At 38.0% G+C, this 60,948-nt stretch overlaps 1 protein-coding gene across 5 annotated transcripts; it reads left to right on the plus strand.

Moving 5' to 3' along the window:
- The first annotated feature begins 25,165 nt into the window (after positions 1–25,165).
- Ih (hyperpolarization activated cyclic nucleotide gated potassium channel Ih) lies at positions 25,166–60,323 on the plus strand. 5 transcript variants are annotated; one of them, XM_035878776.2, is made up of 13 exons: positions 25,166–25,591; positions 27,322–27,592; positions 37,263–37,426; positions 38,225–38,361; positions 38,483–38,626; positions 46,369–46,476; positions 51,440–51,589; positions 51,756–51,974; positions 52,051–52,197; positions 52,377–52,494; positions 52,653–52,941; positions 54,318–54,453; positions 54,573–60,323. In XM_035878776.2, the coding sequence occupies exons 2-13, from the start codon at positions 27,330–27,332 to the stop codon at positions 54,717–54,719; spliced, it is 2,022 nt and encodes a 673-aa protein (XP_035734669.2). In that variant the 5' UTR covers positions 25,166–25,591; positions 27,322–27,329; the 3' UTR covers positions 54,720–60,323. The 5 variants fall into 5 exon arrangements, with proteins under 5 accessions (XP_035734669.2, XP_085512898.1, XP_085512899.1 ...); XM_085656772.1 differs by lacking the exon at positions 25,166–25,591 and adding an exon at positions 26,676–27,242; XM_085656773.1 differs by lacking the exon at positions 25,166–25,591 and adding an exon at positions 26,679–27,242 and having other exon boundaries at positions 52,653–52,929.
- Positions 60,324–60,948: the final 625 nt, after the last annotated feature.

Here is a 60,948-nt window from a genome sequence, read left to right on the forward strand (position 1 = left end):
GTTACATATGTAGAGACAGTCGTGTATAGTTGCTCGAAGAAGAATAGTTTATTATAGCGTAAAAATTTCTAGGAAGAGATTGATTAAATTTCAACGTTGGCTGAATGGTCCTTTTTCGAGTCGATTAAAATCGGCGACCTAGATTTTTTTGGCCGTAGCTTGTTCGTGTCTCGTAAATAGGCGGTTGAAGGCGTTTTTCGAGTGGGCATAAAAATGGTGGGAGTCATCCTAGGGGGGTGTACGAGTGGTATGGATAGCGGGGAGGAGCCTGTGGGTGAAGGGGTAACAGAAGAAGTGCTAGAGAATGGCAGCGGTTCATATCTCAGCAATCTCTGTCGAGGTTCGCATCTCGCAGCCCTCGAGGACTCTAGAATCTCTAATATTACGTTTTAACCCACGTACCTGGTAAAATCCACGTACCTATGACTTACGTCAATCAGTATTTGCGTTTACGCGATTCGAGCCGAATTACGTCGGTAACTATAAATCTAAGAAAAATGATTATATGAAATAAACAATCGGGTCCTTTGCGTTCATCGACGATGCTACTTTTTAACATTGTGTTATTAATAGGATATAGCATTGCGAGTATTCTATTAAAAAAGTCACTGATTGTTGTATTATTGTGTTGGTAGGAATTGGCCTATTGTCGGGACTTCCGGGTGATCACCATCGCAGACTATGAGCAATAGGGTACATTAACTCTTATTCTTATTTTTTCACCTTCATTCGTTCTTTGTGCTCGAAATTTCTTTTCCTTCTTCTTCTTCTTCTTCTTCTACTCTTCTACTACTACTACTACTCTTTCTTCTATTACTACCACTAACTACTACTACTGCTACTGCTACTGTTACTACTACTACTACTACTATCACCACCACTATTACTATTATATTATCATTACTATTTACTATTACTTATTCTTATTCTTATTCTTATTCTGCTCCCTCTTATCTTATTTATACATATTCTTTCATCAAGGCATTACCTGTGCGTATTAATTAAAAAAAGCATCCATTCTTCATTTATTATTCCCTCCCTTTATCCATATTTCTTTATAAGTAATTATCCAGAAAATCGCCCTCGTAACACGACTTTTGCCTTGCATGTTTCATTACGTTTGTCTTTCACCTTGTGTCTTTTCTCCATTCTTCACCATTTCTTCTATATATCTTTCATCGCACCAAATAGTGCATCGAACTATTAGAATTAAATATTGTAGGATGCGCACTCTATTCATTACGATCGTTTTCTCATATTGCATGTCTCGACAATTGACTTTCATTATTGCTACAAAATTACGTACATTATATCTTTTTATTTGTCTAATCACGTTTTCGCTAAGGCATTAAAAACAAAAAAAAAAAAAAAGAAAAAAAAAGAAAACAAAAAGAAAAAAAAAGAAAAATAAAAATAAAAGTTATTAAGGTAAGTTTCACATGGCATAAATTTGTTGACGTAGTCGTTTTGCTTTTTACTCCTCCTCTTTCGTACTTAATTTCTAAATCTTTCTTTTCTTTATCTTTTTGTTGGCGTGATAAGGAGATATTTTGAGGTGAACATTTAAATCAGTGCAATGACGAATTAACAAGGGAAAGAGAAAGCGAAAAAGAATTTTGTACTAATAGGTGAAATTTCAAAGATCTAAGATATGATCGGTAAAGACGAAATTATTTCTTTGTAAATAGTAAGCGTATCTTGCTATCGTGAAAAATAATGGCTTATCGTCGTGTAACGATAGCGATATCGTTATATCGTTATACATCGCGTGCGTTAAAAAAAAAGGAAAAAAAAAAGAAAAAGAGAGAAAAGGAAAAAAGAAAAAAGATGAAAAAGGATGAGAGCAAGAGTGTGGGGCGGTGAGAAGAAGTCGAGCATCAACCGAGACAATAGATTCGTTCGTTTTGTAGTTTCAGTGCACTCCAGAGTACTCGTCGAGCCTTCGTTTACGCGGAAACGTACATATATGCACGGTAAGACTCGCTAAGTGTTCCTTTTCATACAGAGGGAGAGAAAGTGAGAGAAGATACCTCGGCCCGAGGCGGCATATTCCGTCTGGCGCGTACTACTCCATTCTCGAGGATGAACGTAAGGACAGCTCTTTTTGCTGTCTATCGTTCGCTAATGACGATTAACCCTCTTTGTAATATGTCAATACTACTTACAAAGATATCTGCGGTAACTCGTAAAAGTTTTATAAATAGTGCTATATAGAAGAAAAAAGGAAAAAGAAGGAGAGAAAAAAGGACGGAATCGCGATAGAACAAATAAGAAAAGAAATTAGAGTCAGTCGAGGGAGTAGGATCATTCGTAACATGTCGTTAATTGGATTCTTTTATCTTTCGTTTCTTCTTAGATCTACTTTTCCTCTTTCTAGGTCATACGTCATTATTCTTCTTTTCAAATCATTTTCATTCTCATAGAACGATGTCAATGATATATATATATATATATATACGCACGCACATATATAAATCATTAGATATAAATCATAGAAAAAATTGTTTCTCTATGCAACGACGTCATCGTAAGAACGTTAAATCGTTTCCCTGTACGCTCGTTCGACCATGCAGACGGCCTCACGGGTTTCTCTTTTTCAGTTGCGTGTAAAAGCTCTCGACGTTCGAGTTGCCCTTATATATGAATATCTATATACTGGGTGATTCGACGAAACGTAATCGAGTTTAACCAGTTCGAAATTCACATTTTCATTTGCAAGCTCGGATTTATATATTTTTTATAAATATAATTAATTTTAATTTTTTTGTTTTCTTTTTTTTGTAATTAATTGATTTGAAGACCTGTGCGTTTAGAAGAGATAAATAATTTTTTTTTTTTTCAATACGATTAATGCCGCACTTATTAATCGTGTAAAGAAAATTCACAAATTGCCATTGATATAAAGTATTTCAAAGGGAGGAAAGTAGTCGAGATCAATGAATGAAGAAAGAGAGAGAAAAGAAATAATTTTTTTGCAAAGTGTTTCCTAATTTTCTATCGCGCCTTTTTAACTCTTTCACGGAGATCTCACTGGAAGCGTTCGAAAATATTTCAAAGGCGGCGATACTAGCCGTCGTAGAAAAATACAATGGAAGTCTGGCACGCTACAATGAGCGACAAGCAGTGCTCTTTCCTGGAAAGAGGGAAAAAAAGCGAGGAACAGCGAGAGCTTTCTCTTCCTTTAATCTTCACCTTGTCTGTCAAAGTCCAACGAGCGTATGCAGCAGAAGATATCTTTGTACTTAAAATCTTATATATATATATATATATATATATATATATATATATATATATCTTATATATACATATACATACAAAACTTTCTTTCGGCTGACTCTTCTGTTTTTTTTCCTTCTTTCTAACAAAAAAGTAAAAATCGAGTATTAGACGCTTTAAGTCTAACTGATAGAGCTTTAAGCGGACTGGCATATCGGTCAGTGATCACGGTCGGACAAACATCGCCATTAGGACGGCAACTCAATGACGTAAGCGAACTAAAGAACGAAGGTCGTAAGCTTTTAGCTTACCTATAGATATAAAATGTGCGAGTAGACTCGTGTGTAACAGGTACATAACAATAAATAAAAAAATTCGATTAATTTATAAAAAGAATTAAACGAACAAACTTGTAGATAATATATTCCATAGATATAGGTACATATACACACACACACGCACACACATACATATAACAATATATTCTATTTGGGATTGGAAGATCGAGTAGACGAAAGGAAATATCTTTTTATAGGACTGGCGATCTAGAATATAGAACGATGGTAGAGAAAAGGTAGCTCGATTCTCGTGTCTTTAATAGACTCGAAAAAGGAAAAGAAAAGAATAGAGGAAAGGAAAGCTCTTCCTTCCGTACTGTAAGGAAAGAGATGGGTAGATAGAGAGGAGAAAGAAAGCCTTTATCATCTTAGCGATTAGCTTTTGCTGTTTGATCGATGTCTGGTACAAGGTAACGGCAAATCGCAAATGAATCGGCGATACGTGTTCTTACGTAGATAGGGTGGAAAGAAAGAGAGCGAGAGAGAGGAGAGATAGAGATAGATAAAGAGAGAATAACCGTCGTCATTGTTGTCGTCGTCGTTCGATAGGACTGTCTTTTCCTCGGCTTTCGGCTACTCTCGATAAGGATCTAGGATTCGAGGCCAAGCAAGTCACTACGTCCTCGAGGCCGTCTTTGGCCATCGGCAAATTTCGAAAGGGCGCTCGACCTCGCGGAACGGGCTGAGAGCCGTCGATTTGGGTAACACGGAGGAGAAAGAGGAAAGGAGGGGGGAGGGAGAGGGAGTATAGATAGATCGTGTGTGTTGCAAAGGGAAAGTAGTCCCATGAATACGTAGGTACGTCCCGCGGCGACGCGTATATCAAGAAGAAGCTGAATTTAAGAGCGAGCGAGAAAGATTATATATCTATATGTATGTGTGTGTATGTATATGTATATATATGTATATATATATATATATATACACACACACGTATATATCTAAAGAGAAAGAAAGAGAGAGAAAGAGGACACCTTGGACACAAAAGACCGCTTAATATCTAGGTGATTCGTATTGTAAGCGGGTTTTTAATATGGCTGTTGGCGACGAGGACGACGAAGACGATGACGACGACAACGACGACGATGACGACGATGACGACAATGACGACGACGGAGGAGGAGGAACCACAAGGCAATGAGGATCATCGTATTGGTATACCGATCGTGCTCCATATGTTGAGGAAGGTCAAGCACCCTTCGCGCCAGACAATGAAGCACTTCGAATCTCGCACGTATCTCGATCGAACGAATATCTGTGATTCACGGCTTTACGCGGGGCTGCCTATGCAAATCCCTATACAATGTGCATGCACCTATGTTTATATGTATATTATCTGTCTATGTTGTTGCGGTAGTGTATATTGGCAGTAAGGCGCGCGTGCGTGCGTGTGCGTTTGATCGTTGAGAGAGACACCTAGACGTTACGTTCTGTAGGTCAGAGGAACGTTCATATCGACCAGGTTTGCTTCGGTCATGTACCAGCGTCGTTGATTGTGATCGCGCGGAGACTCTGCGCGTCTGGTCGCGCGGCGCTTGCCCAATCCCACCCTTATACTTCCTCTCTCTCTCTCTCTCTCTCTCTCTCTCTTTCTCTCTGTTCATCCGTCTATCCCTTTCTAATCCATCCTACACGCTACGATGCATTTTTATCTTACCTGCTGCTTTCGATCCAATCATCGAGATGTAACGATCAAAGGAATCCCTCGCACTATTCGATCGATTCGAATTCGTCGAAAATTTAATGGCATATCTCATAAGGGATGCGTATACGTTTCCCACGATTGACGAACTCTATCCCTTTTACGAGCAAATCTTTCTTATTTTTCTCCAATCGTATTTTCAAAAATATCCCGTTCGAGATCGTGACGCGTTCGAGGCAACAAGGTCGGTGTTGGACTATTGATTTTGGGGAGGCGGAGGAGGCTCGAATCGAGTTTTCAAGGATATTATGATTGATAGAAGGCACGGGAATCAACGAGAGGGCCACACCGGAAACTAGACGAAATTTTTTCGTAAGATTTTTCGAAGGATAAACTCGCGATACACCTCACTTTTTCCTATCCGTATTTTGCTCAGAGTTAGAAAATATACAAGAAGTTCAATTTTTTTTTCTCGTCTTTTTTTCAATATCATTCTTCTATAATATTTATCAATGATCATTTCAAATGTTATATTTCTTGATTGTAATTCGTTATACACGAAAATAGGGCCTTCCATCGAGACGAGCCAGGATTCGTCAATTGGCGCAGTAATATCATTTTCCATGTTTAGTTACCCTTATAATAGCGCTACCATTCTACTTACTTGCTAGATCGTTGAAACTTTTCTGCGAATCATTCGTTACTCATGGAAGGGTACGATCCTAGTCGTAGAAAATGGTGAAACGTTTGCGTATAATGTGTTAATACCAAGATTTATGTGATAAAATCTGACCGTTTATAGAACAGGTAGTCAGCGTTTATCCCTCTTAAGGGCCTATAATTTTTGCAGGTTATAATCGCGCGTTAACACGAATTTAACGATTAATTTGAATAGGCTTCGATGATGTATCGTTTTTTGCGATTAACGTTTCAAGATGATTAACGTTGAATAGTAATTTCTTACGATCGAATGTTAGACTACGCAACGATCGTATTACGGAAGTAAGTAATTTGATCGTGCTTTGTTGATCGGTGTGAATGATAAGAGAAGATGATGAATAAATACATTATTAATTGATTACTTTTTCGTGTAGTTGCCATGGAATTGAAAGTCGTCATGCTGCGAAACACGAAAAACGTCCGTCGCAGAAGCTGGAAACATCATGGCCGTTTTCATTGTAAGTTGGTCAATTTTTTTTTCACTTTTTCGTTGTCTATAAAAGCAACGTTGTCTTTCGTGCTTTCTCAAAAGTCAAAGCAAGAGCAAAGAAGAAAGATTCGTAATTTAAGAAGGATATGCTCGAACGATCAATCAAGCACGCAGATTATTGCACTTTCCAGGGGCTCCTATCTCGAAGAAGTAAAATTTGACAAAACTCTTGTTCATCGTATCGAGCATGCTGCTGCTTCTGCTGCTTTAATAGATCGCATATAATTATATTTTGATTGATCGAAGATTAATCGTTTATCGGCGCCGTTCGTCCGATCAATATTTTCTTAAGATTCGTTCGTTAGAACTCTAGATGGCACGCCTTCGTTCGGCTTCGCTATTGCGATCTAAAAAGTTGCTCTCTTTGCCGTTTGATCGCGCCACTTGCACGTTTGCATTTTCAGGAAGATGATGCGTAATTATATCATCATCGAATTAAATCCTCTCGTCGATCCTTTTTATTACGCAAAAAGAAACTTATCTCGTTATCTTTCCTTGTCGGTTTTCATCCGAAAATTTTACGTCTAAATAGATATCTATGGTATACTATGGTATATGGATAGATTGTTTCTTTGGGTATTCAAGGAAAGTTTCGTTTGAAAAATCGTGAATTTGATCGGTTCAATTTGTTCTTACGACATGGATCATATTTCATTTCGAAATCTCCGTAAGGTATCGTAGGAATTATCGCGCATTTATGATACCAATAGCTAAATTTTCCATTCGACCGAGTATTCCTCTCATATAGATTTTACCCTTCCAAGGAAATAAGATGCCGATCCAAAATCAGTTTGCAATGACGAACATCCCAAAGTCCTCGGCTTATCGCGGTCGTGTCTGACCTTAACACTGATTGGTCGATACCTGAAAATAGCCGACCCAGTCTATCCGATAACGTGTTTTATTTATAAATCCGATTCGCGAAGGTACATGCGCAAACGAGGCCTGCATCCTTCTCTACGATTTTTCTTTTTCTTTTTCTTTTTCTTTTTCTTTTTTTTTTTTTTTTTTTTTTTTGTTCAATGAAACCGACACATTTTCCCCGACGCGATCGAATTATAAAAACAATGGAGGAGGATAAATCTGTTCTCTTTGAATTTAATCGACATAATAAAAAGGGAAAAAAGTTAATGGAGAAGTTGAACGAAAAGTGGCGGTGCGCGGGTCTAGGAGGGAGGGGGCTGGAGAACAGCGTGTTCGATAAAAAGCCGAAAAAGGGAAGAGAGAATAGAGTCGTCCGGTCAATCCGCCTACCGTCCTTTCAGCAGAGAAGAAAAAAAAAGAAAAAAGAAGAAAAAGAAAAAGAAAAAAAAAAAGAAAGGAAAGGAACGGCAGGACAACGCCGAGAGCGCCACGAAACGGCGATGCCTAGAAGTTTGGAGGAGCGTCGAGAATAGGAGGCGTCTAGCAACCACCACTGGCCGAGTCGGAGATATCGCGCAAAGCCGTAAAGCGTCGTCGCTTGCGGTCCCTTCAAATAAAAGGCTTTCCTCGCGGTCAGCGAGAAAAAAGAGAAATGTCGGGATCATAACAGCTGTGGGAGACTTTTCTTTTCTTCTTGGTGCTTGTCGCGTTCGCGATAACGTTTGTGCTTTCCCCGAGTTTACTTGTGATCGAATCCTCTCGACGATACTATTCCATCGAATTCCTTCTCGTCTCTTTTCCCTCACTCTCTCTCTCTCTCTCTCTCTCTCTCGAAAAGTCCAAAAGTCCTCTTCTCTCTCTCTCTCTCTCTGTCTCTATTTATCTATCTATCTATTTATTTGTATGGTTCTTTCTCTCTCTCGTCCCACCAACTCTCGTGTGTCATTCAAGATGTCAATGACGAGCCGTTCAAAACAACGGAGAAAGTACGAAGGAGCATGCGAGAAGATGGCCAAAAGAGTCTAATGAGCGATAAGTCAAACACGGCCGAATGCCAAGCTTGCGCAGTCGCTGTGATCGTCTAAACCTCGATGATGCAGGAAAGTCCTCAATATGGACGAATTATTCTTTCTTTCCTTGGAATTTGAACAACTCCTCCAATGTTCGAGAATGTAAAGTGGAGGGATAAGGTATCTTTACCGTAACAAAGGTTATCTTTGGTTATGCTTTAGATATCGATCGACGTTGGAAGAAATGAGACGAGCTCTATCCTGAAGCATGCTTGTTTGTCAGAGCTTACGAGCTTTTCGACGGTCGATACGGAACGTAGTACAATGCAAGGTCAAAAATCGTGGAGAAAGCGAGCTGGCGATGTTCCCAGAGAAGGAAAATAAGAGGACCGACGTAAATGCAATGGAGGAAGGGTCTTAAGGAAATAGACAAAAAGCAAGATGGTGGTGGTGGTGGTGGTGGTGGTGGTGGTCGAGAAATTTGGCGTTGGGAAAAGGCGTGGCGGCCTATCATCTAGGTCACGTTCCTGAGCCCTGATATATCGCGCATTCCTCCTACGATTCTCCTATTGCCGATCGATTTTCTATACCGCGATCGTAATCTCGTCGACGAAAAGGAAGAGAGAAAGAGAGGAGGCAGGAGGAGGGGTAGAAAGGGTTGAGAAGAAGGATGGAGAGGGGGAGAGTGGTTCCTTTCGATCCGTCGACGCATCGATAGTCTCTTCTACTTTCTCCGAAGGAAACCGTAACGTGGGGGCGCTTAAACTATTTCTTCGAAAGGATCGATCTCTCTCTCTCTCTCTTGCTATATATATACATATATATATATATATATATACACATATATATATTTCGGAGGATGACCTTCGAGTCACATGCGCCATCGAATAAAAAATCTCAAAGTACCTCTGCTCTTCCTTCGGTCATGTCTACTTTCAACGATTTCAACTCTTTTACGAAAAAGAGAAACGAAAGCTATGCGAGTGAGTGAATTCCCGCGAAAGACGAAGAGGAAACGATGGGGCCCTCGTTTATCGACGATAAGGGATATCTATCGATATGGCGCATCGTTAAAACTTGCATCGACTAAAATCTCTCTCGCGCTCCGATCCACTCGAACTCATCGTTAATATAAATTATTGGATATATCGAAACGAAAGCTTCCCTAATGAATATACTTTCGTACAAAATCTCTTTCTTATTACTCGTTAACTTTTTTATATTCTATATTTTCTATTGAGAAGGAAGAAATATGAAGGATCCACGATACCAACAATGTGCGATTATTATAGTATTATTTATTTTATTTATTTTTATTTTGGTTTCTTAATACCTCTAGTAGAAATCTAAGGGGAGAAAAGAGAGAGAGAGAGAGAGAGAGACTCGAAAGATTACGACTGTACGTGTACATATATGTGTATGTGTGTGTTTGTATCTCCGTGTTAAAGAGAAAGATAAAACGGAGGTATTATTATAGAATGAAGCATTATTATTAGAAGAGCAATACCGATCGAATTTTTCTATTTTTAAGATCGATCGATCGTTCGAGAAATCGAAAGAGAACTATTCGCAGAGTAAAGAAAAAGTGTTTTAGTCTATACATACTATTGAGATTAATAGGAACGATTTGTTGATTCTCTCAAAGTCGAACGCTGCCATTGACAAAGAAATTCATTTTCAACGCGCATGTCCAATGCCTTGACTACCAAGACGCTCTTCGCCGTTGCAAAGCATTACAGGAAAGAGAAAGAGAGAGAGAGAGAGAGAAAGAGAGAGATAGAGAGAGGGAAAGGGAAAGAGAAGCACATATGTTAAACTTTTTGCCAGGATATTCGCAATAAAGTTGTCGCGATAGAAGGAGAGATACAGAGAGATAAACAGAGAGAAAAAAAAATCTTTTCGTTTGCTACGAATCTTTGAACTTGATCGAAAAATTTGAAAGGAAAAGAAGGAAGGAGAGAAAATCAGAGAGAGAGAGAGAGAGAGAGAGAGAGAGAGAGACAGAAGTAGACAATGGACGAAGGAAAATTGGTAGACAGCGAGTACGCTTCACTTATACTCCATTATCAATTAAAATCGGCTGTGCTATCGTTTAACCAGAGCTTATCTTGCATTTACCTAGTGTTCATATTTAAACGCCATTCTCTGTCCACCTTCAAATCGGCAGAGATTGGAGAAGTTAAAGAAGAAGAAAAAAAAGTGGAAGACGAAAAAGAAATATAATTCGATATTTTTGCTACGTTCTTTCCCTAAAATCACATCCATCGAATATTATAAAGGATCGATCAGTTTTTCGATCGAAAGAGAAAGATAAAGAAATATCGATATATCAGTGAAATCCTAAAGACTGATGTTCCCATTTTTGGCTATTCTACTCTTCGTTCTTCGCTTATTTGCAACGAATTCCGCCCACATCCTCTTTGCGTGTACGTCGAAGCCACGAAGAAGACGACACTAGGAGGATCGAGTTACGTAAAGAAAGGGAAAGAGGAAGAGAGAGAGAGAGAGAGAGATAAACGATCGGTCGAGCGGAGCAGCGATCGATTTTCACGTCTTCGTCGAGAGAGAGAAAGAAAATAAACGCCTTACGTCCTTGCGGTTCGTCCATTTTCAAATCCAGTGTAATAGTAGCTCCCACTGAATATAAAATATCGTACATCGAACATCGTCAAGAACGATGATCCTTGAAAGCGAGGCAAGCATCTTGCGAATCGATTGATTCGACGAGAGAGAGAGAGAGAGAGAGAGAGAGAGAGAGAGAGAGAGAGAGAGGGCACAACGATAAGAGATCGAAAGAAGAGCAGGACCCCGGAGATCGATTATCATCGAATCATGACAAAATACGGCTTGGTCAGACTCGCCCTGTGGCGACCAAGGCGTTCCGTAACTTCGCAACCACCGAACAACCAGGAAAACAACCCTCTCATGTATGCAATAACTTCTTTATTATTTGTTTGCTCGTATTGAGTATCGAAAGTTGCTGTCGCTGCTGCTGCTGCTGTTGCTGCTACTGTCGCTGCTGCGAAAAAAAAATAAAGTAATACAGGAGAAAAAGCCGAAAGAACGACGTAGATAAAGCGATGAATAAAAATCGAAAATTCTATATGTGTGCTGCTTTTCATCATCGATGCACAATAGCACGCGGCATATTCTTTAGCGCGGAACACGTTCTTCTTCAAAATGAACGCACACGATACGGAAAATATGTTCATCGCAAATTGTGATGTATCGTATGCTCTTAATAAAGCTCTCGATGTGCTCAAATCCCTGAAACCCATCCTTTATATTTGTTCAATATTTTTTCAATTTTTCATTTGTATTTTTACTTTTTTTTTTTTGTTTTTATTTTCTTTTTTCTTTTTAAATTCTTTTCTAACCGTTTTTACGCTTGATACAAATCGCTTGCACAAGCATCGACATTTTTCATCGTATCTCTCGTCTATATCTATCCATTCGTCCAAAAAAAGCAAGGTCGACATTTTTTTAGCGATTCATAGCCATAAAAAGTAGAATTGATATATAAATTCAATGTATAGCGTAATTTGTGCGCTTCGTTGTTGGCTTTCTATGTTTCGCAGCGTTATAACATAGGAACTCGTGCCCGAGTTCTGGTTTTTGTTCCAGCTGTTATTGCATCTAACGAGAATAAGAAAAGCAATGAAAAAGAGAGAGAGAGAGAGAGAGAGAGAGGGAGAGAGAGAGAGAAGCGTGCTAATAATTGCATTGTAAAGAACGGATCGAACAAGTTTTACCCCGTCGATGTCACCGTGCATTTATTTTTTTGTAGGACCATTTATGTTCGATCGAATCCTAAATAAATTATTCATCATTATTTAAAGGGATTCATTGCTTGATCAAAGAATTTTATTATGCGAAACGAAAGTGCATCCTTACTCGCTCGTATTTTTTTTTTTTTTTTTCATAAAACGCGAATACATCGAAAGATGATTGCAATAGGAATATTTTCTACCGCAGGTTGCATAATTCGTATTATTTCGTTTTATCGCGGTATTAATCAAGTCAGTCTTGTCTAGAATGATCTCGCGCGTCAACGGATAGCTCAATCGGAATACGTACGAACATATGTAGGAGGATAGATCGGACAATAGTCGTCGTTACCGAAGGTAAAAGGAATAAATGGTTGAAAAAGGCAAGCAATAGATAAATATCGCCATAAATTTTGCTTTGGGATCGTGCCTAAAAAGGGAAAAGGAGAGAGGAAGGAAAAGTCCATAGGACATCTTTTGCTTTGGAGCGCAGGTGGCCAGGTTGGCAGCTGATACGAATCGATAAATATTTATATACCTTGGAGCGAGAATAGGCTTATACTCGCTGCAACGGCGTTTATCGACTTCCAAGAAAAGTGCATGACTAATCGAGTGGCCGACATTTGCCATTGCATTAGGCAAAGGGAGGATTAGAAGAAAAGAATTTATTATCAAAAAATGTATGTATCCGTATGCATTTCTTCTATACAAATTTGTAGATATTTCGATGTAGAATCTCTCTCTCTCTCTCTCTCTCTCTCTCTCTCTCTCTCTATCGTTCTTCTCCTTCGAATTTAATATCTTGGAAAGATATAACTCTAGAAAACTACAATATATATTCTGTGGAAGGTCGCGTTAAGAGGGTCAAAGAAATTGGAAAATGCATAGACTTTGTGTGTACTCGCTGACATAGTGCATCTCGATATACATATTTTAAGTACACAAATAGGAATGTCGCAATCGCCTTTCGGCAATCTCGTCGTTGGTTGCGACGTATCGATCGATACAATGGCAGGTAAACCTTCTACTCAAGTATCCAAATAGAGATTATTATATCGTAGAATCGATGTAACGAAGGATTTTACAACGTTTCTTTCTTTCTTTCTTTCGTTAAAAATGACAGAAGCGAATTAGATTTTATTTCTTAAACCATTAAGCTAGGTTAGAGACTTTTGTCGAAACGTAATAGTGATACCGCATGTGTGTCGCGGCTTTCGCGAGAGCATGAGAGCTGCTACGCTTTTGTCCGTATTGATCTAGGTTTATCCTGCATTCCTCTCCACCCTTACGCCCACCCCTTTTCCTAGCACCCCCTACCAACGCAACACTCTGCACTTTCGCACCCCTTATATAGATCGTGGCCGCACGCCCGCGCGCAACGACCAAGGTTATTCCCTTTTCCTGCGATTACACGATGTAATCGAGTGACTCTTCTAGCTCCGAAATATATGCGTTCACAAAGGCATATATACACACGTACATGAATATATGAGCGTGTATACACACACACACACACACACACACACATATATATATATATACATATATATGTATGTATGTATGTATGCATGTATTTGAGCTTTGATAACTCCTCGAGCCAAGAAGCGATTTTCCGTCTCTGACTGAGGGATCGATCATTCGGTGTTTACTATATAATCTTTATTACGCGTTAGACCACCTTGACGAATTCGATCGGTTTCTTTCTTGTCACGAAAATAAATTAGAATGATTCTTTACACGATGTCTTCTAAGAGTTTTGCTAGGTGCAAGTGGCTTTTGACTTTTTCATAGATTCGCGTCTTTCGTTGAGCGAACTTAGTCATTGTTAAATGAACAGGCCTAAGAAAACTTTTGTACGTTTCTTACATTCTCTCTGGAAGATGAAAAAAAAGAAAAAAACAAGAAAAAAGAAAAAGAAAGAAAAAGGTACCTATAGAGAAATAGGCGAGTCTGACTTTTAAAAAGACTAAATCGGAAAAGGAAAATTGTTGTATACGTTTGTACATTCCATTCTTTACATTTCGCTCGAAGGTACAGCACAGCTGGGTCTTCCACAACAAAGTCCTTATTTGTCGTACCTTTTTTCTCTCCTTCGTTTTTTCAAACGAAAAGCAGAAAGTCATTCCTTCGGCGCATTCGCTTTTTTCTTCAATCGTCGAAGACGAAAGGAAGACGAAAGAGATACGCTTTAGCGTAAGCTTTATGATAGGCTTCTACTTTTATGTTAGAAAGAAGACGAACCTTTTAATTAAACTTAGTGGGCGTGGCAGGTAGATATTACCGTAAGCGGCATCGTATAGTATTCTTGGTGTTTGTAATCGTTGACATTCTACCGCGAAGAATTGGTCTACAAAGAGATACGCGCCATCAAGGCCACGGACGTAGCGGTCGCTCGCTTCTAATCTCATTCTAACTATTCTTTCGCTCTTTCTTTTTTTTTTTTCATGCTCATTGCCAAATACGATGATGAGAATTGGTTAAGATCACGTTAGAAATGAGTCGTATTAAATGGGACGTAAGCCTAATGTCCTTTCAAAAGGGACACACGTACTTTGTACGATATATCCTTCTTTATTTAGGACATATTTGTGTTAACACACTTTTGCTTCCTAGTGATTCATGAATGACTGTCAGAGAAGAGAGAGAGAGAGAGAGAGAGAGAGAGAGAGAGAGAGTCAAAGAAAAATCGCTCTTTGACACTTTGTAGATACGTTTGCGTAGTTGCACGCGAGTTCCAACGGAGTTTGCCTACACACGAACGAGGCCTCTGTCATCGCATTCAATGCACGACCTTACCCCTGAGGAAAAAGAGGGAGAGAGAGAGAGAGAGAGAGAGGAAGGGAGGGAGGGAGGAAGGGAGAGAGAAAGAGAGCTTGATTAATATCTTGAGTCACGTAAGTCGTGAGACCGTACATACGCGACCGTTGGAAATTACGATTCATAGAAAAGTTAAGATTTCATCTTACAAAATGCCTTTGCTTGGCGCATATTTTTACATTGAACGAGACCCGGAAGCTATTAGAATTCAACGTTGAAGATTGGTCGTTTGAGCGTTTAGCTTAGCGAAACGGAGGTAAAGAAAAATATACACTTTTGATCGTTTTGCGAGGAGAGAAAAAAAGGAAATAGAATGACGGACAAAGGAGGGCCAATTAATAATTCATGCGTACTTTCCTGCGAAAATCTTTTATAGCGAAACGTGATTTAATCGCACGTTCGTCCCTTTAACGATCTCTTTGCGTTCGGTATAATCGCATTGCGATAGTTGGCGACTTAGAGGGGAACAAATATATCGCTCTTTAATACAACGAAACTCTTATTTTTTTTTTTTTTTTTTTCCTTTTTATTCTTTTTGTCTCCTTTAACTTTGAACTTTAATTCGATGTAGGATATTACGGTGAAATTATTTTATCGCCCGTTTTCGCTCAATGACGTCCGACCGTTGGATTCCCTCAAGAGAATCGGGAAAGGTTGCTTCAACCACGGATGACCGCAGACCTCGTAATGCCTAATTGAAAAATTGAGTTCCGAAAAAAAAAGAAAAAAAAAAGAAAAAAAAAAAGGACTCGAACCACTGACCCGAATCTAGCATCACACGGTAGAAAATATTCGCTCGAATAAGCCTCTCTTCGAATTTATACGATAAGCCAAATAGCGTAATCGATGATATTTTCGATCATACAGGATGGACTTATTAAATGTATATGGATGATACTAGTATATCTGTCGCTTGTATATAGAAAATATTTTAATAATCGCGTTTACTCGCGCTATTAACAGGCGATTCGTTTTACTCTGATTTATCGGACACGCGATACGATACCAATTAATGCCCGTACATAGCATCGCCTTGCTATAATTGACTTTTAACGTTGTTAAAATAGCAAATCGTTTCGACGATGATCTTATCTTGTAAACGACGAACGTTGAAACGCGATCGTATTCTTCCCCGCCTATTTATCTATTTCATCGTTCTATCGGTGTATTTTCTATGTGATTTTATTAATCGATCAAAAAACGTCTTTGACTTTGCGATTAAAAGTTTATATTATGGACGTGCTATTGTCGCGGTATGACGCTTTTAATGATGTCACGCACGAACGAATATACGTCTGTATATATATATATATATATATATATATATATATATATATGTATATATGTATATGCACTTTTAACTTTGATCGAAGCGTTTACATTATCATCATCGAAGCTATGGTCGGTAAGAAGGGGAGCTTCCGATTTCAGCGTCATCTATCGAGGAAATCGAGCAGCTATTCTCTACGTTTATTTACCCAAACTTCTCTCCGTCGATAGGGTAGAATTTAAATCTCCGAATAAATTGAATCGGAGTTCGATGCTTTCGAAGCTATCGTATGATTACCGAGAGATCGTTTAGAATGAATAAAGAAAATAAATGATGAAGAAAGATTTGAAAGGTATCGTGGAGGCTTCTTTCAGGGTCCCTTTTCGATAAAAATCCTTTATCTTTTTTCTCGCAAAGAATCAAGTTAGGTAGAAATAAGGTTGGAAGGAAAAGGGCGACGCGTAGTGAAATGAAGAGAAACGGCTGGCCTTCTTTCGTCGCATACCCCACCATCGGATTCTCCGTCCTCGCTCCCTCTCTCTCTCTCCCACCAATATCGTTGGTTCACTCTCCTTGCTAGTACGAACGATTTCGTTTCTCTCGCATTCGCGCGGAAGGACGTTTCGTGAACGAAGAAGAGCGAGGGATCGTGTCTGTCTGTCTGTCTGTCTATCTATCTGTTGTTTATTTGCTTGCCTATCTGTCTCTTCCTCTCAGTTTTGCCTTTATTTCTTTCGTTCCTCTTCCCAACAACATCTAACAAAAACAGCAACTAATAACGGCAGTCCGTCGGTCATCGAAGCATACACTCGTACACGCACACATACAGAGACGCATTGTTCTCTCTCCAACCGGCCGGCGCTCGAAGCTCTGCGCTCAAATCCTAAGCTGCGCTCGAGCAGCGTGCGTTTCCCTGCTCCTGCGCGCGTTCTCTCTCTCTCTCTCTCTCTCTCTCTCTCTCTCCTTTCCTCTCTCCGTCGATCTAGCTCTCCTCCTGCGCTTCTCGACGCTCCAGCCAGAGTCGCGAGAGAGTCAGTCTCTCGACCGTCCGTCGGTCCCTCAGCGCGCGAGTACGTCTCGCCTCCGAGAGATCACTTCCTTTATACATCCGCTTTTACACGGATCGGAGTTATTCGCCGGCTTCGAAATTAACGTGCACGTGCCCATTCTCTCTCTCTCTCTCTCTCTCTCTCTCTCTCTCTCTCCACGTCTCTCCATTGAAAATTTCGCGAATTTAACGAGTTCGTGGGCACGTTTCGACACGTTCGCATTCGGTTTGTGTTCGCCTTCAACGCGAGGACACGTCGTCCAAGAACATACACGGACTCGAAGACTTACTATCGTTCTTTGGATATTTCAATCAGCACCGATTGCCAATCACTTGGATGCCACTTTGGTTGGAACACCGAGGAACATCAATCTCTCGTTGTTCCTCGTAAATTCACCGATCGACAAAGTGAGATTGATTCCTTTTTATAATTTATTTTTATCTTTACCTTTATTGTACTTTGGTATAGAGACCTTTGACAGATTTGTCGTATACAGGATCAATCGGAAAATGAATTCTCTACGATGAAATTTATTCGAATCGTAAAGGAAATACCTGTATTGTATCGTAGAACGTAAACCGATAGCCAGATCGATAATAATATTTCGTCGAAGCGAGCATATGTCGTCGTTGAATCGTTTGATCGTCGTAGAGAATCGTTGTCGCGTTAGCGCGGTAAAAGAGGGAGAACTCGCGCTCGGTCGGTCGGAGGCACCGTTTAAAAGAAGAACGTTTAATTATTAAAAAGGGAAAAAGAAAAGATAATATATTTTAAGATAGGGACAGAGAAATGAACGCGTACGAACATAATGGCATTCTAGTGAAATGCACAAGCTTAGGACGTGATTCACACGTGATTGGACGATTGGTAACACTCGGAACGTTCAGTTCGTCGAGTGAAATACAACGAAACCTTGATCGTTAAAACTAATTGACTGATACGAGCATTCGACCGATTTGTTCTCGAGCGTAAAGGGTACGCTTGTTTCTTCATTTTTTCCTTCTCCTCCTCTTTTCTTTTTTATTTTCTTTTATTTCTTTTTTATTTTTTATTTATCTTCGTCTCTCTTTGTTTTCTATTTCACGGCGATTTGCGCGAGGTATTCTTTGTCAAAATAGAATTATTGCGAGAAAGAAAATAAATACAATATTTTCACGAGGCTTCGCTTCCGTCATTTTTTTAGTCTCTCTTCGATCACATCAGCAATTTATCGTCAGCTACGCCGACTTTAGAATTCCAGCTAATTGCGAGACTAAAAAGATAATATAGCCATTGTTGACCCCTTCGTGTTGGCATAGCCGATTCTTTCATAAGGGTACCTACCAGCAGCGGCCATTCTGAATAATGCTTTTAGACGACGTGTTAAGTTATGCTACCCACGCGAACGGGTTCGCGTACGCGTCTCTCCTTACGCACCGACGATTTTTCCATGACTTTGCACAGCGACCCTCGAATCACGTATACTTCCTCCTAAATATTTTTTTTCTCTTCGCAAAACTCTATCAAATTTATAAATAGTCTATGAATGACATCTGTGTGTGTGTAAATATATATCCATATATATATATATAGATATAGATATATATAGATATAGATATATATATATATATATAAATCGTTATCTCGCGTAATTCTTAAAGAAAATTAATGATCGAAGACGGTAAAATTAATGTAACCTTCGTAAAAATCGTTTAATTATACTTACGATTAATCTTTTCTTTTTTTGACACAAAGACGCAATATATCCTGATATCTTAAAAATCACATATCACACATTCGACATAGCTGATTAGTCTGCTTACGTACGTCACGATTATTGAAAAGATCATTTTTATTCACTTACGATTTCAACTTTTTCTTTTTCTCCCCTTTTCTATATTATAGAAATTTCAATAGGATTGCTTATGACTTTGAAGAAATCTCAAAAGACAATTAATGACAAACTGCCTATTCCTTTTCTCTTTCGACACCTTGTAAAAACAGAAAATCGAAGATACATGACCACCGTATGTATCTATTATCAAACGGTAAAAGAAACAAACTACTCGCGAATATAGAAATTGCTTCGTCCCACGTTAGGATTATGCGAACGGTATGCCAACTAACGTAAGCCCTCGTGTAAATATTTACGTAGATATTGAGAAGCAGTTAACGGAGTTTATAAGTTGAAAAGAGATTTTTCTGGAGCAGAGATAGAAGCAGATCGTTTATATTCGTCGAGAGACTCGTTCGCGTTTACTTAAAAGGCATTCTCGGAATCGTCATCGTCGAATCACCGATTATGACCTCGGTTTTACAAGGGACAGACGTCGCTTGATTTATTTCGATACTCTTCGGTACGCTTCTTCCTTGTATACTTTCGCCTCGTGAATAATTCATTAATTAACGTTTCTGCTCTTCGCGCGCGACGAACGCTCGCTCGATGGACTAGATACACGCCCACTTTATTAAGGTTCGATCCTTTTACCAGGGAAAAAACAGGATAGAGAAAAAAGAAAAAGAAAGGGAGGAAGAGAGAGAGAGAGAGAGAGAGAGAGAGAGAACATTTTCCCAACGTCGAGAAATGAAAATTCAACAACGTCCTTGGTCGGTACTCTCAATCACTTTTTTTCTTTTATTTCTTTTTCTCTTCCCGATATAGCTCGAATCATAAAATCGTAACAATCAAGTGAACGTAATATTGACACTGCAAATAAATCGTTATACTCCTGAGAGTCATTCACGCATAAAATATCGTTTACGAGTATATATATATATATATAAATAATGTTATGAAACATTGGCTGTATCTTGTAAACGATTACCGAGAAAGCTTCTTCTTATTTGTATAGAAATAATCAATCGATATATCATAAATGAAAAAAAATTATGGGTGATTGTTCATATTTCCAAAAGTATACGACGTGCAATTGATGGAATGCCCAACCTCATATAACAAATTTGGTATATTTTCGATGATTATCTAATCTTATTTTTACTATTCGTACTTTTCGTTTTGCCCTTGTCTAAACGAAATTTCTTTAACGATCCAATGCCTTTTCAAAGTCCGAAAGTAGAGCAAATATTTTCTGAAAGCTAATTCAAATCTTAAATTAAATATTGATCGTGAAGACGGCGCGGTACGCTTCTATAACGGCGATGCAAGTGGCATTGCACGGATACAAAAGACGATAAGATAAAAGTTAGAAGACGGAACTACAACCGGTATTCTCTTCCTTCTCTCTCTCTCTCTTTCTCTCTCTCTCTCTCTCTCTCTCTCTTCCTCTCTGCTTGTTTCAAGCACATTGTTCTCTCGTTAGTTTTCGTTAACGAGCCAGTTTATATCAAAAACGTGGAACTCAAGAATGACGGGATTTAAAAGTTGTGTCGGTCATGAAACCGTGTTATCGGTTGTTATAAGTAAGGAAAAGAGAAAAAAGAACAAAAACAAAAAGAAAAAGACCCGATTACGTAATAAGAAAATAATAATGAAACGTTGAAATGTGTATTTGGTGGTAGGAAAGCGATGTTAAGGGAGAAATGTAAACGGAGAAAAAGAAAGAGGGGAAAAAGAGTGGGACGGATTTAATAAGGCTACGCTCTAAGGAGGCGTTCATTTTTAATTGACGTGCTGACATTGGAACAAACACGTATTCCGCGTGCTCAGGTACCATCAGCACGTACCTAAAGGTGTGTACACGGCACGTATACATATACTTACCTATATGGATGGAGGAGAGAGAGAGAGAGAGAGAGAGAGAGAATATCATTTCTTACAGTCAGGGTCGAAAGTAGAGAAAAAGTACTCTTATAGAATGAGAATGAGTTCGAAATAGTTCCGCGATGATATATGAATAGAAATGGAAGTAAAAATAAATGGCGGCTTTCGTCGAATGGCCATCATTCTTCTCGAAGGTTAAACGCAGATACGAAGAATTTTGCTCGTCTGCGTTGTCGTCGTCGTCGTCGTCGTCGTCGTCGTCGTCGTCGTCGTCGTCGTCGTCGTTGTCGTCGGCGAGTATTTAATCGACGAATTTAAGAAAAGAGCGTAAAGACGCACGCGCGCGCGTACGCGTTGAGTTAGTTGCTTTTTATTGGAGTCTCTCGACAAACGGTGTCAATTAAAATTCACGATACTCGGCCGGAAGAACTCGAAACGCACGATCTCGTACTTTTGCTCATATGTGTAATTACGAGACCTACGCGTATCCAAAACTGCATACGTAATTTCGCAAGAACTCAAGAAAAAGGCAAGTCGGATCTTGAAAAACAATGCAAATTTCCATCGCATCATTTTTCTTTTAATCCGTTTCGTCGAATCTGTTTCTTTGTTGTAGATTAAAACGTGCGATTTCACGCATAGTTAATGAATATCATTGTGGCCGTATGCAATAAAGTGAAACTAAAGAACAAATCGAATCTTTGTTGCTTCGTATATATGAAAAGGAAACAATGGGAACGCTATTAGCTTTTCTATTTCTTCTCGAAGAGTTGACGCCTTTCCGAGACGCACGTCGACGGATCGACGATGATTAACGTTTATCGACGAAGACGACGTTAATCGATCGACGTTCGGTCCAATTTGACGTCGAACGAGAGAGAGAGAGAGAGAGAGAGAGAGAAACGTAGTCGTCCCATGCGAGCCACCGAACCGTAGCTAATTTAAACGAATTGCTGCATTTCAATAAGCCGCTCGTCGATGCGATTCACACATTTTTATTCTTTATCGTCGGTTAATACAACATTGTTTTATTTTATCCTTCTGACAATTTTTCTCTCTTTCATTTGTAGAATACTACTTCTCAATCTCCTTAATCTCCTCAAGATATTTCGCGTTAATGAGATTTTAAATTGATACTTTTCATAAACTTGCACGAAACATCCTTCCTTTAACCATTTTTTTCTTATATTCGTTTCTAAAGATTTTTACCTGGTATTGATTTTAGAATCATAGTTAATCAATTAGCAAATGATATACTCGTTCACATTGGTAACGCGACAAAGACTGCAGTTATTATTTTATACCTGATGGAAAACAAATAGCTGCGTCATCGATGTAAACGTAACGAGAGATTAAATGCTTCGTCGACTCGCGTGATTATCCGTCCGTAAGCTACAATTTATTGTTCCTCGGAGTCGACAGTTATTTACAATGTTATTCAATTAATAAGTCGTCGAGCATATTAACGCGAATTCAAATTCTGTGTCGTTTTTTCCTGTCAAGTCTTTCTTTTTTTTTTTCTTCGACATTTAAAATTCCCCTTTTAAAAGTGGTTTCTCTCTATTTCTCTCTTTTTTTTTTTTTTTTTTTTTTTTTTTTTTTATAAATTCGCATTACTCTTACGTACCTATTGTCTTTCGTTTGCAAAGAACAGGCGTGATATCGTGTTTCATAAAAATTTTTACGCCAGTTTATGAAATATTCATTAAGTGGATTAATTACATCACTATGAGACGCGCGAAGATCATATTTGTAAGCGATAGTTTAAGAAGCGAGTGAATGACGTAATCGATACAATTATTAGAAATTCGTCAAAGAGGATAAATCGATGGATAAGGCCTCGTTGTTTATCTCCTCATTCGTCGCGCTAATCGATCTTGCCATATTCGTCGATATAAATCTTTCCTCGTATCGTTGATGAATCGATTAGGATCAATCTCTTTCTCTCTCTCTCTCTCTCTCTAACTTTTATACCAATTGCGTTTAGCGAAAGTTTCGTGTCTCTCGTTTTTTAAGCTGGATTGACACGCGAGGACTGATTTAATCCTTTAACGCTATGTCATCCTTTCGAAATGTACGCTCGTTTCTTGTTCCCTTTGAAAATGAAAAGTGACGATACGTAAGAGTTATAGAATCTGCCTTGCGACAGAGGGTTATCAACGACCTAGAGATTTGTCGCGTCGATTAAAGCGAGCAGAAAGATAGATAGATAGATAGATAGATAGATAGATGAATGAATGGATGGATGGAGAGATGGAGAGATAGAAAGAGAGAGCAATTTCGGGAATGAAAAAAGATAGAGCAACTTTAAATGCGAGTTTTATTATTCCGGGGGTAGAGAGAAAAGGGAGAAAGGACACAAATAAAAAGTTTATCGGTCGAAAGATAACTTCTGTTGTCCGATATTCCGTAAATGTAATCGCATTCGCGTTAAAAATAAAATTTTAATAGGCAATGTACTTTTATTTCTTTTCCTTCTTTTTACTTTTCTTTCTTTCTTTTTGTTTTTCTCTTAATTTCCTGTATGATTAAACGATCTTGAAGAAGAAGCATTGTTACGATCGGGCAGAGAGATCAGCTTGTCGAACTCTTTCTCTTTCTCTCTCTCTCTCTCTCTCTCTCTCTCTCTCTGTCTCTTTTGATCCCGTTGGCGACCCTGCGCTCTCGAATTCCGCAGCCCCGCCTTATTCTTCTCCGCCCTTGCACTCTACCTCGAACGACCTCGGTAAAAGCCGACGGACCAGTCGAACCTACTCGTGGACCATTCTCTTCTTCGATAAATTGAAAAGTTAGCAATCGAAAGTGAACCTTGACACCTTTCTTGTTTTTTTATTTGTTTTTTTTTCTTTTTCTTTTTTTTTTTTTTCTTTTCCCTTTTTTTCCTAGCTCGCTCGTCGTTTTTCGAGGGCCTAAGCCACTCGACGAGAAAGACTCGCGGATGCTTTCTGCCTCTGGACGAGCGCGTCACCCGGTGGGGAAGCTTCTTCTTAAAATAGATTCTAGTACCGGCTAGAGGTTATTCGTTGTACATACGTTTTGGACACACACTTTAAATTTATATACAATCGTCGATGTGTGCGGCTCCAGTTGTAGATAGATATATATCTGCATACATACATACGTTCATGTATACGTACATAGATAAATGCAAACGTATGTATGTGCGTTGGTATCTTTTGCATCGATCTTACAAGCTTTTCCTACGTAATGTATACGTAAACGTTTAGCGGCACATCACGAAGATAGCCGAAGGAGAAATGCGTTTGCTCCTCGTGAGAGAGAGAGAGAGAGAGAGAGAGAGGGAGAGGGAGAGAGAGAGATAGAGACCTTCGATAGTCAATTTGAAGCCTTTCGAAGAAACGAACGAACAGTCGATCAAGCCCTTATTTTCGCGATGACACACGTTCTAACTATAGATATTATCGGTTGGGCACTTAAATGAATATTATCCTGTCGCCTCTTCATGCACGTGCTTGCATCACGTATACCTGTGTGTTGGTGTCCTACTCTCACGCGACTTTTTTCTTCCTCCCCCCGCACGTCACGAAGTGGCAGAGCGCTCCGAAGACGCCACCTCTTTTGACGCCGCTCCCTTTGCTTTCTTTTTTTCTTCCCTTTTTTATTCTTCTCTTTTTTATTCCACCTCCTCCTTCTTCTCCTTTACGTTTCCTCGTTTCTTTCTTCTTTTCTTTTTTCTTTTTCTATCAAAAACGTCTCTCGTTCGCGCCGAACAAATATAAAGAAACATATAACGTGTTCCTATTCATTCGAATGCATCATCCATCATTATGCAAATGCGTAGGTCGTGTAGAAAGCGTAAATAGTATTGAAGCGTACACATATATTTTTAAAAAAAGGAACACAAGTTAGTTGTAAAAATATTATAATTATATTGGGTGGTGTCGACTTAATGAACGCGCACATCTATCTATCTATTTGTCTATCTATTTGGAAAACAAAAAACAAGAAAAAAGAAAGGAAAAAAAAAGGAAAAGAAAACAAATGTTTCACTGCTCAGTTAGAAATATCATTAGCGATAAGATCGTCGAATATATCAGTTGGAGCCATGTGCTGGCCGCGCTAATCGTTATTCGCGACTAATATTACAAATATTTTCTTTATCGAATAATTATTTATACAACGATTATGCGTTTCAGGGAGGGCGAAGGTGGTGGTGGAGGTGGCGGTGGCGGTGGAGTCGGTGGCCGTTCCGTGAGTAGCACTACCGGTGGTGGTGGTGGTGGTGTTGGTGGTGGCGGAGGAGGAGGAGGAGGAGGAGGCGGTGGTGGTGGTGGCGGAGGAGGTGGCGGCGGAGGCAGTGTCGGCGGCCGACGTGCACCGAGTCTACGATTGGTAAATGGAAGAGCTACCACCGGGATCAGTTTACACACCAGTAGCACAGAATCCGTACGTTCGCCTCATCACCACCTCGGTCAGCAGCAGACCGCCAATAACAACAACAACAATAACAACAACAACAACAACAACAACAACAACAACAATAACAATAACAATAACAACAACAACAACCACAATAACAACAACAACTGCCACGCCGGTAACAACCCCGCCGCGAACAATCATCCGAGACTCAACAAAGATGACAGCATCAAGATTAGCATCGAGAACACCAACACCTGTACAGACAGTCTCGTCACCGCTTTAGACGACGAGGCATTGCTAATCACTGACTTCTTGGGCGATACAGGTAACCGACCTTCTCTACTCCTGACTTTTCAATTTTTATTCTAACTTGTAACATTCTTCTTTTCTCTCTCTCTCTCTCTCTCTCTCTCTCTTTCTCTCTTTTTCTTTTTATTACCTTTTTATAATTCCTATACCGCGTTAGGTAGAGTTGAAGTAGGTAGAGAGTAAACGAGCAGGTATATATGTACATATATATCGACGTGCTCGAGCAAGCGTGAAACTTTAAATCGGTCGTTCGGCTAACGCACGTAACGAGCCTATTATCGGCTCGTGAAATATAAAGAAGCTATAAACGCAGTTGCATATTTATTGATATTGTATACATTATCATATTGCTTCGCGTCTCTCGATGTTGCCGGGTGAAATCGCGAAATGATTAGAGGAGCGTATTAAGTCTCTCTCTCTCCTTCTCTTTCCCTTTCTCTCTCTCTCTCTCTCTCTCTCTCTCTCTCTCTCTCTCTCTCTCTCTCTCTCTCTCTCTCTCTCTCTCTCTCTCTTTCCATCATTATATTGATTTCGTAACGCTCGATGATAGAAGTAGTGGTAATACATTTATAATTTTGTTTGTATAGAGCGAGACAAACGCAAATGCGTGAATTAATGATCGTACAATATAATAGAGAGAACGAGAGATGTTGTTTGCAGTAAAAAATAGGCAATCGGAAAATTTTATCCATTAGATGATATTCGAAAGTTTGTCTACGTTCATACATATGTAGATGGATGTGTATATACATGAACATATATATATATATATATATATATATATGTATGTATGCATGTATGTATGTATGATATATATGTATATATATGTAAATACAAAGTCAACGAATCGTTTCCAAAGTATCTCACGTGAGAGCACCGTAGCGCGACGATAAAAAGAATGAGGATACGATAGCGAGAGAACGATGCCACGTTTGAAGCCGGTTCCGGAACATACATATATAATATTATATAGAGAATTTATATACTTATATATCTCTATATGTAGGCATAGTACAATATATAATATGGACGTGTTACTTTGAGCTACACGTATATTATTCGTCCATTCGGTCTCGGTCATTCGTCGTCGAACGCACATCCTCGACGCGTCACGCGAGATAATCTTTGTACGGTCGTCCGTAGTCATCTTCCTTTTCGATCGCGAATGTCACGCAAGGGCGAGAAAAAGGCATGATACGTACCAACTTGAAATTTGCATGAGCTTGACGCGCAAGATAAATAAGTAGAAGGCGAAGCATAATTTCTCGATAGAACCGGTCAGTGATTATGTTCCTCTTCTTTCTCTTTCTCTCGTCGTCTTCTCTTTCATCTTCTTCCTTCTCCTCTTCTTATTCCCTGCCATCGTCTTTACCTTCTTCAGTCGAGTTTCGGTACGTCTTCGATTCTCAGTTTGCTCGAGTCTTTTCGTTCGACGCTCGCTTGCGTGCAAATGCCAAAGTAGAGAGACAAAAAGAGAGAGAGAGAGAGAGAGAGAGAGAGAGAGAGAGAGAGAGAGAGAGAGAGAGAGCGAAACATGGAGGATTTTCCAAAGTTCCACGATAGCCAGAGTTTAATTTTAGAGGGACAGAGGACACCGTTGTTGTGCAACGGTAAAAACAGACCCTTAAAGTCCGAATCTATTTCGAACGAGAACGTTTACATTTCTCGTAAGTCTTCTCCTCGAGTAAAAAGAAATATCAAATTAAACGATAAACGATCATCGATTTTGTTTTTTTCTTCTTGCAGGCAACGAGATGAATTACAAAGGCAGCGGTAAAGTCCACTTCGGAGTGGACGATGTGTCCCTCTATGGGACGCCGAAAGAGGAACCGGGCCCGGGTCTCCCGGGCCAGGAGGTTAAACAGAGCTTCCTTAAGAATCAACTTCAAGCCCTCTTTCAGCCGACGGATAACAAGCTTGCGATGAAACTCTTCGGCAGCAAGAAGGCACTTATGAAGGAAAGGATCAGGCAAAAGGCGGCGGGTCACTGGGTCATCCATCCTTGCTCCAGTTTTCGGTAAGATCAATCATTTATCATCGATCGCGTACACGTTACATATGTATCGATTTACTAGGCATATATATATATATATATATATATATATATATATATCCCGATTCTTGATCATTTTCGAGAAATAGCTTCGATAAGCCAAGAGAAACGATTGAATCGATTAACATTCCACGCTCCTTGTTTAGCGTGGAATATCATAAATACGTAGCGTCTTATCTCTTATATACCCGTCATCCTTGTAATCGTCTGCTTTTTTTTCCGAATCGTTTTCGCATTGCGTAATACATCGATGATTTTTTTAATACACTCGTCGTACATAAATAGATATGTGTAAGTGTAAAAGTTACACAATAAAAACGCGTAACCTTAGGATCCTTTTTAAATTCTCGGTCTCACACGCTTTGACGGATCACGTGGGTCACTTATACCTATCAGAAAATTTATACGATATATATTTACCTGTGTATCTCTTTAATTTAAAAGACGTATAAAATGTCAATTTCGTCTTGGCAAATAGACTAGGCAAATAGCTAAATTTATCGGAATAAGAAAAATAGTTTCGGGTAGAGGAACGAAGGAATTTACGATTCTGAAATAGGATCTAAGCTTGCGCCTACTAAGTCGGCGTCCTTCTAAGGAAGACGTGCCCTTTTCCGTACACGGATAGCTCGGATTACTCATTAGTAATAAGGGACAGTTTGCGAGAATCCGCTCGAATTCGTCGTCCTTCTTTCACGAAAACACTGCTCGTATTATCAAACGAGCGGAATTAGTTCCGATCCAATGCCCATTTCATAATGCATGAAACAGTATACCCTGGCCCAATGCGCGTTTGTCCTTCTAATTGTTTGAAATTACTTGGCGTTTCCATTCGAAATCTTGGCTAATTACCTACGCAGCGCGAACGATCTCGCTCCGTACTTTTCCTTAAGTACGCGAGTATCTACGATCCCGGTGCATCATCAGGTACTCTCGATCGAGGGATAGGAGGTAGGAGGAAGAGGAGAAGAGGAAACTTTTTCTATGACTTCGAAACAGATGAAACTGAAACTTTTATTCGAATGGCCCTTGACGATACTCGTATCTTTTCGTAGGCAGAGTTAACGAAGCTCTTTATGATATTAGAAGCACATCTGCGAACGAGAATTTTCTTCCCTCGTGGCATTCAGCCTATTCACGTTTTTCCTCGTTGTAATAAACTTTTTAACGAGGGGATAAAATAGAAAGTACGTTTAGTAAATGGATAGAGTCGGTAAGATGCTGATATGATTTTCGTCGAATCTCTTCAAGATCCATACCTCGATTATCGATTACGGCTAAGAAATAAATAGCCGGACATATATCTATTACGCGCGAGCATTTGGAAATCCCATGAATGTGTGCAAACTATTTTTATCCTTCCAGGAAGCAAAAGATATTAGTGCCAAGCGATTCGACATATAAAAGTGACCCTTGATCTCTAAGAAGACCAGATGTCAGTTGTTTAAAGCTTGCACTGAAAATAGTTGCTTCGATTTTGCCTTCGCTTATCGAATACCGTTTTGGTTATTAGAATAATTTATTTCGCAGATAAATTTTATCTCACATCAATTATGTCATATTACAGAAACGAAAATCTCTCTCGATCGAAAGGCATCTGCGATTTCAGGTGTGGATTTTCTCGTTTCGCGATCCAAAGATATATACATACGTTCTCCGTATACATACATAAGCAAGGTAACGTACTACACGTTTGGCTCTCGATCGGTCCTACTTGACTATAATTGATCGAGTCGTTATAACGCCCAGTAGACGATCAAACGTATCGTGTTGCGTTAATTAACGCTATATCCCTCTCACTTCTTACAGCTTTTACTTTCAAACCGAATTTTTTTTTCTTTATTTTATCATTAACAGTAGAGAGAAGCTCGAAAATAAGAATAAATAGAGAGAGAAAAAGAACAGAGATTTTACGATAGATGAGTTTTATTTTAGTTGGTTAGATGGGAATGAAAAAGGTGTGAAAAATGCGGAAGGACGAATGGAGGTGTAACGAGAAGAAAGAAAAAGGAAAAAAATGAAAGAGGAGCGCGTAAAGGAGAAGGAGGAGGAGGAGGAGGACGAGGAGAACAGGAAAAAATGAAACGGACAAACGTCCTCTTCTTGGTCGACGTGGTAGGCGTGGGTCAGGGTCACTGGAATTAACACAGGAATAGAGACGTATTAATTAATTAAGTCATCTTAATTGCGCCCCCGGTTAAATTCATCTTCCTCTCTCGCTCACTTGTAAGCGTCCCTCCGATCTTTGCACGCCGCCCTCCATAAGATGTGCTTTCATTAATTACAATCGTACCGTGTAAAAACAGGCAAACAGGCAAAAAAGCAAGCCGATAATATGAGAAAATTCATTCGTCGTCGTCGTCGTCGTCGTCGTCGTCGTCGCTCGTCGTCAGTAAATTTTTCTCGCGGCTCGGAACCACAGCTAGAAATGTATCGTGTCAATGAAACAATCGACTCCGGTCTCCGGAAGGAACAAATTGACCTACACGATGTTCCTTCTCCTTTCCTCTCTCCTCCCGAATTGCCTTCGGTGAAGCAAACGCGAGCGTTTCTCTCTCTCTCTCTCTCTCTCTCTCTCTCTCGTTTCTTTCATTTTTCCTCTTACGTTAGTCTTTTTTTTACCTGCATACTTCAATGACGTCGTCTTAATGTCTCGACAATGAGAGAATATCGATTCTATGAGTATATATGTATATATCGTACTATGACGAACATACTTATCTACGTAGATGATGTATGAAGATATAGAGAGAACTAAGACATTCTATGCAAATATTTCATTCTCCTTCCATCGGACAACTCTTTTCTCGGTTGTTCAATCTTTTCGTTTCAAGTTTTAACGCTCGCGTAACTCGTTCCGTATCGTTCCTTTTTCATGCATCATTTATTACTCGACCCCGAACAATCTACGATTCAGGCTGACAATCAAGGTTATGAAAGCTTAGAAATCCGTACAGGCCCTTCGTACGAAGTCTTTCTTTCGTTCTTGTACGCGCATGTACATCTTTCTCTCTCTCTCTCTCTCTCTCTCTCTCGCTTTTCTTTTTTCTTCTTCCTCTTTTTCTTCTATTTTGTTTTATCGTCTTTTTTCCTTTGTCGTGAAAATTTTAAAAATATAAAATAGCGTCAGCGTTCCATTTTCGTTTTTTTTACGATAAAAAAGAAAGCCACCTTTGGAGAAAACAAGTGCCTACCCTGTGTAATTGACGCTCGCGAAAGGAAGCTTTAGAATTTCTAATTATCCCCAGGTAGAATATAAAAAGCATCAGGCATATATGCGTGCAAAGAGCGTGGAAATATTTTTTGTTTCAAAGGAAACAACGTCGACGGGAGGAAAGAGGGAGGATGATAAAAATAGAACGATAAAAGTCTATTCGTCGAATCTAATGATAGCCTGCTAAGAGAAGAAGGGAACGAACCGGAAACGATTAACGTTAGTTTCAACGTACGCACGCGTTGTTCCTTCGCCGTTAGAGAGGATCGAAAAGGGCGGAAGGAGGTCCGTTAATCTTGAGCTAATAAAATATTTGATGCGGCCCTCGTTCGTTACAGCAGCCTCTGGGCGGCCATGGCCCAGTGAGATTGAGCGTAGACATTACCAGCTCACCAATACGAGAGCTCTTTCGATACTTGCATGTCCACCAACGAATACGCTTACTTACCTACATAGGTAAAGAGAGAGATGGAGAAAGGAAGAATCTGCTTCGTTCTACTACGTATGTATATAACGGTTAAAATATTATATGTACATAGGTATATAATATCTGTGTATACGAAGTGCATAGGAAACTCTCTCTCTCTCTCTCTCTCTCTCTCTCTCTCTCTCTCTCTCTCTCTTGAGATTAGATGGAGGCGGAAACTCGAAAGCGAATCATTCAGGTCGGGAAGTTGAAGCAAAAGCTCCTCCCTCTCTCGTCGGAATCAGGACGAAAGGGTATTTCCGACCTGTTCCGAAGGTTGATTCGCTAAGGTCGACCTTGCGTTCGAAGAAGTCAGGGCCACAAAGAAGAATCCGCCTTTCGCGGATTATAACCTCCATATAATAACCTGGATGCTTTGAACAAGACCAGTTTAGAAAGTGGCGGCCGCGCCTTCTTGACGGAGGCGCGACGTTTGTACGCAATATTTTATTTGGTCGTATAATTTCAACCAGATATATTTTCGTACTTCTCGAAACTTTCAGGCTCGAGGAGTTATCATTGTATATTCGCGAAAGGCAGTGGCTTGCGAGAACGTTTACGAATCGTATTATATCTTACTCGAACGCAAAAGAGAGAAAGTCGAATTTAAACTTTGGCTAGTTCTCTCTGTCATTCTCTCTCTTTCTCTCTCTCTCTCTCTCTCTTTCTCTCTAGTTTCGCGAAAACTTATCAAAGTCATCCGAGAAAAATTCAATAAGGAATAAAGTTATACGATCGTTAAGGCAACGTTCTGAATTTAATAGAGTAATCCCTAACAAGGCGAAAATTCAGCATTTTCGTTTATCGACGTTTGCATGCATCGAAATAACTGTTTAATCGTGAATCAGTATGCAAAAGCGCGCCAAACAACAATGTGCCAGGTTTGGTAGTGTATTTGTGCGAACGCGAACGTACAAGCAAGACGCGTTGGCTCCATCAAAGAAGAGAAACGAGCTCGGAAACTTACTCAGGGATCGATCGTATCGCTTCAGGTTTGCGGCTTGACTCGATTGAACTACATTAAGCGGCGTGTGTCAACATGCTATATAGGCAACTACCGCGAATAAAGATCCACCTTGGGAGCCACCTCTTTTTCTTCCTCGCGCATACGTACGTATAAATACGTATGTGTCGCATCGCATCGCATCGTATCCTATCTTATCGTATCCTATACTATCCTATCGTATCGTATTGTGTCTTGTCAGCTCGCGGCGTTTATGCTAAAATATTCCTCTGACTCTTTCTATTATTCAACAAGGATCGTTTTGTAATCTCGTACGATCATATTTCTTTCCACCCTTTATCTTTTTCATTCTGAATATTTAATCTAACTCTTTGCTTCTTTCTTTCTTTCTTTCTTTCTTCCTTTCCCTCTCTCTCTCTCTCTCTCTCTCTCTCTCTCTCTCTCTCTCTCTCTCTCTCTCTCTCTCTCTCTCTCTCTCCGATTTATTTTTTTTCAAAGAATAATTCGTCAACGTATACGATGATAAATCTTTTTTTCGAAAGTATTTTATTAATAGTCGTCGTAATATATTCAACATTGACATCGTAGTTCACTCCAGTTAATTTTTCTGTCTTTAACGTTCTCCCTTTATATACTATTACGGGTATGTTGTATTTAAAGGCGTCTGACGCATGAAAGTTTTGAAGCCGTATTAAATAGCATCGCAAAATTGGATCCACTTGATACTCCGTATAATATTCTCTGAATGTGGATTACTCCGTTTTAAATTGTTGGAATCTCTCCTGCCTGTAAGGCAATACCTCCGGATCTCGGGAAAACGAGTTAAGAGGAAATAAAACGTGCTTACGCCTCAATCGGCATTTTATGTAACACGTGCTTTTATCAATGCGCATTTGTCAAAATTGCTCACGATTTAATCGTGAGATTAAAATTCATTACGAATGTCTATATTTTCGATGAATGATTTTATGATCGATCGCAATCAACGCGTTCTTCTCCTTTACTCGAATCTTGGATCATAAAGATCGAGAGAGAGAGAGAGAGAGAGAGCCGGCAGTTGAAAATTGCAGAGGCCTTGTTCGGGTCTGCCCTATCATTAGGTAGTTTGCAAATTTAAACTATGGTTTCCTACTGCTGCGCGAACCCGTGCGCAGAGCCCGTTTAGTCCTCTTATGTAATAGCTGTTCACGTGATGGCTTTGATTGGATGCAAAGTTCTCGATCGGGAAAAGCGTCGAGCGAACGACGAAACAATTTTTCCCGATGGTCGAACGTTTATCTCTTTTATTTTCTACGACAAAAAATAAGAAATTTTACGATGAAATTGTTAGCTAGCTGGCTGGCTGGCTGGTTGGCTGGCTAGTTAACTAGCTAGCTAGTGAGCGAGCGAGCGACAAATAGCGGAAAGAATACGACGAGATACAATAAAAAGGCACGATTATTTTCACGTAGCGCAGAAATGTACGAGAGAGAGAGAGAGAGAGAGAGAGAGAGAGAGAGAGAGACTAGAATCTCTTTTCTACGTACATTTGCTCGTAACGTCTAACGAGAAGCCGATCGAAATGGCTCGTTATTGCGCCTCGTTAAATTCCCTTCCAGTTTTCGTTATGGACAAAACCACGAGGAAAATGGCACACTTCCATTAAAGGAAATAATTGATAAGGAAAAGTAATCTCAATCTTCTTCCCGCGATCATCATTTTTCATCCCTCGTAACGTTAACTCCATTATATTTATCCGAGGCAATTGATATTTTTTTTTCACAATCATTTTTTCGAAAATCGATCTTTCCTTCGAAATTCAATTGGAGTCGGATAAGTAAAACGTATACATTTGGTTAACATCGTATCGTACCTAATATGGCCGCAGCATTGTCTGGCATAGTAGAATAGCTACTAGATGTCTTAATTGACCCGAGGGAATGCGCGGATACACGAAGCACGCGTACATGCATACGTTGATACGAGACGCGTGTATAACGCATCTCATATATGTTCTCGTCTATCCAAAGGCAATCTCTGTTATCGTTTTAGAGAAAGAGAGAGAGGGAGAGAAAGAGAAACGTTCTCGTGATGACTCCATTTGACAAGATTTAGAAGGTCCAATCTTTTTCCTATCTTTTTTTCTAATAAAAATTAATAGAAAAATCGAAGGACGTTCAAGAAAGGAAAAAAATTGGATTCTTTAAAAGGAGGGAAGATCGAGATCGCGCGTTCATGATATATACATATATGTGTGTGTGCGTGCATGCGTGCGTGCGTGTATACACACATAGACGGATCGTTCGACACAAGGGGAAACATCGACGTGTACAATAGGTGTGTACACATAACACAGGAGTACGCGAGCGATCACGTACCGACTCGGCAACGTGTCCGCACTGACACAGTAGCCTCTGGCTTAATCAGATGATTATTCTGAGATCATTCTTACAGCTGATACTAGGCCAACAGCGACTACACGGTTCTAACAGAGCTATCACACGTCGATTATTACCTATATATATATATAAATATATATATATATATATATATATATATATATATATATATATACATAGAACGCGATTTTCCTATCTTATTCGATCTTCTTCCTTAACGCCTTTCGTTCTTCTTCTCGATAAATAGATAGGTACCTATCATTATCCATTTAAATGTCTTTTCCAATTAATCGGATTACCCTCATAATCCGATAATAGAGTTTAGCAAAAGTCCGAGCGAACACGCAAAGAGACTAGTACCATCGTGTAGCGTCGATCTATATCCCATAAAAATATTCTCTTATCTTTAAATTTATTTTTAACTCGATTATTTATTATAAACGATCAAATCTCATCGTAAAGATTTAACCAAATAGACGTGTCAATAGTTTAAATCGTTGAAAGGAAAAGGAAACCGAAAGTTTCGGCTTATTCTTACGGGCTACGATACTGCTTACGCGAGAGCACGCATGTTGAGTCTATAAAATTAATGGTCGTGCTTCTGGTTATGTCAGCATCCTCTGTCAGACAATGGACGACCCCGCGTATTGTTCGAGTACACGTGTATGCAGTCGAGTGTGGTACGGCCACTGTTTCATGGTGATCCTTGCTAATCGATGTAATGGCATACGTTGTACATACGGAGGCGCACATACAAATTCATCTTTGAATTCATCTACGAATCTTTGTTAGTACACGCCTACGTTCGGTTGACAGCCTTTAACAAGACTAGCTATTTGGTTCGATGTCTCCTTAGGGCATTATCCGAAACGAATACGAGAATCTACCTACCTATTCGTTTACTCTCATTATAAACCGTTCAATCGTAAATTATAATTTATGCTTTCAATTTTAATCCACGATGATAATAATAAAAACGCTTATAATTCGTATCGTTTTCAATATTTTTCTTTAACTAAAAAAAAGGTACGAAAATAGAAGACGTCCCTTAAAATAATTTGTTTCGGTATTACATATATATTTATATATATATATATATATATATATATCTCCTGGTATCCAGATATAGGTACGCAAGTGGGCGTATGAATTCTCATTCGGTAAAGTGCATACTAAAAAATTCATCGAGTCTCTGTACCTAACTCCGTTGCGATTTATATAAACGTGCAACCGTTAGATATACTAGTATCGATAATATGAAAAATATAATACGATGTATGGGATTTTTCTTTTTTTTTTCTTTTTTCGTTTTTTATTGCACGTTGATCCTTTTGTCGAAGAGGCGCGTAAAATTTAATGAGATGGTAAAAATAAACGTGTGTTTTAAAAGAAAAAAAAAAAAAAAAAAAAAGAAAAAGAGAAAAAAAAAGGAAAGAAAGGAGACAAGGTAAAGTAAAAAAGTATATTCGTGAAGGCTGCGAAGCCGATAAATTGTCAGGAATTCCCGAAAGAGTCGTAGTCACAGCATCCAGGGAAGCGTGCTCGTTAGAGAGGCTCATAAATTTCAAGTAAGGTATCGTTCTACGGTTAAGGCGTAATCTTTTCGGGCTTTTAGGTCAGTTTATATCACGAGAAGAATACGAGCGGAGCGTTCGCCTTCGAATACGATTAGAATAATTTTCTTCTCTTCTCTCGCAGTTCTTTTTTTTTTTTCTTCTTCTTCTTCTTTTCCTTCTCTCATTTTGATGAGTTCTCTGACATCGTTACTTATTAAAAGAGACGATGAAAGAGAGCGAGAGCGTTAATTAATATACATATTCACATGTACGTGCGAATATTTTTATTTGGAACGCAAGAGGTGTCGGGCACGTGCCCTAACGTTATACGCATCAACTCACGCACTCTTCATTTCACGAGTGTGTCGGCTTCAGCGAGTTGACGGAGCTCTCAAAGTTTCGAGTACTTCCAAGTGCACAAAAAAGCCGTGCACAAACTCGTCTTACCTTCTCGATGTGTTTCATAAAGGTGCACACTATTACCGTGCTTCTGTATTTTAAATTTAATTCCAGAATTAATTAGTACGTATACATATATAGATACGTACGTGTACGTATGCGTGCGCGCGCGTGTGTACGCGTGTATGCACCTATTGTGCCTCTTCATTATCAAAACCGCAATAGATCCTCCCCGTAGAATTCGGATGATAGGACATAACCGAAAAACATTGTTCGTTTGCGAATATTACATGTGAGGACATCCATGTATCGAGTCTTCCAACAAGCACGCCAAGAGCACGTACATACATATACCTGCTCATATTGGTGCCGGTGTAGCAACGTTATTAGTTGGAAAAGTGGGCCAATGCAGTCGGTAGGACCAGAATCGAACTGATTAAAGCTGAACTTTCAGAAATTGGCTTTTATCACGAAAGAGAAGAGAAAGAGAAATTCTTCTCTCTCTCTCTCGCTCTCTCGCTCAACAAGATCACGGCCTTCTTTTTAACTTCCTTCCTCTTCAGACTTAATCCAAACTTGGCTCGCTACTCGAGATAACCGCGAAATGAAGGGAAATGAAATAACGCTGACACCAACGATACTTATCTCTGATTTCAGATTTTACTGGGACCTCTGCATGCTCCTCCTTCTGGTTGCTAATTTGATAATTCTGCCAGTTGCCATTAGTTTTTTCAATGACGACCTAAGCACTAGGTGGATAGCCTTCAACTGCCTTTCCGACACTATATTCCTCATAGACATCGTCGTAAACTTTAGGACCGGTAAGTACCAATATCCTTTCTCCTAATGGTTATATCGACGTGTCGAACTTTGCCCTCGAAGAAGTTTGACTTTTATCAATGATTTACACGTGGATGATCCGTATCGCGATACTTGGCACGTCAAAGAGTTATCGATATCTCGAAGGGACCAGAAAAGCAAAGGAACGAGGATCGTCTTAAGCGCCACCTGCGGCTCGGGCCAAATTGAACGGGGTGGGGTGGGGGGGAGGGGGGGGGAAGAGGATGGATCTCTTAAGTGCAATATACAACGATGTTATTGTCTAGTAAGTCGAGAGAACGTCACTGATTCCAACTACAGTAACTCCTTGACATTTCGTTATTGCACAGGGATTAATTTGAACCACGTTCGAGTTGGTACAAGGGCGGAATTAGGTCACGAGCCTGACACCGATGGAAAACGTTACGTATGTGCACATCAAGCTGTGTACGCGCTTGGCGTCGATTCGCAATTGTTATAAATTCTTGATCCAGATTATTGTCAGAGTCCGCGTTTTCGTATCTCGTTGAGGTTATCATCGTCGGACGATCACGACGACGACGATGCCGACGACAACGACGATGATACTACTCTCAAAGGCTAATTAAATTGTTCGTAGGGTACGCGCAATCAAAGGCTCCGTTATGATTTTCAAATCGAGATCACGACGTCATTGCTTTTATTTTTCACTCGAGTGTAATTAAGGGAGAAGAAAAAAAAAAGAAGTATGGAAGAAAAGCGTAGAGAGATAGAGAAAAATATAACGTGAATCGATTTCCTTCTTTATTTTTGTCATGCAGGTATAATGCAGCAAGATAACGCCGAACAAGTGATATTGGATCCCAAGTTAATCGCAAAACACTACCTCAGGACTTGGTTCTTTCTCGACCTCATCTCATCCATACCGCTAGACTATATTTTCCTCATATTTAATCAAGTAAGTAATTGGCTATTTTTTATTTACTCTCCCTCTCTCTTTCTCTTTTACGTTCGCACGTGCGGAATTAGGAATTTTCGAAGGAAGAAAAAAGAAGGATCACGATCGATGGGGTTTTTAGTTTCAGGACTTCAGTGAGTCCTTCCAGATCCTGCATGCTGGACGTGCTCTCAGGATCCTCAGGCTTGCAAAACTGTTATCACTCGTTAGGTTACTACGCTTGTCAAGACTGGTGCGGTATGTCTCACAATGGGAAGAGGTCTATGTGAGTGTTTTATCGTTTATTATTATATATGGCATTTTTTCTCGATCACTTACTTTTTTATTTTATATATATATATATATATATATATATATATATATATATATATACACACATAAGATGTCCCTTGTATAAAGTCAACGTCTCAAAATGTCGCCATTTATCAATTATAAAAAGTGACTCGATCCAAGGTAAAGTTCGTGCTCCGTTTACGTCATTACCACTTCTCGGAAATGACAATTACGAAAAGAATCGTCATCGCGCTTATAGAAGTAGAGAAGGAGAAAGGAAGGGGAAGAGGGGAGGAGAATACGAATAAAAGAGAGAGAGAGAGAGAGAGAGAGAGAGAGATAGAGAGAGAGAGAGAGAAATTAAAATGTGACAGAAATTTTGTCGATAAATTTATTTCTTTGCAAATTCTCATTTACGATAATATAAATTATTATTTCTGTCTCTAATTCGATCGTTTTAATTTATTTTTCTTTGTTCGCCTCAATTATCACGCAGACGTGAATATTTGAAATTCTTTGTCGAGATCTTATCGCCATTATTAATTTGTTATTCGAAAAACGAACTTATATTTGGATCGAGATTCCGATATTTATGAGCGACCTTACCTGATACAAGGTAACAGGTAATTTGCATAATTATGAATGATAAATGCAAGGCGAACCCGTTGGTCTCGTGTACATTTAGCTCTTTCGATAAGTATCCTTTTCTTGTTATTATTATTATTATTATTATTGTTATTATTATTATTACTATTATTATTATTATTATTATTACTATTATTATTATTATTATTATTGTTTCTTCGATATATATATATATATCACACCTAATATAATACATATATAAAGTCCAATGGATTCACCTTGCCCGAATAAGGAATTACGTTAATGAGATCGATATCGTCAGGTTGGTGAGGGACAATGTCGATTTCTCAAAAACGTCCAAAATTTAATATTATCTTATTTTTATTATTATTATTATTTTTTTTTTTTTTTTTTTTTTTTTTTTTTTATGTAACGAATTATCTTTCTTTTTTTTTTGACATTACTCTTTAGATAATAAACTCAACGAACGTTGAGTTTATCCAACGAATTCCAATTCGATCATAATATGATTTAGGTTTGAAAAAGAAAAATAAATAAATAAAAAAAAAAAAAAAAAAAAAAAAAGAAAAAAAGAAAAAACAGAGAAAGAAATTGAAAAAAGAGTAATAATAATAATAAGAAGAAGAAGAAGAAGAAGAAGAAAAAGAAGAAGAAGAAAAAGCGCGACATGTTTTTACCAACCTGGTAGATAAACGATCGGCAGGCTAAAACGAAAAGAGCATGTTCCGTTTTTATGGAGCTTAACATTATCCAATAATAGATAAAGATTTCAACGTCTCTTTATCATATCGTGGAAGAAAATATATAAAGTTAAAAAAAGAATTTTTATCTTATAATCGATCGTGTGAAAAACATTCGTGCGGTATCGTGTAACATACTACTAAATCGTTGATCGATTTAATATATACGTATTAATGGAGGATATATTTATGGAATTTTACGTTTTTCCTTATTGTGTTCTGCCCGTAGAGTGTACCGTGACGCAGCGAACAGACCAACGAATCAATCAGGCTTTTCGTCGAATCGGGGAGCAGTCTGTTATTTATTCTAAATGTTATTGCGCTTTCGTTTTATATTATCCTATTGCCTCCCCTCTGCTTTTACCTCTCTTTTCTCTTCTGTTCGACACTAAAATTCGCCGAGATAAGATATCGCGTTATTCTACCTCGAATTAGGTAAACGTTTTATCGACCCATTGGCTACAGTACGCTGAAATAGATCGACGAGAAATAAAAAAAGGAAAGAGAAAAAAAGACAAGAAAAATAAAGAAAAAGAAAACAAAAAAAAAAGAAAAATGACAAAAGAAAAAAACTTCACGATAAGAGTTAACAAACGTACTGCTTTTAGAAAGTGTAAGTACATGTTAGGTGAGTCGAAAAAAATTATCAAAAAGTTTTACAATAGCGAAATATAAGGATCAAAGGCAAACGACATAGAATCAGTAATCATTTTCGAAATAGATCGAACGTTCTTAATTTTTTTTTTTTTATTTTTATTTAATTATTTATTTATTTAGTTATCTATTTATTTTTTTTTCTTTTTTTTTTTTTTCTTTTTTTTTTTTTTTTCAAGAAAAAGACCGCCAATCGGCATAACCCTTATCGTCATTGATTCGCATACGTACAACGAGTTTATCGACATATGTATATATTAAAATATTATTTGTCATATCTACGAATCGCGCGTAAAAAAAAAAAAAAAGAAACAGAAAAGAAAAAAAGAAAAAAAAAATAGAAAAAAATGAAAGTAACTTCCCCGCCATCCAGTAAGAAGCAAAGAAAAGAAAGAAGCTCGAAATATTCCTCTGTCTCTTACACGCACGCACATACACGTCGAAACCAGATAACGAGAACAATTATACAAGTCGTCCTACTCCTAGGCGCATTGCGAGAACACGTTTCCGAATGGGTTTGCAGATCCCCCTTTATCAACAGCCGGAGAGGCACTACGAGCGTCGGGCGACACCGCCCCAACCAGACCGAACCAGCAAGGTGTGCCTGCCTAGTAATCCCGAAACCAAGGCCAAATGCCCTTTCTTGATTCAAGCGTTCGTTAACTTCAAACTTAATGTTTCTACGTATAAATATATATATATATATATATATATATATATATGCATATATTTATATTCGTATTTGCATATAAATATATGTATGCATATACATATGTGTGTGTATATATATATATACATATATATATATATATACACATATATATAATGTATATTTTGCTAGATCGTTATTATTACAACCTTTGTTATCGTTGATTATTATCGTTTCGTTCCTATTATTATTATCGTTACCATATCGTTATTCAGAGCCCTCTTCACCTGTTACTTTTTAACGTTACGATTGCCATTGTTTAATATTGTCGTGTTTTGCTTTTCAGTTCGTTTCTTCTCCCTAATAGGGGTATATGCATAAACAATTAGTTTGCCGTGTGTTCTTTCGAATTTCGGTATTAAGACGCCTTTAGCTACGACACATCCAACTTGAAGTGTTCTTCTTTTCTTTTCTCTTTCTCTTGAAGCTCATTAAATTCCTAATCTATTCCTGATTTGTCGAAAGGATAAGGCGTGTATTGTTTCGAAAAGAAAATAAAAAAAAATTGGATGTGTTTGGCCTAAAGACGATCGAGAACCGTGTATTCCAACGTACTGTGTCGATGTTTAACACGACTAGAGCTAGTTCCTTTGTTGAAAATCCCTGAGAACGGTTTTGGTATGACGTTTGGTCTGATTTTTCTACGAATATTTTTCTTAAAATTTACGTTTCTTGCTAGGCATACATTCGAGTTTTGAATTGAAATAGTTAATACGGGGTAAACCCTGCCGAATACCGGCGAATCAAGGTCGACCATTAGCTTGACACATCTGTGATATTTAAGGAAAATGACGAATTCCATGACGATCCGCCTTATAATAATTCTTAATCGTTTACGATCTTGATTACCACCGTGTATCCTTATTTTAAGCCTGAATAATTTCACATTGACTTACTTGCGCGACAAGCGATGATAAACGTGAAGCATGTGCATTTTAAGACGAATTAAATTCGACAAGGAATCTTGAGTCTTTCGTTGTTTCTTCTTTTTCTTTTTTGTTTCTTTCTTTCTTTCTTTTCTTTTTTTTTTTTTCTTTTTCCTGCAAGGGGCATCCACGTGACTTAGATACGTGTGCATGTGTTTTTTGTATCTAATAGTAAATGCATATACGGATCGAATCGCGCGATGGCTATTCTTCTTGATATATTATGATGTTAGCGGTGTTAAGAAGCAAAAAGGAAGAGATAGATAAAAAAGATAGGAAGAACGATATATATATATATATATATATATATATATATATATAGTGATGAAGAAAGAGATATATGTACATAAATATAGAGGACGGTGATAATCAGGAATAATAATCGAGAATCGCGTGGAAGAAAAAAAAAGGAAAAAGAGAAGAAAAAAGACAGAGATAGATAGATAGATAGATAGAGAGAGAGAGAGAGAGAGAGAAAGAGAGAGAAAGAGAAAGAGAAAGAGAAAGAGAAAGAGAAAAAGAAAAGGTAATCGCGATGACACCGCTTAGAGACAGACGACGAGACGCGTTATCTCGGCTCTAATAACGAAGGAAGCGATGAGAGAAAAGAATCTGAACAAAAGGAGAAAGACAATGGCTTATATTCTGGCTCCTCAATCCGTATGGTATTCGACACGGGTTACTCTAAAGAGACAAGAAAGTTGATTGGTCTGACCGTAGGTCTGCCTGTGCTGTGTGTGATTGGTGTGTGTGTTAGGTGTATATTAATCCTATTTGCCCGAGATTTTTTGGCAATGTGCCCGTGTTCACTGTATGTGTCCCCATTTCCATTCATTATCTCTCTATATCTCTCTTTTTCGTTTCTTTACCTTCTTTTCCATCTGTCCTTTTCGTCTTCCCTTCCCTTTCTCTCTCTCTCTCTCTCTCTCTCTCTCTCTCTACTCTCACACATTCTCCATATCACGTCACTCGACTTTCCGATCCGATCCAATGCCGTTCGAGCCATATGGCTGATTTCCGAGTTACGTTTTGACCCGTTGCTTGCTGTTTTCCTTCGTGTTTTTAGATGCCTGAGATAGAAAACAAGAAAATTTCTCATTATATATATATATATATATATATATCATATGTTTCCGTTCGCACAATTTTCCTTTCGCCAGGACACGGAGAAAACAAGATACGCGTTCTTCGATTTTTCCTATTTTTCCTCTTAGGCTGACGTGCATAGAATTTTTTTTCTCTCTCCTCTTTTTTTTTTTTTCTTTATTCTTCCTTATTCTCTCTTTACTTTTCTCGTATCTTTCCCCGATTATCTTTTTCCTCGGGAGAAAATGAAACGATCGTACGTCCGTTTGTCCTTTCAATGTCTTTTCTTCTTTCATAGCCCAACAATAAAAAAGACATATAATCCCATATATCTGTCTCTCCTGTACGTGTTATGCTAGACGTCATATCCAATTTTACAAAATAATCGTTAGCTCTCCTTTTACTTTACGATACAGTACAATAGGTACTTAATTACTTACGTGTAGAAGAAGGTTAGAGATTTATATAAATATTACATATATTTAGTTGTAAATTGTTTATTTCATAGATCGTGAATTTGATATATATATATATACATATATATATATATATGTATATATATATATTTCCTATATACTCGTCACTGTTTATGCAACTTTTTTTTTTGAAATTCGCATGAGTTATTCTAGTAAACGCGCGCGCGTGGAAAAGATGAGTATTACGAGGTAGTAGTATTACGGTTACAAGTGCAATTTGTTGCTTGCTCATCGAACCGAGTGTTAAAACAAGCGCATCAAATGGACGCTCAAAGGCGCGAACATTAAAAGGCGATAACTCACGGGCGATGCGAAAAAATGACAGATCACATAGACGATGATTAATAGCATTCGGTCCCTTTAAGATCGTTACACGCACACACATATTAACATCGCCAGAAACGATGTGTCTGTGTGTGCGTCTACCTCGTTTGCGTGTTCGTGTATACGTGCGCGTGCGCGTGCACGTGTGTGCGTGTGTTGTGTACGCTCTCTAACGCTAAAACTAAGAGGAAACACGTATATAAACACATTGCACGTTTGTCCATATGTCCACCACGCATGTATACACATATATGTATGTGTATGTGCGTGTATCCATTTTATTTTTATGCAACGATCCGCGCACACAGTTGCGCGCGACGACTTTCCAATCTCGCAGCCAAGATCTACATACGTAGAAAACTATGATAACGTTTTCTATACGAATCTAATAACGAGATTCGCAACGTACAAGTTGACCAAAAGCGTCAATCCAATGATTTAAGACAGTAAGTTTCTCAAGTAATTTACTTTTCTCTAAATCATATTTCTTTATTATTTTATAGTTTCCTCCTCGTATATTCATCAACAGTGTCGTCATGGGCGAGTGGACTCTTCAATTTGAATTTTATATTATTTATTTGTTTTTTTCACGTCATTGAAATATCATCGATCGAGTATTCGTCATTCGAATGTACCATAAAAGAGAAGACACGGAATAGAGAAAAGTCGAGCGAGGATACGTCAAGCCTTTTTATTTCTTTCTTTTTTCTTTTCTTCTTTTTTTTTCTTTTCTTTTTTTTTCTTTTTTTTTTTTTTTATTATCTTGTTCATTTATTTTTTCTTCTTTTTTTTTTTCTCTTTATTCTTTTTTATTCCATTTTCTTTTTCTCTCCGTTGAAAGAATCCTAACGATGGTCAAGCGGAAATATTGTTGTATTTTTTGCTATAATTATATTCTTATTACTAACTCATCGAAGCATAATCCAGGCTTTAATAAAGAATCGTGGCTTTAACGCTTGCGCGTCTGCTAAATCGAGAAAGCTTTTTTTTACTAACGAATGGCTTATTGGTTCTTGATTATTAATGCTGTAAATCATCAATTTTTCTCTATCTCTCTCTTTTTCTCACTACGGTCAACTTGTACCATCCATTCTTATCCACTCGCCAGAAACTATTGTTTTTGCTCGAAGATCCATCATACGCCCATCCTTCGTCCGACACGCATCTGCCATAAGCGGGATCGGTGATGTCGACCGATCGGATTAATTGATAGTAAGCGAAGAGAAAAAAAGAGATCTAGATCTAGAGAGACGAGAAGAAGCGAAAACTTAACGGCGACGATACCATCACCGTTCCAACTTCAATTTTATATTTTTCTATGCGTTTTAAGGCTGCAGCAGTGTATGAGAAGAGTATGGAGCTTTTATCAATTTTCCCTCCCTATATCGATCGTATCGTACGACGAATCGAGCAAGATAATTAAATTTCCTTGGCTTCGGCCACGTTTAAATAATTATCGGGTGCTTCCAGCGCTTTGCCTAGCGACGGATATTTGCGGATAACAAGAAAACGAAAAAAAAAAAAAGAAAAAAAAAAACAAAAAAAAAAGGAAAAAGACAAAGAAAGAAAAAAAAAGAAAAATTAATGACGAAGGGATAATCCTAGTATAAAAGAAAAAGAATAATTAATTTCCAAATTTCTATCCGTAGTATCTATCACGAGCCACTCACGTGCTCTTTTACATTCGATCTTATACCTACTTAAATACATGGAAATTTCTTTTTCTTCAATGTGAATGGAAAAAAAAGGAAAAATAACAACAAAAAAAAGAAAAAGAAAAAAAACCAGAAGGGATACGTTCCTTTGTCTATAAATTTGCTCCACTTGTTTTCTTCCATCTTTGCCTTCCACTTTGTCTTACACAAAAAAAAAAAAAAAAAAAGAAAACAAAAAAAAATATCTTTCGATACTAATACACCCGATCTCTTTATCCACGTCGAGTTCTTTCCTTCTTACTTTCTGACTTTCTTCTCTTCTCTTCTCTTTTCTTCTCTTCTTTTCTCTTGTTACCTTCTCTCTCTCTCTCTCTCTCTCTCTCTCTCTCTCTCTCTCTCTCTCTCTTCTAATTATACTTATCTTTCTAATTTATCTATCTATCTATCTATCTATCTCTCTTTCTCTATACACTCTCTTCTTCTTTTTCTATATAAACTTCTATTACCTGTCCTTTACTTACTATGTCTTGCTATGTCCCGGCTTTCTTTTGTTTCTAGATATTGCAGAACCTACAAAAAAAACGCACTGAGCGGAGGGGGCGCCTAAGTTCTGACAATATGAGTAAAAAGAAGTCCGGTTTCAGCAAAAGCGACCTTATTTTTAAGGTAACTCGCCCTAAAGAATGCGCGAGCTCGAGTCCATTCGATTCGTTCGCGAATCGACCTCAGATTAATTCCCGTACCCAGTTTCATGAGAGTCGATAGAACGATGTGTTCGCTTTCGTTATTTTATCAATCGACGTTACGTTTATGTATTCTACGTGGATACATACATATATACATAGATTTACGTCGAGTTACGTCGAGACTGGCGAATGAACAGGATAAGCGAGTTAGCTTTACTGCAATCGTTCCCGCCTCGAACCAATTCTCTTGTCTTTCGAATCGATGGCGTCACGCAAATATGGCGCAAAATCTCTTTTTCAATTTTCCTTTTTGTTTTTTTTTCTCTCTCTTTTTCTTTCTTTCTTTCTTTCTTTCTTTCGTTCTTTATTTCTTTCTTTCTTTCTTTCTTTCTTTCGATAAACTCTCATTTCTTTGCTGTCCAACCAAAAGCAGCAGCTATCGAGAAAAAGTACAAGAAGAGAGCCATAAACTTATCTGCTCTATTATATTGTACTTTGACCGTTCGAAATTTACGCCAATCTTCGGTCTATCGATTCCTTGCAAATTAGGAACGTTGGTTACGGAGGCAATGGCGGAGCTGTACGCTGATTGGCTCGTTGGTTTATACTTACAAACATTCGCTTTTACTTTCCGCCGCATTATACATTACATATTACCCGCAGCAAATATAGGCCATGCTTTGTATTACACTCACCATCGGCACCCGCCTAGCGATGAGAAAGTTATATACCTCTGTACGACCGATCGCGTTAATGCGCGCGAGTAGATAAGCAATTTTGTCTTTTGAGTTTAGACGTAGCGACGATGACGGCGACACAACGAATCCAAACGACGAGCTTGACGATGAGCAAATATGTGTGTGATTTTCGAGATTCGTTCTAAGCTCGAATTTATCCTTAAATATTATCCTCGATCTTCCATCCTCATCCCTTACGTCATCACAAAAGTCTTCACTTTTCTTTTTTGATTTATTTCATTCAGATGTCCGGTTGACCAATGATATCCTTCCACGTCGATCGTCGAAAGTTGCGCGTCCCTTCTCTCTCTCTCTCTCTCTCTCTCTTTCTCTCTCTCTTTCTTTCTCCCTTACCCCACCCTATGGGCCAAATCAAATCTCTCTCGATCGATCATAAGTCGAAAAAACTTTTACGAATCTTTCTATCGCTCCAAATCCCACCATCCTGTCCACCAATCAAGGCACTTTCTTCAAAACGCTTTTGATCGCTAGACGGTGTGCACGATCCTTAATAACGAGTGCACGTGATTGGGCGTCCCTTCTCTGTCGCTTTCTTGCAAATCGCGCATATACAATGCCTTTTACATAAATACATACATACATATATACATAGATATCTATCTATCTACATACATACATATGCGAGGCGTATCGTTATATTATCGTTATTAGAGGAGAGAGAACCTGAAAAAAAAAATAATAATAAGAATGGATATCATGGAAAGAAAAGAAAATCTGAATTAGGGCGCAATGTTTGAAAGTAGAGAGCTTGCTACCCCTGCCGCTGCTCTGCGAACGATTCCTCCCTCTCTCCCTCCTTCCCCATTCACGGTCCCTCATGGTCTCCCGGGAAGAACCTTTTCCTTTTTTTCCTCTCGACTGCTTTATCGGCATAAGAAAATCGCATTTTATTGATATAATCCTTCTTGTAATACGGATTGCTGTCTCTCTCTGTATGCCTTTTTTAAATTGAAAAACGATGATAAAAAGAACAGAAAAAAAAAGGAGAAAAAAAAACAGACGACAAAAAGAAATAACGCTTTTCTCGCTTTCAAGCCTGGCTTTTCGCGCTTTATTGATTATCATTTTAAATCGACTGTTTGTCCAATTTTTCTTTTCACCTTTTTTTCTCTCTCTCTCTCTCTCTTCTCTGCTCCTTTTATCTCTCTCTCTCTCTCTCTCTCTCTCTCTCTCTCTCTCTCTCTTCCTATCTCTTTCTCTTTCTCTCTCTTTCTCACTATCTCTCTCTTTCTCTCTCTTATACTCTTTCCTCTATTCTTTCTCTTTTTCTTTTTTTTTCTAATCCGCCATCATTCTTTCTGCTTCTTTTTCATTTCTTTTTATTTTCTTCCTTTCTTTTTATCTCGCTCCATCCGATTTTCCTTCTTCTTTATTTTCTTTTTCTTCTTTTTCTTCTTTTTTCTCTTTTTTTTTTTTTTTTTTTTTTTTATATATTTTCTTCTCGTTGCTTAAACTGTCCAGTACGGACGGCACGTAGCCTCCACCCCCTCATCCCTACTCCAATCCCGCAAATAAATTCTTTGTTGGTCGTTTTCTCGTTGTATTTTTTAATTCGTTGCGTACCTTTCGTTCGTTTGTGTATGTTGTTGCCATATTACATGCCAGCGTTATTACTATATACAATACTGACCATCAGAACGATAATCGTTTATTTGACGTATTATCGTGAATAAACAGACGCTTTCACCTTTACAGAACTTGTGATTGTCTAGTAGAAAAGAAGGTTGATGTTGAGTTACGATACATATGTAATATATACATATATATATATATACGTATAGAGAGAGAGAGAGAGACGTGAGTATATATATATATATACACACATACACGCATATATATATATATATATATGTATATGTAATTTCGTGTGCGCCCGCGCGTACGTACATGTACCTATATGTTAAAAGTATATTTCTTTCTTTTCTTTTTTTTTCTCTTTGTTAGTTTTCTAACACCATCATCGAGAATAAATATTACGGAATTACAAGAATGTAGAGTAAAGATATAAAACAGATGAAAACAAAAGAAAAAAGAAAACGCATATATATATATATATGTGTGTGTGTGTGTACGTGTATAGATGGTGAGCGTGACTACTAATAAATACAACGTATGGTATATGTACTTACGTTGTTTATTGTGTTCCGTAGAGCAGGTAATGTATGGAAGTATTTGTGACTTAGAAGTGTAAGTTTCTATCACCCTGTTTTTTACTACCCGTACCTGTAGGCGTAACGACAATACGTTGACTATCAGCCATGGACTTATTACCACGATGCCCAATAGACATTAGCAAGTAATCGTAATCGTTTTTGTCGCATTATAGATTGTCAGACCAGTGCGCTTGATCCCGCTACGAGATATCGCCGGTTCCGTATTAACGAGCTTGATTCTTCGCCATTTACGTAGCTAAAGTCGATTTTGTTAATATAGCGATAGATAATAGCCAAACGTGATAAGGAGGAAGAGGGGAGTGTCGCGAGTGTTCGTTCTCTTCGGTAAATTTCAATTTTTTCTGATCGCGTATTGTCAAAAAAAAAAAAAAAAGAAAAATTATATATATATATGTATTATCGAGATGTACATCTAATAAATATGAAAAATAATTACGACGGACAAAGAGCGACACTCCGAGACGTACTTACGTAGAACTCGATTGATAAAAAGCAATTCGTCTTTATCCGTAACGATACTCTGTAGTTACGTCAGCCCTAGACGCGAAGTCTTCCTCGATGGTTCCTACCCACGTAACACGAAACGTTAATTAACGACATACCGAGAAATTAACGTGAACGCTACGTGGATGGATTAAAAAAGCTTTTTATGTATGTTATTTACAAAGCGCAGAGAGTTCTCTCTGTCTCTCGGAGATCTATCGCGCACGGGCAGCTTTTTCATTCGCGATAGACGAAACGGATTACGATTTTTCTTTTCAACGAAGCGCCTTTCTTTCACATCGATCGATTCACAGTGACGCTGAAACAGAAAAGAAAAGAAAAAAAAAGAAATAAATAAACAAACCATATAGAGTCTCGTTGATTCATCGATTCGATATAAAAAAACGTACGATAAGTACGTAAGTAGATCGTATATTTGTATTATTTGCTTGATATGAATTATTTGTTTTGCATTACAATAAGCTTTGATACTGATTTATGATTTTGCGACTGGACGTTTTTTATTTCTATTTTGTTTCTCCCCTTTGACATTATTCATTATACGTTATGCTTTTTAATGTGTCGTCATAATACTCCCCGTTACTCGTTCGAATGAGAACGGAGAGCTTAATGATCTACGATCTCTGCGCTTTCCTAGCTTACATATTTATTATTACGTTAGTAACTAGCCAATTCTTGTATCGAGCTAGCGATGCTCGTCGAAAGACACACACACACGCGCACACACACACACACACACACACACACACACACACATGTATTTACAAGGAAGATCGTGTTGATCGTAATCGGGCGCATAAGCGGTCTGAGAATCTTGAGCAAACATTGCAAATGATTGATATTGTTTTGTTAGAGAGCATTAGTAGAAGAAATTATTATTATTATTATCAACGTGTTAGTTGAATTATTCTCTTGTGTGCCACGTGATGCGTATCTTTTAATGTAGCATGCTTTTATTTTTAACGAGAAAACAAAAAATGTCGATAGGGCGTGCAGCGAAAAATTCTTCAAACATAGAAAAAGATGTACTTTTTGCCTCGAATCGATGCCATTAAGGTCTGACGAATCGTTTCCAATACATCCTAGAGTATCGTCTTCAACGTCGAACTTTCAAAGCCTTTTGTCGGACCTTAATGACTAATTTTTCACGTAGAATTTATTTCCAACCTTTTTTCACATTGATCAATATGAATGAAATAATAGAGAAGAAAAAACAACAACAACAACAACAACAACAACAACAACAAAAACACGTATTCGAATAAATTCCAATCCTGAGACGTTCTACGTGCAACACTCGCTTGTTTGCTGTACACTACGCAAGAGAAAGGAGCTTCGTATCGATGAGAAAAGTCTTGACTACAAGAAAAGAAAAGAAAAGAAAAGAAAAGAAAAGAAAAGAAAAGAAAAGAAAAGAAAAGAAAAAAAAACAGAAAAAAGAAGCCTGACAACTTTTCTACGTGCACGAATCGGCACGAGAATAAAGCTTTATCGTTGTTGTTGGCAGTTCCTGAATATGGCGTCGGTGTTTATGCGGATTTTTAACCTGATCTGCATGATGCTACTGATCGGCCACTGGAGTGGCTGTTTGCAATTTCTGGTACCCATGCTTCAAGGATTTCCCAGTAATTCGTGGGTCGCCATTAACGAATTGCAAGTGAGTCGTCCTAGGGTGAATTCTATCCTCCCATATATTTATTTATTTATTCAAATATCCAAGATAATTATATCCAAGGTAGACCGATCAAATGCAAATAAAAAATGACGTGAGTAGGCAATACGGAGTCGAGTTGCCTGGAATACTTGAAGGAAAACTTTTGCAGGACTCGTTTTGGCTCGAGCAATATTCCTGGGCCCTCTTCAAAGCGATGTCGCATATGTTGTGCATAGGTTACGGCAGATTCCCTCCGCAATCGTTAACGGACATGTGGCTTACGATGCTCAGTATGATCAGCGGTGCTACTTGTTACGCGCTATTCCTGGGACACGCGACGAATCTCATTCAGTCTCTCGATTCATCGAGAAGACAATACCGCGAAAAGGTAATTAGGTCGTTCGAATACGTTTTAATGATTATCAAAATGGGCGCTTCGCACTCATTTTCTTCCTTTCATATAGGTGAAACAAGTGGAAGAATATATGGCCTATCGCAAACTACCGCGGGAAATGAGACAGAGAATAACCGAATACTTCGAGCACCGATACCAAGGGAAATTTTTCGACGAGGAATTAATACTTGGCGAACTGTCGGAGAAGCTAAGAGAAGTACGAAAACTGTTTTCTTATTCTTTTTTCCTTTCTTTTTGGCCCATAAAATATATCCAACGCGGAGCGTAGTCATTATATATTTCCTTATGAAATATATCTACGCGACGTAGACGTAGAGATATATTATAAAGTGAATAATAAAAATTTATTAACACTTATGCATTCTCATCGACTAGGATGTAATAAACTACAACTGCAGATCGCTCGTCGCCTCCGTGCCATTTTTTGCAAACGCCGATTCGAACTTCGTCTCGGATGTGGTCACCAAATTGAGATACGAGGTCTTCCAACCAGGTATCGATCGACTATTCGAACTACGACCATGACCGTCTCTCACGTATCAACCACAACCGCGAACAAACGGAGAATATTTCATCGTGACAATTTTTTTTCTCTTCTTTTCCGTTTTCTTTTTTTTCTTTTATTTTTTTTTCTCTCTTTTTTTTTTTTAGGTGACATCATTATAAAGGAAGGTACCATCGGCTCGAAAATGTACTTCATACAGGAGGGCATTGTCGATATAGTTATGGCGAATGGCGAAGTGGCGACTTCCTTGTCGGACGGTTCTTACTTTGGCGAAATTTGTTTGCTGACGAACGCAAGGAGAGTGGCCTCGGTCAGGGCGGAAACCTATTGCAATCTCTTCAGCCTCTCGGTGGATCATTTCAACGCCGTATTGGATCAGTATCCACTTATGCGTAGAACCATGGAGAGCGTTGCCGCCGAGAGGTATAAACTTTGGTTAGGTTTGTTCTATCGAGTTGGTGTGCTAATAGGTGTCAATCATCAATCCCACTTTCACTACTTTCTTTTCGAACATTATGTACTGTCCAATTCAATCAGTAATACTATTTCATCGTTTACCGTTCGAATCATAATCGTTTTTCTCATATATGCGTACAGCTTTTCACGGTTGATTTTTCTCTTTCCTTTTTATTTATTTATTTTCTTTTTTTTTTTTTATCTCTTTCTTTCTCGTCGTTCTTTTCGACCTCAAAGATTTTTTTACCTTGACTACTACTCTCTGTCTATCTATCTACCCCTATATCTATTTATCTTTTGCTCTCTTTATTTTACCTTTGCTTTCTCTATATATTTTTCTTTTCGTTCGTCGTTTACTTTTACTATTTAAATTTCGTATGTGCTGTACCGAACGCGATTGCTTCTTATTTACACAAAACACTGAAAACTTTACGATATACACATTATCAATTAATGCTATTTCTCCAATACGCTGTATATCGTTTACATTAAACAATTCGCGCAAATCTATTTGTTCGATTGATTGTAAAGAGACAGTGCAAAAAAAAAAGGGGGGTTGGTGGATTTGTGATCGATTAATAACGAAAAAGCGCACTAACTTTGACGTATACAATTAAAATGAGTTGAGAGAGTTCAATGAGTATTCGCGGAACGAACAGACTTTTTCGCGATATTACATTATTATTAACGTTAATTACGTTATTCAAACTTTACGCGAACATATATATATATATACATATATGATATCGAAGAATACCTTCGATTGTTCTCTAAAATAAAGCAAAACAAAAAAAAAAAAAAAAAAGAAAAACAAAAAATAAAAGAAAAAATAATGTAGAAGAAAAGAAGGGAAGAAGGAAAAAGGAAAAAAAAAAAGAAAAAACAAAGAAACATTGAATATAATCAAAACAAAATACTTCTACACTCTCGACACATTCACTACATGGTAATGTTGTATTCATAATTTCTCGCAACATACGTTATAAATCAGTTGCACTTTTGGTTGTGCGACAGTTCCACGGGACATTCGACGTTATTTGGGATAATATATTTCGAGATACATTGTCGATAATGGCATATAACGTTATCGATCGTATAAAATCAATTGTCGATATCCCGTGGAAACTGTTACAAAACTAGTTGGATTTTTATTTATCCAGTTTTATATGTCATATTGAAACGTTTAGCGGTGCAAGTAAGCTATTTGATAAGTGCTAATTGCACGTAAGTCATAATTTTATATAGCGTCACAGAACAAAGACCTGTTCAGCTAAACGTTTGGTAAGCAAATGTGAATTATCAATGGTTGTGCGATGTGCGACATTCCCTACGCTTAATTATGCTTCTCCTTATAGGTTAAACAAAATCGGTAAGAATCCTAACTTGGTCGCGCACCGGGAGGAGGATCTTGGCAGCGAATCAAAAACGATAAACGCGGTGGTGAACGCGCTCGCTGAACAGGCGGCGCATGCCAGTGCCAGCGAAGAATCGGTAAATATTATATTACTTGAGGTATCATACATATATGTATGTACCTATGTAGGGGAAAGTGCTACCGTTACTCTTAGAAACGATCCTAGCGGCGATATCGCAACCCAATTTTTCTTCAGGTGCATAGCATGGAACTTCGAACGATGCCAACGTGTCTCCTACCGAGGCCAAAGTCCGAGAACAATTTTGCGAGTCAAGAACTTACGAGAGAGGGACGTAGGATCTTCCACAAGAGCGATACTTTCCACAAGGATTCGTATCAATGACGACACTCGTTATACTAGCACACGGAGAGATATTAATGGCTCCTCGCTAGACACTGGGTCTTTTTCCTGCGCTATTCAAAGACAATATCAGTTTATGTGCCGATGACTGGACGATATCTCTTTACGATTAGGTGAAAACGGTCTACTACACGTAGTGATACGCCATGCCAATAGTCATTTTAGCGATCGGTTTATAGCGCCTTCTTCTATTTTATTCTTTCGTCCAGAATTTGTCCATAAAACTGTCAAAGAGGAGATAGACCCAAAACTCCAACAGCAACATCGACCGCCTTTCCGTCATTTTAGACTCGTCGACTTCTTCTGTGACTTTGTCTCCGTCGTTGCCCTAATCGCAGCGACGCGCGCCTATGCACATTTCTCTCTCTCTCTGTATATATATATATATATATATATATATATATATATATATATATACACACATACACATATATATACACATATAGTATATTCTATTATTTTACTTTGTGATCTTTCATTATTTCTTACCTTATCAAAGGACCCTATTGCAATAACGTAGATATGACTAGAAGAGAATAAAACTAATTTTTGAAATTTCAAAAGAAGAAAAGAGAATATGAAATGCGACACGTTTACGATAGCGACGTCGAGATTAAAAGTTAACGATCAAAGGTGCGTTTAAATTTTCCTATCATACTTGTAAAAATTCACGAATAGAGCTGTAAATATATTTACTGTGCGAAATGATAAACGTACTTTTGACGCACGATATGATCAACGTTCAAAGAAATTCGAAAAGTACATTCATTCTTTTGCAGTTTCCAATTTAGGCCACTTGTCATTATAGAGTCCAGCGCGACAGGACTTAACGATAATATATATATATATTTATGATTGATTTAGATATATTTTCTCTCGTAAGCTTTTCTGATTTGAAAAAGTCGTTCGCGAGGGTGAAATTATCGGAGACAAAATGTTCGATTGGCTTGGAAAAGATAATAGAACGAGGCTACTTTCTAAGCTGACCATCACCAAGTCTACGAATTCACAGAAGAAGTAGGACTATTGATTTGCGAGTTGTATGCCGTTTGGAGAACGTGGAGCCGAGTCTGTGCCGCGAGCTTCTTCATCGATATCATCTATTGGCATCTTTACAAACGTGCGCCCCTATAGCGCTACGCGACGACCCGACAAAGGATGAAGATCTCGTTAGACGAAAACAGCAGGCCTAGAAGTTTGTAGAAAATATATTATAGTCCATTGTGAAAGTAGGTATTATCCTGGTAAAAATAGTATAACGACGCGTAATTCTCTGTGATTTTGTAATTTGCCGTTTCGCACTTTAGGAGAGAAAGAGTGTAAACGAACAATATTAGAATTCACTATTTCTTAAGGCAAGAGATAACATAAAATTAATAAACAAACAAACAAACAAACAAACAAACAAACAAACTAACAGAAAAAAAAACAAAAAAAAAAAAATAAAACACAAGAGAATAATTAATACTCGTGATACGAGAAATACTATCGATAAGTTTGCGAACGTGTTTTATCCTTAAGGGCTTAAGTCGCACGTCCACATCGAAGTGACATTGTCGGGAAACGTCAATCTGGAAAAACAGGATCAATTGCCGAACGGTATATTTCTAACAATAAGGAGAAAAAAGAAGAAGAAGAATTTCAAATAAGACGTCCACGCAAAGATAACGACATTTCTGGTCAAAAAAGAAAAAGAAAAAGAAAAAGAAAAAAAAAAAGAAGAAGAGTTAAACAACACCAAACGTCCACATTGAACCAACAACAAGTTAGTTGCCTTCGAAAGATGTCTCCTTTGAATTTATCGAGACGCCGTTTTTCCTTCGCTTACTTGCGTTTCTCTATGCTCCGTCTGAGAGTGCCTCACTAACGATGTTCTTATTCCTATTTTTCTTCTATTCTTATTTTAGGTACTAAAGATATTGCAAAAAAAAAAAAACAATAAAAATAAAACAAAAATGAAGAAAAAAAGAAAAAAAGACAAAAAAAACCACGATGATGTCGCGCCTAGTGGCGTTTATACCAATCAAAGATCCGATGACAAAATATTGTGAACGTCAATTAATCTCGAGTCTTTAACGAAACTCTATCGTCAAGACGTATCTAAATACCTATGCGCGATATTTAGAACAAGTAAGTTTAGTCAGTCCAAATACGCGGGAACGTGTGTAAATATATAAAAAAAAATTATAATTAATACGACGAGCAATTCACACCACCGTGTGCAGAGGGGTTCTACTTTTTTCTTTTTTCTTTCTTTTTTTTTTTTTCTCTTTTTCTTTGTTTCATTCAACGATTTCGCCTAATCTCATATAGTCTTTGACCTTTGTCATTCGTCATTAGGCGTACGAATTAACAGGAGTAATATTAACGAGCGAACACGTATATACATATACACACACACGCGCACGTACACACAGACGCACACACGAACATTCCTTAAATAAGAGTACATCTTTCTTTCTTTCTTTCTTTCTTTCTTTCTTTCTTTCTTTCTTTCTTTCTTTCCCTCTCGTTAGTAACGTTGTCAAGGAGACAGCGTATTAACAGCGTATCTTGAAACGTATTTCCAACGACGTGACTTCGGTATGGACGCGGCATTAGCTTCGTACTTTGATAGGACCCCGCGTAAAACGATAAGACGAATGCCATGCAATACTCTAAGAACATAAGGAATAGGTTGGAACTTAAACATTCCAAAGAAGCTTACTAATTACGGCGGGACTTTTTTCTAATTTCGAGACCGATAAGAAGCCTTACGTTCGGAGCTTGCTTACTTAGCATGATTCCTCGGATCTCCCCCTTTATCCCTAGTCCCCTATCCCCTTACGTCACTTTTCCCCATCCCACGCTTTCCTGTCTTAGGTCGCTTCGACAATTTAGTGGTATCGCTAGATAACGCCGGGTTGTGAATTCGAATCGTTTAAAAAGAAAATGATTAAAAAAAAAAAATTATTGGAAAATTCGGGAGACCGTCCTGTAGTGATGAGAGGCGTTTAACGCGGAGTATCGTGATTATATCCGTGGACGCATTGAAATGCGAGATATACGAGTTTAAGGAGAAATTAAAGAGAGAGAGAGAGAGAGAGAGAGAGAGAGAGAAAAGGGAAAAGGAGAAAAAAAAAAGAAAAAGTTAAAAAAAAGAAAACATTATGGATGAGCTGGTTCTACAAAGCAAGAAGAAGAAGAAGAAGAAGAAGAAGGAGAAGAAGAAGAAGGAGCAGAAGAAGAAGAAGAAGAAAAGTAATAAAATAATTAATAAAAAAAAAAAAAAAAAAAAAAGCTATCAAGTGCCCAAAGACCGTGTTAACTTGTTGAGAGTCCTTTGGGTCACCGCGGCTACAATATTGATGAATGAAATATTAAGTGATACGCGAGAGAAGTATCTTTTTACGTGGTGAATAAACGCGATGTACTATAAAAAGAAAAAAAAGAAAAGAAAAAAAAAGGAAAAAAAAAAAAGAGAAGAAAAAGAAGAACTATAAATAATATGTAATAAATTATTATTATTGTTACAGCTACTATTGCAATGATTACTACATCACATACCGCATAAATAGGCAATTACCGAGACATTAAGAGAGAAGAAATATTGTACATATATACATATATGAATGATTATATACGTACGTGCGTACTTACATGCATACGTATACGAACACCCATATATACGTATATGTATTATACAAAAAATATATTATAAATAATACAAAATAGTAATCAGACACGCAAACGGACATAAATACACACAACATACGCACACATTACCATGTTGCAGTGTATATCGAATGGGAAAATTTCTTTAGGTATTAAAAAGAGAAAGAATAAAAAGCGAGATCAAACGTTAAGCATAACAATATTGTACGATGTACATCCTAATTTTGCTTCGAAACGAGCACACACACACACACACACATACAACACAACAAACAATTTTCCTTTGGCATCCACCCACTCTCTCACAGAGATTCGTTTATTTCTATGTCGTATCTTTCTCCTTCTCTTCTCTCCCTCCCTCCCTCCCTTCCTCCCTCTCTCCCTCTCTTTCTGTCACACACTCTCTCTCTCTTTTACTCCTTCTCTTTCTTTTCCTCTTCTTTATTCTTCTTTAAGATGCGACAAAGAAAACGATTCTATACTAATCTAAATATTTTCCGATAATCTTAACGCGTTTCTTCTCGCATAAGTTAACAGAAGGAAAAAAAAAAAAAAAGGAAGAAAATTAATAAAAATATGCAGCATTTAGCGCTGCCTTAAAAAATATATAATTTCAATACTCAATGATAGACGGAGGAGAGACAATTATTAGTTATCTAAATATTCGCAATAAATCGATTTTAGTGATATATAACGGAGCCTTGATTAAAAAAAAAAAAAGAAAAAAAGAAAAAAAAAAGAAAAAAAAATTGCTTTTTTTGCGATGGATCGTCGTTCTCTCTCTTAAGTACGTACGTCGTCGTGTAGTTCTTATTGCGCACATATACGTACACGTACACACGCGCACACACACACACACACACACACATCTATCCGACACTACGTTCAAATATAAAATAGTCACTTTATGCCGCCAATTCGTTCGTTTTCGTTATTCTTTTAACTTCACATCTTCGAGTTTGTTGATAGAAAGAAAGAAAAAAGCGGGTTGATCTTTTTTCCTAGCTGATGATGGCGCGAACAAAATTTATGCACTAATTAATATTCATATATATACATACTACGTGTATGTAGGTATATGTATATTATGGGATTCAATAGAGTTACACGCAGCGTGCACATACATATATATATATATATATATATATATATATATTTATGTATATGTAGGTATATACATACATATGTATACACATATATATATACATATATATATATATATATATAAAAATTACATATTGTAAACATATATACATACATCTACACACACGCGTGCGAGGAAAACAAATGTACCTATTTTTCATGTACAAGAGAGATAGTTTTTTGTCGCTGTTTTACATCCTCACGCGTTCATTCCGAACATGTAGTTACGATTGTGATGTAGAGAAAAAATGAGAAAAAGAAAAAAAAAAAAAAAAAAAAAGAAAAAGAAATGAGTGCGTTAACGAGCGGAGAAAAAGATCTTCCGGCAGAATAAATCTCGGTTTGCGATATCGATAATTTTGTAAATCGGACCGCATGCAGTTTAGGACTAACCTGCTGCCAATGTTCTAGACCTATCAAGTATGCATTACCGTGCGTGTATGCGCGTCTGTACATGTGTAAGTATGTCCGATACATAAATATATACGTACCTAAAGACGTATAGATACGTATGCCGTGTATGTGCATGCGTATGCATACGTCTTTACGCGTACGCACATGTATATGTATGTATGTATGTATGATGTATGTATGTATGCATGTAAGTATGTATGTATGTATGTATGTATGTACGTACGTATGCATGTATGTATGTATGTATGTACGTATGCATGCATGTATGTATGTATGTATGTATGTATGTATGTATGTATGTATGTATATTATTGTTGTTACTTCGAGATGAGAGTGAAAAGAAACGAAAAGATTATATACAAAGTTGTACTCTTACTATCACTGCTAACTGATAGGTACTATTAGCCATTTTACTAACGTTAAAATACTGATGCTGCTGCGACAAAGAAAATGATATAATGATATTAGTTCTATACACGTTATACACACTTATACGCGCGCGCGTCATACACAGGGTCCGCCCAAGTTTTCGTGGCGTCTTTGCGTTCGCGAAAGAAAAGAGTTAATACTTGAAAGGGCCGAAGGATGGTGTCGAGAGAACTGCCTTTGACGATGCTGATTTTCAACTGACAACGAAAAAAAAGAAAGAACTGTGTAATAAATAGCGAAACCGAAGAAGAGATCCGACTCTGTGTAAAATCGTGCGACAACGAAAGCCGAAACTAAATTTGCCCAGACCTCCCCGCCCCCTTGAGCCCCCCCCCCCAATACCGCCCCTAGTCCGTTGTAATAAAAAGAAAAAAAGAAAAAAAAGAGAGAAAAAAAAACAGACAAACAAGCAAACAAACAAAGAAACAAACAAATCTTTTCTTGCGACCGTTCACTATCCTTCGATGTAAATGGATCAAACTATTGAAAAATGTTCTTCGCAAATGAAATATCACGCACACACTTACTTACTTACTTACTTACTTACTTACTTACTTACTTAATTTCTGTT

Source organism: Vespa mandarinia, chromosome 4, assembly GCF_050613455.1.
Source record: "Vespa mandarinia isolate Hongniang chromosome 4, ASM5061345v1, whole genome shotgun sequence".
NCBI lineage: Eukaryota > Metazoa > Arthropoda > Insecta > Hymenoptera > Vespidae > Vespa > Vespa mandarinia.

Excerpts from the sequence above, each read along its gene's own strand:
- Ih (XM_085656772.1), top strand. The coding sequence starts at position 27,110 with ATGGAGGATTTTCCAAAGTTCCACGATAGCCAGAGTTTAATTTTAGAG. Across the intron at positions 27,593-37,262 it reads CATCCTTGCTCCAGTTTTCG|ATTTTACTGGGACCTCTGCA; the intron begins GTAAGATCAATC and ends CTCTGATTTCAG. Across the intron at positions 37,427-38,224 it reads CGTCGTAAACTTTAGGACCG|GTATAATGCAGCAAGATAAC; the intron begins GTAAGTACCAAT and ends TTTGTCATGCAG.